Source organism: Mytilus galloprovincialis, chromosome 14 (genome assembly GCF_965363235.1).
Source record: "Mytilus galloprovincialis chromosome 14, xbMytGall1.hap1.1, whole genome shotgun sequence".
NCBI classification, from domain to species: Eukaryota; Metazoa; Mollusca; class Bivalvia; order Mytilida; family Mytilidae; genus Mytilus; species Mytilus galloprovincialis.
In genome coordinates this window covers 39,353,130-39,425,218 of record NC_134851.1, presented here as the reverse complement: position 1 = coordinate 39,425,218, position 72,089 = coordinate 39,353,130, and the positions used below count along the sequence as shown (strand labels likewise).

Genomic DNA, 72,089 nt, shown 5'->3' with positions numbered 1-72,089 from the left:
ATGCTGAATCCAAATAAAGTTTTACTTACTTACTTACTAAGGATTTGTATAGTACAAATCCTTGATCGTGCTAATGCCACACAATAATGATAATGCAGTGGTTTTTTGGGGGGGAGGGCAGAGGCGGATTTAGGGTGGGGGGCAGGGGGCCCGGCCCCTCTTTTTGGGAAAAAAATTGGTTGCTTATACATTGAATCACTGAAGCGTGACTGGAGCGGGCCCCCTCTTAGGTCAGTCAGTGGGCCCCCACTTTATATGAAACTTTCTGGATCCGCCACTGGAGGGGGTGATCCTACCATCTTTAATATCCAGCAAACATTTTTTTCTGTCTATGAGAATAAATTTATGCATACCACAGTATGGTACCGCAGCTAGAATAAAGTGTGATACCTTTTCTATTTTAAGTACCCCTTCCCCTTTTTTAAAGGCAACGGTTACATGGAAATGTAACAATAATAAAAATATTATTGTTACATTGGAGACTAATTGCCGGAATGCAAAGTTGGGTAAGGAACTGATTAATTGCGAATGTAACAATAATTATTGAGGCTACGGTTACTTGCGTTTAATATTGTTACATGAAAAACCGGCATGTACGATGGGACTTATAATATGTACTAAATAATAAAAGTTGAAAACATTTATTTTATATTTACAATACATACAATTATTACATACAATTTCTTTATTCATTTTTATTTACAATGACAGTTTCTACATATCCAGTAAGTGGTTTTTGGAGCATTTTAAAGTCCGACACATTTTTTTTTATAAAACCTCTCCAAACAATATTTGTATATAGATTTAAAAAAAGGGAAAAAGTTACCTTTGGTTTAGGCTCCATCTGATTTTGAAACGAAATTACGTCCTCCATGGATACATGTATACAGAAGTTCACAGTTAGCAAACTTTGCTTTTGGTATATCATTTTTTCAGAACTGCGTTTGTATAGTTGTATGAAATTTGTGTCTTGTTATTAAATCAGTTTCGTTTCAAACCAATCCAAAGTTTTAAATTTTTCACCCAAAACTAAATTGGTAATAGGAATCTCTTCGTCCTTTGTTCAAAGTATAGTGACAGTTATGAGAGTAGGTGTGCAGTAAAATACTGAGAAAAGGACACTTTTCTCAGCACGACTCGGTTCCCAACAACAAACCATTGAACTATAATTTTCGCCTTTGACACTACTTTTCTGAAGTAAAATTGAGAATGGAAATGGGGAATGTGTCAACTTAAAAGCAACAACAACCCGACTATAGAGCAGACAACAGCCGAAGGCCACAATGGGTCTTCAATGTAGCGAGAAAATCCCGCACCCGGGGGCGTCCTTCAGCAAGCCCCTTAACAAATATGTATACATTGTACTAGTTCAGTGATAATGGACGCTACGCTAAACTCTGAATTATACACAAGAAACTAAAATTAAAAATCACAGAGGCTCCTGACTTGGGACATTATCTTTAAGAACATCAAAATCAATAATACGTAAAACTATTCAAACACAATTTGTTGAATAATAATATTTATTATTTGTCATTATTACAAGTATTATTTGGTACATATGAAAGAATTAAGCAACAAAACTATAGAAGATTTAAATTTAATAAATCCAGCGTATATTGCTGTTTTTCATGTAACAATAACGCAATGTAAACGTAGCCTCAATAATTATTGTTACATTCATAATTAATCGGTTCCTTATCCAACTTTGCATTCCGAGAATTAGTCCCCAATGTAACAATAATATTTTTATTGTTGTTACATTTCCATGTAACCGTAGCCAGTGCTTTTTTAAACTACTGTTATTTCTCCTTCCAAGAAACGGCAATTTTGTTTATTGTTCACCAGCGATCAGACCTGACACCTATGCAATTGAATATTCTATCATATACATTGATTTAAAATAGTTATATCGTTTAATATAAGTAAAAATCATACCTGCATGGTTTGTACGCTGGCGGCCGCTAACTTGGAAAACGTAAACAAAGTAGTTCGCGTGTACTCACTTTCCACAGAATGGTCAAACGGCTACAAATTGTCGTGTGTTTAAAAATGAACCGTTAAAGTTAATACAAAAACATGTTTTAAATATATGTTTATGCAATTGACGAAAAAATGTATGCATGCGCTGCGGATGATTAAGTTCTGCAAGATCTTGCACGGTGTGAGTACGGCTGAAGGCAAGGGTGTTAAACGCAGGACTTCGGGAAAGTTCGGAGAGCCGACAACCTTGCTTAGGAAGGTAAGCGGAAGAAGGGATCCCGTAGACCGCCCTACGTCACGATTCATGAATAATGCATATTCTATTTATAGGCTATTTTTAAACGATTCGGAAAATACTTATTCTAAAAATAAAATATTCTCAACATGTACAACTATTAAAAAAAAAAAAAACGATTCAAAATCATTAACTTTCATGGAGAGTGGTAGAGGGTTATTTTCGTGGTACGTGATTGGGTTTTTTTATTTCACGTTCAACGTGTTTTTGCTTTTTTTATTTTACGTTCAGTCGTGAAAAACAGCGAGGTGTTCAACATGTTCTGCTTATGTAAATTTTATACGTGCTTCGTGATTTAAATGCTTATTTTGCGTGCTCAGTATTTTTCAAAAAAAAAATGAGATAAGAAATGATAAGGCGGTAAGACCAATGATGTTGTTCCTTTATTTGCATTTTTAAAGTTCAGAATATCTTTATATACTTTTTTAAAAGCTGTAAATTATTTATATCATAAATGTGTACACACTAAATAGGGAATATTAAGTAAAACAGAGAGTTCATATATACAAGAGGACAGTGACTCAGTCACAAAAGGTTCACCTTAAAGTCTTTATTTTTCGTGCAACGTTCATGACAGAAATTATTTCACGTTCAACGTGAAATGGTGTCTTAAATAGGAAAATGTTCCGCATTACAGTAGCATATCATTGTGCCCTCATTAAGCAAATACATATTCCTTTTTAAGATATATATGATATTTCACATATATATGACACACAGTAGTGGTGCCTTAATTATATTGTAAAGACTTGCAAATGTCCCATGCACGTGATCCCATGGCTTTGAATATACTATGGAGTTAATAATATTTTTATTATCTGCTTAATAGAGTACTTTGATGTAGGCAAATTGAAAAAAACATGTAGCTAACACGTTCTTAGAAACGAGACATTACCTTTACGGGGTGTGAGGGGGTGGTGATAGTGGGGGTGGGGGTGGGGGTGGGGGTGCTGGTCTTCGTTTCTCCTGTTATTTGTTTATAATGAAGCTACATGTTCTATTAGGGCGTTCTACGGGATCTTCTGGGCGGTCTACATGTTCCCCTGTTGTCTGAACCTTATATTTCTAGTTATAGAACGTTCTATAGGATCTCCTATATTGTTTGTTTATCATGTATATAGCAAAGGACGTTCTACAGGATCCCCTGTTGTCTGAACATTATATATAAACTATAGAACGTTCTATAGGATACTCTATTGTTTGTTTCTGAAGTATTTACGGGATCCCTTTGTCGGTCTGTGTGATCCTCTGCTTTCTCAACATTATGTATCTACTACAAGACGTTCTAAAGTATCCCCCGTTGTTTGTTTTTCAAGTATATACTATAGGGCGTTTTACACGATCCCCTGGTCGGTCTTCGGGATCCCCTGTTTTCTCAACATAATATATCTACTACAAGACGTTCTATAGGATCCCCTATTGTTTGTTAATCAAGTATATACTAACGGGCGTTCTACAGGATCCCCTGGGCGGTCTTCAGGATCCCTTGTTGTCTGAACATTAAATATCTACTAAAGGTCGTTCTATTATAAGACCCCCTGTTGATTGTTTTTCATGTTTATACTATAGGGCGTTCTACAGGATCCCTGGGCGGTCTACAGGATCCCCTGTTGTCTTTACATTATATATCTACTATAGGACGTTCTATAGGATCCCTATGTTGTTTGTTTATTATTTATATTCTAAAGGGCGTTCTACTGGATCCCCTGGGCGGTCTACAGGATGCCCTGTTGATTGTTTTTTTTTTATGTTTATATTATAGGGCTTTCTACAGGATCCACTGGGCGGTCTACAGGATCCCAATTTTTTTTTAAATATATATCTACTATAAGACTTTCTAAAGTATCCCCCGTTGTTTGTTTTTCATTTATATACTATAGGGCGTTCTACAGGATCCCCTGGGCGGTCTACAGGATCCCCTGTTTTCTCAACATAATATATCTACCATAAGACGTTCTATAGGATCCCCTATTGTTTGTTAATCATGTATATACTAAAGGGCGTTCTAACGGATCCCTTGGGCGGTCTAAAGGATACCCTGTTGTCTTTACATTATATATGAACTAATTGGCGTTTATAAGACCCCCTGTTGATTGTTTTTCATGTTTATACTATAGGGCTTTCTATATGATCCCTTGGGCGGTCTGCAGGAAACTTTAGGTGGTCTGCAGGAATCTCTGTTTTTCAACATAATATATGTACTATAGGACGTTCTATAAGACCCCCTGTTTTCTCAATATTATTTATCTGCTATAAGACGTTCTATAGGATCCCATGTTGTTTGTTAATCATTTATATACTAAAGGGCGTTCAATAGGATCCCCTAGGCAGTCTAAAAGGATCCCCTTTTGTCTGAACATTATATATTTACTGTAGAACATTCTACAGGATCCCCAGTTGTTTGTTTATCATGTTTATACTAAAGGGCGTTCTACAGGATACCATGGGCGGTCTACAGGATCCCCTGTTGTCTTTACATTATATATCTTGTATAGGACGTTCTATATAGGATCCCTATATTGTTTGTTTATTATTTATATACTAAAGGGGGTTCTACTGGATCCCCTTGGCGGTCTACAGGATCCCCTGTTTTCTCAACATAATATATCTACTATAAGACGTTCTATAGGATCCCCTATTGTTTGTTAATCAAGTATATACTAAAGGGCGTTCTACAAGATCCCCTGGGCGGTCTTCAGGATCCCTTGTTGTCTGAACATTAAATATCTACTAAAGGTCGTTCTATAAGACCCCCTGTTGATTGTTTTATATGTTTATACTATAGGGCGTTCTACAGGATCCTCTGTTGTCTTTACATTATATATCTACTATAGGACGTTCTATAGGATCCCTATGTTGTTTGTTTATTATTTATATTCTAAAGGGCGTTCTACTGGATCCCCTGGGCGGTCTACAGGATGCCCTGTTGATTGTTTTTTTTTTTATGTTTATATTATAGGGCTTTCTACAGGATCCACTGGGCGGTCTACAGGATCCCAATTTTTTTTAAAATATATATCTACTATAAGACTTTCTAAAGTATCCCCCGTTGTTTGTTTTTCATTTATATACTATAGGGCGTTCTACATGATCCCCTGGGCGGTCTACAGGATCCCCTGTTTTCTCAACATAATATATCTACCATAAGACGTTCTATAGGATCCCCTATTGTTTGTTAATCATGTATATACTAAAGGGCGTTCTAAAGGATCCCTTGGGCGGTCTAAAGGATACCCTGTTGTCTTTACATTATGTATGAACTAATTGGCGTTTATAAGACCCCCTGTTGATTGTTTTTCATGTTTATACTATAGGGCTTTCTATATGATCCCTTGGGCGGTCTGCAGGAAACTTTGGGTGGTCTGCAGGAATCTCTGTTTTTCAACATAATATATGTACTATAGGACGTTCTATAAGACCCCCTGTTTTCTCAACATTATTTATCTGCTATAAGACGTTCTATAGGATCCCATGTTGTTTGTTAATCATTTATATACTAAAGGGCGTTCAATAGGATCCCCTAGGCAGTCTAAAAGGATCCCCTTTTGTCTGAACATTATATATTTACTGTAGAACATTCTACAGGATCCCCAGTTGTTTGTTTATCATGTTTATACTAAAGGGCGTTCTACAGGATACCATGGGCGGTCTACAGGATCCCCTGTTGTCTTTACATTATATATCTTGTATAGGACGTTCTATATAGGATCCCTATATTGTTTGTTTATTATTTATATACTAAAGGGGGTTCTACTGGATCCCCTTGGCGGTCTACAGGATCCCCTGTTTTCTCAACATAATATATCTACTATAAGACGTTCTATAGGATCCCCTATTGTTTGTTAATCAAGTATATACTAAAGGGCGTTCTACAGGATCCCCTGGGCGGTCTACAGGATCCTCTGTTGTCTTTACATTATATATCTACTATAGGACGTTCTATAGGATCCCTATGTTGTTTGTTTATTATTTATATTCTAAAGGGCGTTCTACTGGATCCCCTGGGCGGTCTACAGGATGCCCTGTTGATTGTTTTTTTTTTTTATGTTTATATTATAGGGCTTTCTACAGGATCCACTGGGCGGTCTACAGGATCCCAATTTTTTTTTAAATATATATCTACTATAAGACTTTCTAAAGTATCCCCCGTTGTTTGTTTTTCATTTATATACTATAGGGCGTTCTACATGATCCCCTGGGCGGTCTACAGGATCCCCTGTTTTCTCAACATAATATATCTACCATAAGACGTTCTATAGGATCCCCTATTGTTTGTTAATCATGTATATACTAAAGGGCGTTCTAAAGGATCCCTTGGGCGGTCTAAAGGATACCCTGTTGTCTTTACATTATATATGAACTAAATGGCGTTTATAAGACCCCCTGTTGATTGTTTTTCATGTTTATACTATAGGGCTTTCTATATGATCCCTTGGGCGGTCTGCAGGAAACTTTGGGTGGTGTGCAGGAATCTTTGTTTTTCAACATAATATATGTACTATAGGACGTTCTATAAGACCCCCTGTTTTCTCAACATTATTTATCTGCTATGAGACGTTCTATAGGATCCCATGTTGTTTGTTAATCATTTATATACTACAGGGCGTTCAATAGGATCCCCTAGGCAGTCTAAAAGGATCCCCTTTTGTTTGAACATTATATATTTACTGTAGAACATTCTACAGGATCCTCAGTTGTTTGTTAATCATGTTTATACTAAAGGGCGTTCTACAGGATACCATGGGCGGTCTACAGGATCCCCTGTTGTCTTTACATTATATATGTACTAAATGGCGTTTTATATATAAGACCCCCTGTTGATTGTTTTTCATGTTTATACTGTAGGGCTTTCTATATGATCCCTTGGGCGGTCTGCGGGAAACTTTGGGTGGTCTGCAGGAATCTCTGTTTTTCAACATGATATATGTACTATACGTTCTATAAGACCCCTGTTGATTGTTTTTTCATGTTTATACTATAGGGCGTTCTAAAGAATCACCTGTTTTCTCAACATTATATATTTACTATAGAACATTCTACAGGATCCCCTGTTGTTTGTTTATCATGTATATACTAAAGGGCGTTCTACAGGATACCATGGGCGGTCTACAGGATCCCCTGTTGTCTTTACATTATATTTATACTATAGGACGTTCTATAGGATCCCTATATTGTTTGTTTATTATTTAAATACTAAAGGGCGTTCTACTGGATCCCCTGGGCGGTCTACAGGATCCCCTGTTTTCTCAACATAATATATCTACTATAAGACGTTCTATAAGATCCCATGTTGTTTGTTAATCATTTATATACTAAAGGGCGTTCAATAGGATCCCCTAGGCAGTCTACAGGATCCCATGTTGTCTTAACATTATATATTTACTATAGAACATTCTACAGGATCCCCTGTTGTTTGTTTATCATGTATATACTAAAGGGCGTTCTACAGGATACCATTGGCGGTCTACAGGATCCCCTGTTGTCTCTATATTATATATCTACTATAGGACGTTCTATAGGATCCCTTATATTGTTTGTTAATCATGTATATACTAAAGGGCGTTCTAAAGAATCCCCTGGGCGGTCTACAGGATCCCCTGTTTTCTCAACATAATATATCTACTATAAGACGCTCTATAGGATCCCCTGTTGTTTGTTGATCAAGTATATACTAAAGGGCGTTCTACAGGATCCCATGGGCGGTCGTCAGGATCCCCTGTTGTCTTTACATTATATATGTACAAAATGACGTTCTATATATAAGACCCCTGTTGATTGTTTTTCATGTTTATACTACAGGGCTTTCTATATGATCCCTTGGGCGGTCTGCAGGAATCTTTGTTTTTCAACATAATATATGTACTATAGGACGTTGTTTTGATTTTTTTTCATGTTTATACTAAAGGGCGTTCTACAGGATACCATGGGCGGTCTACAGGATCCCCTAATGTCTTTACATTTTATATCTACTATAGGACGTTCTATAGGATCCCTATATTGTTTGTTTATTATTTATATACTAAAGGGCGTTCTACTGGATCCCCTGGGCGGTCTACAGGATGCCCTGTTGATTGTTTTTTATGTTTATATTATAGGGCTTTCTACAGGATCCACTGGGCGGTCTACAGGATCCCCATTTGTTAAAAAAATATATATCTACTATAAGACGTTCTAAAGTATCCCCCGTTGTTTGTTTTTCATTTATATACTATAGGGTGTTCTACAGGATCCCCTGGGCGGTCTACAGGATCCCCTGTTTTCTCAACATAATATATCTACTATAAGACGTTCTATAGGATCCCCTATTGTTTGTTAATCATGTATATACTAAATGGCGTTCTAAAGGATCCCTTGGGTGGTCTAAAGGATACCCGTTGTCTTTACATTATATATGTACTAAACGACGTTCTATAAGATCCCCTGCTGATTGTTTTTCATGTTTATACTATAGGGCTTTCTATATGATCCCTTGCGCGGTCTGCGGGAAACGTTGGGTGGTCTGCAGGAATCTCTGTTTTTCAACATGATATATTGTATGTACTATAGGACGTTCTATAAGACCCCCTGTTGATTGTTTTTTATGTTTATACTATAGGTTGTTCTAAAGGATCACCTGTTTTCTCAACATTATTTATCTATTATGAGACGTTCTATAGGATCCCCTGTTCTTTGTTAATCATTTATATACTAAAGGGCGTTCAATAGGATCCCCTAGGCAGTCTACAGGATCCCCTTTTGTCTGAACATTATATATTTACTATAGAACATTCTACAGGAACCCCTGTTGTTTGTTTATCATGTATATACTAAAAGGCTTTCAATAGGATCCCCTGATCGGTCTAAAGGATCCCTTTTTGTCTTTACATTATATATCTACTATAGGACGTTCTATAGGATCCCTTATATTGTTTGTTTATTATTTATATACTAAAAGGGCGTTCTATCGGATCCCCTGGGCGGTCTGCAGGATGCCCTGTTGATTGTTTTTTTATGTTCATACTATCGGGCGTTCTACAGGATCCCCTGGGCGGTCTATAGAATCCCCTTTTGTTAAAAAAAATATGCATCTGAGATAGGAAATTCTATAGGTTTCCCTGTTCTTTGTTTTTCATTTATATACTATAGGGCGTTCTACAGGATCCCCTGGGCGGTCTCCAGAATCCCTTTTTGTTAAAAAGAATATGCATCTGAGATAGGAAATTCTATAGGTTCCCCTGTTCTTTATTTATTATATATATATTATAGGGCGTTTATGATCCCTTGGGCCGTCTGCAGGATCCCCTGTTTTCTCAACATTATATATCTATCATAGGACGTTCTATAGTATCCCCTGTTGATTGTTTTTCATGTTTATACTATAGGGCTTTCTATATGATACCTAAGTCGGTCTGCGGGAAACTATGGGTGGTCTGCAGGAATCCCTGTTTTTCAACATAATATATTTACTATAGGACGTTCTATAAGACCCACTGTTGATTGTTTTTGATGTTTATACTGTAGGGCGCTGTAAAGGATCACCTGTGTTCTCAACATTATTCATCTACTTTAAGACGTTCTATAGGATCCCATGTTGTTTGTTTATCATTTATATACTAAAGGGCGTTCAATAGGATCCCATAGGCACTCTACAGGATCCCCCTTTGTCTCTACATTATATTTCTACTATAGGACGTTCTATAGGATCCCCTTTATTGTTTGTTTATTATTTATATACTAAAGGGCGTTCTACCGGATTCTCTGCGGCGGTCTACAGGATGCCCTGTTGATTGTTATTTTTTATGTTTATACTATCGGGCGTTCTACAGGATTCCCTGGGCGGTCTACAGAATCCCCTTTTGTTAAAAGAAATATGCATCTGAGATAGGTTCCCCTGTTCTTTGTTTTTCATATTTATACGATAGGACGGTCTACAGAATCCCCTTTTGTTAAAAAAAATATGCATCTGAGATAGGAAATTCTATAGGTTCCCCTGTTCTTTATTTATTATTTATATATTATATGGCGTTTATGATCCCTTGGGCGGTCTGCAGAATGCCCTGTTTTCTCAACATTATATATCAATCATAGGACGTTCTATAGGATCCCCTGTTAATTGATTTTCATGTTTATACTATAGGCCCATCTACATGATCTCCTGTTGTCTGAGCATTATATATTCTTCAGGATCCCCTGTTTGATTTGTATGCATCTAGGATAGAACCTTCTATAGGTTCCCCTGTTTTTTTAAACATGTATCTACTTTACGTATATACTAGAGGGCGTTTTATAGGATCCCCTGTTGTGTAATAGTCGTGTATCTGCATGCTGAAGGGCGTTCTATAGAATCTCCGGGGCGGTCTTTAGAATAACCTGCTGTTTGTTCATTATGTTTCTAGTATACGACGTTCTTTAAGATCCTCTGGGCCGTCTATATGTTCCCCTCTTGGTTGGTATTGTTTACTAATCGTGCATCTGCTATAGGGCGTTCTTTAAGATCCCCGGGTCGGTCCATGGAATCTCTAGGTCGGTCTATAGGAGCCCTGTTGTTTGTTCATAATGTATCTATTGGAGGGCGTTCTACAGGATCCCCTGGGCGGTCTATAGGATTCCCTGTGGTTTAATAATTGTGTATCTGCTATAGCGTGTTCTATAGGATCCCGTTGTTAAGTAATCATGTATCTACTAGGGAGCGTTCTATTGGATCCCCTGTTAGGTCTATAAGATCACCTGTTGTGCAATATTCGTGTATCTGCTATAGAGCGTTTTATAGGATCCTCAGGGCGTTTTATAGGATCCCCAGGGCGGTCTATAGGATCCCCTGTTCGTTGTTCATGTACCTATAACAGGGTGTTCTATACGATACCCTGTGCGGTTTATAGGATCCCCGGGTCGGTCTTAGGATCCCCTCTTGTTTAATAGTCGTGCATCTGCTATAGGACGTTTTTTGTTATCCCTTTCAAAGGGGGCATATTATATTGTTATTGTTCGTTTCTTTTTTTTTTCATTTCGTTTATAATATATCTTCTTAAGTGTATAATATATCTTATTGAATTAATAAGATATCTTATAAAGTATAAAAGCTATCTTTTAAAGTTGATAAGATATCTTATAAAGAGTAAATTATATAGGAGCCCTGTTGTTTGTTCATAATGTACCTATTGGAGGGCGTTCTACATGATCCCCTGGGCGGTCTATAGGATTCCCCGTGGTTTAATAATTGTGTATCTGCTATAGGGTGCTCTATAGGATCCCGTTGTTAAGTAATCATGTATCTACTAGGGAGCGTTCTATTGGATCCCCTGTTAGGTCTATCGGATCACCTGTTGTGCAATATTCGTGTATCTGCTGTAGGGCGTTTTATAGGATCCCCAGGGCGGTCTATAGGATCCCATGTTCGTTGTTCATGTATCTATAACAGGGTGTTCTATACAATACCCTGTGCGGTTTATAGGATCCCCGGGTCGGTCTTAGGATCCCCTCTTGTTTAATAGTCGTGCATCTGCTATTCGTTCTTTGATATCCCTTTCAAAGGGGGCATATTATATTGTTATTGTTCGTTTCTTTTTTTTTTCATTTCGTTTATAATATATCTTCTTACGTGTATAATATATCTTATTGAATTAATAAGATATCTTATAAAGTATAAAAGCTATATTTTAAAGTTGATAAGATATCTTATAAAGAGTAAATTATATAGGAGCCCTGTTGTTTGTTCATAATGTATCTATTGGAGGGCGTTCTACAGGATCCCCTGGGCGGTCTATAGGATTCCCTGTGGTTTAATAATTGTGTATCTGCTATAGGGTGTTCTATAGGATCCCGTTGTTAAGTAATCATGTATATACTAGGGAGCGTTCTATAAGTTCCCCTGTTGGGTCTATAGGATCACCTGTTGTGCAATATTCGTGTATCTGCTATAGGGCGTTTTATAGGATCCCCAGGTCGGTCTATAGGATCCCCTGTTCGTTGTTCATGTATCTATAACAGGGTGTTCTATACGATACCCTGTGCGGTTTATAGGATCCCCGGGTCGGTCTTAGGATCCCCTCTTGTTTAATAGTCGTGCATCTGCTATAGGACGTTATTTGTTATCCCTTTCAAAGGGGGCATATTATATTGTTATTGTTCGTTTCTTTTTTTTTCATTTCGTTTATAATATATCTTCTTAAGTGTATAATATATCTTATTGAATTAATAAGATATCTTATAAAGTATAAAAGCTATCTTTTAAAGTTAATAAGATATCTTATAAAGAGTAAATTATATAGGAGCCCTGTTGTTTGTTCATAATGTATCTATTGGAGGGCGTTCTACAGGATCCCCTGGGCGGTCTATAGGATTCCCTGTGGTTTAATAATTGTGTATCTGCTATAGGATGTTCTATAGGATCCCGTTGTTAAGTAATCATGTATCTACTAGGGAGCGTTCTAATGGATCCCCTGTAAGGTATATAGGATCACCTGTTGTGCAATATTCGTGTATCTGCTATAGGGCGTTTTATAGGATCCCCAGGGCGGTCTATAGGATCCTCTGTTCGTTGTTCATGTATCTATAACAGGGTGTTCTATACGATACCCTGTGCGGTTTATAGGATCCCCGGGTCGGTCTTAGGATCCCCTCTTGTTTAATAGTCGTGCATCTGCTATAGGACGTTCTGTGTTATCCCTTTCAAAGGGGCATATTATATTGTTATTGTTCGTTTATAATATATCTTCTTAAGTGTATAATATATCTTATTGAATTAATAAGATATCTTATAAAGTATAAAAGCTATCTTTTAAAGTTGATAAGATATCTTATAAAGAGTAAATTATATAGGAGCCCTGTTGTTTGTTCATAATGTATCTAATGGAGGGCGTTCTACAGGATCCCCTGGGCGGTCTATAGGATTCCCTGTGGTTTAATAATTGTGTATCTGCTATAGGGTGATCTATAGGATCCCGTTGTTAAGTAATCATGTATCTACTAGGGAGCGTTCTATTGGATCCCCTGTAAGGTCTATAGGATCACCTGTTGTGCAATATTCGTGTATCTATATTGAACGCCACAGCTGTCTTCTGTTGTTCATATTTAGTATATGCTGTAATGATTTAATTATTTTCAGCGGTTTTTTCTCGATTATTAGTGCCCTTTTCATTATATTCAGTAGTATAACAATTATGTTGAGCAGTAACATCATAATGATCAGAAGAATAATCATTATATTGTGCAGATCTGGTATCATATTCAGCACTTTAATCAATATACTTAGCAGTTTTGGCTTTATGTTCAGTAGGTAAATTATTCTATTGAGTAGATTTGTCTTTATATTCAGTACTTTTGAAAATATCTTCTGTCAACATATTTTTATATTATGTAGATTTCTCATTATTTTGACTACAGAAACCGAAATATTCAGTGGTCAAACACACTTTATATTCAGTCCTGTTATTATTATGTTGAGTGAAATAAATATTATGTTCTGTAGACTAATCATTATGTTCTGTTAAATAAATATTATGTTCAGTACAAACAACTTTATGATCAGTGGTCAAAATGTTTTATGTTTGGTTCAAAAAATATTATACTATAGGTGGTTAATCAATTATATTCAGTGCTTTTTTCATTATGTGGTGGTGGTAGACTTCCGAAAATAACCGAAAACATACGAAGCCGGACAATTTTTTTCGGGTCTATTTTCATACTGTCAACATGCCGTCTGCTATACAACGTGCTCTTGCAGAACTTAATCTGCAAATCTTTCAAAAGTTTAAAGATGAGAGGATAGAGGATGCAATTTTCAGCACCTTACTGACCAAGACTTGATCAGACTAGGTGTTGAAACTATTGGTGATAGAATAAGCTTGAGGGAAGCGACGAGGAAGACTCTGTGATAAAGTATAAAATATATAAATTTCTAACTGAAGGTATCAAAAGAAGGTAACCATAGATTTTGCGACGATGCAATTGAAATATTAAACTTTACAATATAAATAAATATCTTTAACCAATGAATTCAAATAGCAAAAGCTATGCAATTAACAAATATATACTTATTAAGCTTCATGTAAATTATTTAACAATGAAATACACATTAAATATGAAATTTGGAGTTTTACCAAGGAAGCTAATAAATAATTAATAATACTGTCTGCCACACAGCATTTCGGGGACTCTCCCTCTGGTATCTTTCCTCCCTCTTTTATAGCTGACTATGCGGAGGCTTTTCTAATTATTTGGGGGCATTTTGATGACCTATAGTTGTTAATTTCTGTGTCATTTAGTCACAGTCTTCCTCGTCGCTTCCCTCAAGCTTATTCTATCACCAATAGTTTCAACACCTAGTCTGATCAAGTCTTGATCAGTAAGGTGCTGAAAATTGCATCCTCTATCCTCTCATCTTTAAACTTTTGAAAGATTTGCAGATTAAGTTCTACAAGAGCACGTTGTATAGCAGACGGCATGTTGACAGTATGAAAATAAACCCGAAAAAAATTGTCCGGCTTCGTATGTTTTCGGTTATTTTCGGAAGTCTACCACCACCACATAATGAAAAAAGCACTGAATATAATTGATTAACCACCTAGTTATAATATTTTTTGAACCAAACATAAAACATTTTGACCACTGATCATAAAGTTGTTTGTACTGAACATAATATTTGTTTTACAGAACATAATGATTAGTCTACAGAACATAATATTTATTTCACTCAACATAATGATAACAGTACTAATTATAAAGTGTGTTTGACCACTGAATATTTCGGTTTCTGTAGTCAACATAATGAGAAATCTACATAATATAAAAATATGTTGACAGAAGATATTTTCAAAAGTACTGAATATAAAGACAAATCTACTCAATAGAATAATTTACCTACTGAACATAAAGCCAAAACTGCTAAGTATATTGATTAAAGTGCTGAATATAATACCAGATCTGCACAATATAATGATTATTCTACTGATCATTATGATGTTACTGCTCAACATAATTGTTATACTACTGAATATAATGAAAAGGGCACTAATAATCGAGAAAAAACCGCTGAAAATAATTAAATGATCACAGCATATACTAAATATGAACAACAGAAGACAGCTATGGCGTTCCATATATCTACTATAGGGCGTTTTATAGGATCCCCAGGGCGGTCTATAGGATCCCCTGTTCGTTGTGCATGTATCTATAACAGGGTGTTCTATACGATACCCTGTGCGGTTTATAGGATCCCCGGGTCGGTCTTAGGATCCCCTCTTGTTTAATAGTCGTGCATCTGCTACAGGACGTTTTTTGTTATCCCTTTCAAAGGGGGCATATTATATTGTTATTGTTCGTTTCTTTTTTTTTTTCATTTCGTTTATAATATATCTTCTTAAGTGTATAATACATCTTATTGAATTAATAAGATATCTTATAAAGTATAAAAGCTATCTTTTAAAGTTGATAAGATATCTTATAAAGAGTAAATTATATAGGAGCCCTGTTGTTTGTTCATAATGTATCTATTGGAGGGCGTTCTACAGGATCCCCTGGGCGGTCTATAGGATTCCCAGTTGTTTAATAATTGTGTATCTGCTATAGGGTGTTCTATAGGATCCCGTTGTTACGTAATCATGTATCTACTAGGGAGCGTTCTATTGGGTCCCCTGTTAGGTCTATAGGATCACCTGTTGTGCAATATTCGTGTATCTGCTATAGGGCGTTTTATAGGATCCCCAGGGCGGTCTATAGGATCCCCTGTTCGTTGTGCATGTATCTATAACAGGGTGTTCTATACGATACCCTGTGCGGTTTATAGGATCCCCGGGTCGGTCTTAGGATCCCCTCTTGTTTAATAGTCGTGCATCTGCTACAGGACGTTTTTTGTTATCCCTTTCAAAGGGGGCATATTATATTGTTATTGTTCGTTTCTTTTTTTTTTCATTTCGTTTATAATATATCTTCTTAAGTGTATAATACATCTTATTGAATTAATAAGATATCTTATAAAGTATAAAAGCTATCTTTTAAAGTTGATAAGATATCTTATAAAGAGTAAATTATATAGGAGCCCTGTTGTTTGTTCATAATGTATCTATTGGAGGGCGTTCTACAGGATCCCCTGGGCGGTCTATAGGATTCCCAGTTGTTTAATAATTGTGTATCTGCTATAGGGTGTTCTATAGGATCCCGTTGTTACGTAATCATGTATCTACTAGGGAGCGTTCTATTGGGTCCCCTGTTAGGTCTATAGGATCACCTGTTGTGCAATATTCGTGTATCTGCTATAGGGCGTTTTATAGGATCCCCAGGGCGGTCTATAGGATCCCCTGTTCGTTGTTCATGTATCTATAACAGGGTGTTCTATACGATACCCTGTGCGGTTTATAGGATCCCCGGGTCGGTCTTAGGATCCCCTCTTGTTTAATAGTCGTGCATCTGCTATAGGACGTTTTTTGTTATCCCTTTCAAAGGGGGCATATTATATTGTTATTGTTCGTTTTTTTTTTTTTTTTTTCATTTCGTTTACAATATATCTTCTTAAGTGTATAATATATCTTATTGAATTAATAAGATATCTTATAAAGTATAAAAGCTATCTTTTAAAGTTGATAAGATATCTTATAAAGAGTAAATTCTATAAAATATACTATATATTATATATTATATGAGATATCTTGTATATTATATATGAGAGAGAGATTTTATATATCATTTGAAATATCTGATGTATTATATGAGCTATCTTGAAGTTAGAATAAATAGTAAAACGGCTTGCCGTATATACTCATTGAATCTATTATCATTAATAGACAGTACATCATCAATATATCGGAAAGGGATATTAAAAGACGGGTCAATTTCTTTTCTCCTGTCTGTACAAATCCATAAGAATATGAAAACAAATAGAATTGCCATTGCGAGCAAAGGCGGATGTCATACTGTTGTCAAGTTGCCAGACGACCTTGCCATTACTAGGTTACCGTCAGCAATTTTGAAATAAAATTTATACTAAAAAACACAACTACTTACTGCTAGGTACATGTAGTTCTGAGGATCATACAAATTGTTGACACCTACTTTGTATATTGAATATCATGGTTCTATGCTTAGGAATACTAGAATTATATACAAAAAACATAAAAAAAAAATACTGTTGACCAGTGTTTATAGTAATCGAGACCATCCTGGACCACCCCCTTATTAAAAAGCACAACTTTATAGAATGGTTTACATTATGCCATAATTCCATACAGATGAATGTGTCTAGATCCTTTTCCGAGAATTTGTCGGGACAATAAAATTATGGGGAAAAGGAATAGAAAAAGAAAAAAAACAACAACCAATAACAATATGTCCCCTCGACCTTTGAAAGGGATAACATAGTAGATGCAAGGTTATTAAACAATAGGGGATCCTATAGAACGCACTATAGAATATGCGCGATTATTAAACAAAAGGGGATCATATAGACCGCCAAGGTATAAACAATAGGGGATCCTATAGACAGACCCGGGGATCCTATAGAACGCACTATAGAATATGCGCGATTATTAAACAAAAGGGGATCTTATAGACCGCCCAGGGGATCGTATATAACAACCTGTTATAGATACATGATGAACAACCAACAGGGTATCCTATAGACAGCCCAGGGGATCGTATAGAACAACCTGTTATAGATATATTATGAACAAACAACAGGGGATCCTATAGACCGCCCCGGGGATCCTTTAGAACGCCCTATAGCAGATACACAATTATTAAACAACAAGAGATCATAAAGAAACCTATGGGAGCATATATATATATACATAACGCCCTCTAATAGATACATGATGAAAAAACTACAGGGCTTCTATAGACCGACCCTGGGATTTTATGGAACACCCTCTAGAAGAAACATGTTGAACAAACAACAGAGGATCCTATGAACCGACCCGGGGATCCCAAATAATTCCCTATAGCAAATATGCGATTATTAAACAATAAAGGGTCCTATATACCGCCCAGGGGATCCTATAGAACAACCTGTTATAGATTCATGATTAACAACCAAAAGAAGATCCTACAGACCGCCCCGGGGAACCTATAGAACGCCCTATAGCAGATAAACGATTATAACACAACAGGTGATCCTATAGACCCAACAGGGGATCCCATATAATGCTCTCTAGTAGATAAATCTAGTGAGTACATGATAACCAAACAATGGGAGCCTATAGACCGCCCCGGGGATCCTATAGAACGCTCTATACAGATACAAAACTATTAAACCACAGGGGATCATATCGAGCGTCCATGGGCGCATATATATAACTCCCTCTAATATATACATAAAAAAACAAACAACAGTCTAACCTATAGAACGTCCCATAGTAGATATATAATATTCAAACAACAGGGGATCCTGTAGAACGCCCCTTAGTATATACACGATAAACAAACAATAGGGGATCATATAGAACGTTCTATAGAAAGTATATAATGTTCAAACAACAGGGGATCCTGTAAAACGCCCTTTAGTATATACATAATAAACAAACAATATATGGGATCCTATAAAACGTTCTATAGTAGATATATAATGTTCAGACAAAAAAGGATACTGTAGAACGCCCTATAACTGGGGATCCTGCAGACCGTCCAGGGGATCCTGCAAAACGCCCTATAGTATAAACATGAACAACAACAGGGGGCCCTATAGAACGTCATATAGTAGATATATAATGTTTAGAAAATAGGGGATCCTGTGCCTAGGGGATCCTGTAGAACGACCTATAGTATAAAATGAACAACAAACAACAGGGGGCCCTATAGAACGTTCTATAGTTGATATATAATGTTGAGAAAAAACGGGATCCGACAGACCGACCAAGGGATCCTTTAGAAAATCTTATAGAACGTCCTATAGAAGATATATAATGTTAAGACAACAGGGGATCCTGCAGACCGCCCAAGGCATCTTAAAAGCCCTATAGTATATACATGATAAACAAATAACAGGGGAACCTATAGAATTTCCTATCTCAGATGCATAATTTTTTAACAAAAGAGGATCCTGTAGACCGTCCAGGGGATCCTGTAGAACGCCCTATAGTATAGACTTGAAAAATAAACAACAGGGGATCCTATAGAACGTCTTATAGTAGATAAATAATGTTGAGAAAACAGGGGATCCTGCAGACTGCCCAGGGGATATTGTAGAACGCCCTATAGTATAAACATGAACAACAAACAACAGGGGCCCTATAGAACGTCATATAGTAGATATATAATGTTGAGAAAACAGGGGATCTTGTAGACCGCCTAGGGGATCATGTAGAACGCCCTATAGTATACACTTAACTAACAAACAGCAGGGGACCCTATAGAACGTCTTATAGTAGATAAATAATGTCGAGAAAAGAGAAGATCCTTTAGAACAACCAAGGGATCCTATAGAAAGCCTTATAGTATATACATGATAAACAAACAACAGGGGAACCTATTGAAAGTATTATCTTAAATGCATAATTTTTATAAACAGGGTATCCTGTTGATCGATCGCTCAGGTATTTTGTAGAACGCCCTATAGTATATACTTGAAAAATAAACAACAGGGGAACCTTTACAAGGTCCTATCTTAAATGCATAATTTTCATTAACAACAGGGCACCCTGTAGACCGTCCAGGGGATCATGTAGAACGCCCTATAGTATAGACTTGAAAAATAACAACAGGGGATCCTATAGAACGTCTTATAGTAGATAAATAATGTTGAGAAAACAGGGGATCCTGCAGACTGCCCAGGGGATACTGTATAACGCCCTATAGTATAAACATGAACAACAAACAACAGGGGGCCCTAAAGAGCGTCAAATAGTAGATATATAATGTTGAGAAAACAGGGGATCTTGTAGACATCCTAGGGGATCCTGTAGAACGCCCTATAGTATACACTTGAAAAACAAACAACAGGGGATCCTATAGAACGTCTTATAGTAGATAAATAATGTTGAGAAAACAGGGGATCCTGTAGACCGGCCAGGGGATACATTAGAACGCCATATAGTATTAACCTGAACAACAAACAACAGGGGATCATATAGAACGTCATATAGTAGATATATAATGTTGAGAAAACAGGGGATCCTGCAGACCAACCAAGTGATCCTATAGAAAGCCTTATAGTATATACATGATAAATAAACAACAGGGGAACCTTAAGAAGGTCCTATCTTAAATGCATAATTTTCATAAACAACAGGAGAACCTGTAGACCGTCCAGGGGATCATATAGAACGTCCTATAGTATAGACTTGAAAAAAAAACAACAGGGGATCCTATAGAACGTCTTATAGTATATACAAAATGTTGAGAAAACAGGGGATCCTGCAGACCGCCCAGGGGATACTGTAGAACGCCCTATAGTATACACTTGAGAAACAAACAACAGGGGATCCTATGGAACGTCTTATAGTAGATAAATAATGTTGAGAAAACAGGGGATCCTGCAGACCGCCCTATAGTATAAACCTGAACAACAACCAACAGGGGATCATATAGAACGTCATATAGTAGATATATAATGTTGAGAAAACAAGGGATCCTGTAGACTACTATGGTATCCTGTAGAACGCCCTATAGTATACATTTGAAAAACAAACAACAGGGGATCCGGTAGAACGTTCTCTTAGCCTAGTAGATACATCATAAACAAACAATAGGGTATCCTATAGAACGTTCTATAGTTTATATATAATGTTGAGAAAACAGGGGATCCCACAGACCGACCAAGGGATCCAGTAGAGAGTCCTCTAGTATACACATGATAAACAAACAACAGGGGATTCTATTGAACGTTCTTTTAGATTGGTAGATACATCAAAAACAAACAATAGGGTATCCTATAGAACGTTCTATAGTTTATATATAATGTTTAGAAAACAGGGGATCCCACAGACCGACCAAGGGATCCAGTAGAGAGTCCTCTAGTATACACATGATAAACAAACAACAGGGGTTACTGTAGAACGCCCTATAGTATAAACATGAACAACAAACAATCCTATAGAACGTTCTATAGTTTATATATAATGTTGAGAAAACAGGGGATCCCACAGACCGACCAAGGGATTCAGTAGAGAGTCCTCTAGTATACACATGATAAACAAACAACAGGGGATTCCATTGAACGTTCTTTTAGATTGGTAGATACATCAAAAACAAACAATAGGGTATCCTATAGAACGTTCTATAGTTTATATATAATGTTTAGAAAACAGGGGATCCCACAGACCGACCAAGGGATCCAGTAGAGAGTCCTCTAGTATACACATGATAAACAAACAACAGGGGTTACTGTAGAACGCCCTATAGTATAAACATGAACAACAAACAATCCTATAGAACGTTCTATAGTCGATATATAATGTTTAGAAAACAGGGGATCCCACAGACCGACCAAGGGATCCAGTAGAGAGTCCTCTAGTATACACATGATAAACAAACAACAGTTGATTCTATAAAACGTTCTCTTAGATTGGTAGATACATCAAAAACAAACCATAGGGTATCCTATAGAACGTTCTATAGTTTATATATAATGTTGAGAAATCAGGGGATCCCACAGACCGACCAAGGGATCCAGAAGAGAGTCCTCTAGTATACACATGATAAACAAACAACAGGGGTTACTGTAGAACGCCTTATAGTATAAACATGAACAACAAACAACAGGGGGCCCTATAGAACGTCATATAGTCGATATATATGTTGAGAAAACAGGGGATCCTGTAGACCGCCTAGGGAATCCTGTAGAAAGCCCTATAATATACACTTGAAAAACAAACAACAGGGGATCATATAGAACGTCTTATAGTAGATACATAATGTTGAGAAAACAGGGGATCCTGCAGACTGCCCAGGGGATACTGTTGAACGCCATATAGTATAAACATGAACAACAAACAACAGCGGACCCTAAAGAACGTCATATAGTAGATATATAATATTGAGAAAACAGGGGATCTTGTAGACATCCTAGGGGATCCTGTAGCACGCCCTATAGTATACACTTGAAAAACAAACAACATGGGATCCTATAGAACGTCTTATAGTAGATAAATAATGTTGAGAAAACAGGGGATCCTGTAGACCGCCCAGGGGATACTGTAGAACGCCATATAGTATAAACCTGAACAACAAACAACAGGGGATCATATAGAACGTCATATAGTATATATATTATGTTGAGAAAACAGGGGATCCTGCAGACTAACCAAGTGATCCTATAGAAAGCCTTATAGTATATACATGAAAAATAAACAACAGGGGAACCTTTAGAAGGTCCTATCTTAAATGCATAATTTTCATAAACAACAGGAGACCCTGTAGACCGTCCAGGGGATCATATAGAACGCCCTATTGTATAGCCTTGACAAATAAACAACAGGGGATCCTATAGAACGTCTTATAGTAGATACATAATGTTGAGAAAACAGGGGATCCTGCAGACCGCCCAGGGGATACTGTAGAACGCCCTATAGTATAAACATGAACAACAAACAACAGGGGGCCCTATAAAACGTCTTATAGTAGATATATAATGTTAAGAAAAGAGGGGATCCTGTACACCGCCTAGGGGATCCTGTAGAAAGCCTTATAGCATACACTTGAAAAACAAACAACAGGGGATCCTATAGAACGTCTTATAGTAGATAAATAATGTTGAGAAAACAGGGGATCCTGCAGACCGCCCAGGGGATACTGTAGAACGCCCTATAGTATAAACCTGAACAACAAACAACAGGGGATCATATAGAACATCATATAGTAGATATATAATGTTGAGAAAACAAGGGATCCTGTAGACCGCCTATGGGATCCTGTAGAACGCCCTATAGTATACACTTGAAAAACAAACAACAGGGGATCCGGTAGAATGTTCTCTTAGCCTAGTAGATACATCAAAAACAAACAAAAGGGTATCCTATAGAACGTTCTATAGTTTATATATAATGTTGAGAAAACAGGGGAGCTCACAGACCGACCAAGGGATCCAGTAGAGAGTCCTCTAGTATACACATGATAAATAAACAACAGGGGATTCTATAGAACGTTCTCTTAGATTGGTAGATACATCAAAAACAAACAATAGGATATCCTATAGAACGTTCTATAGTTTATATATAATGTTGAGAAAACAGGGGATCCCACAGACCGACCAAGGGATCCAGTAGAGAGTCTTCTAGTATACACATGATAAACAAACAACAGGGGTTACTGTAGAACGCCCTATAGTATAAACATGAACAACAAACAACAAGGGGCCCTATAGAACGTCATATAGTCGATATATAATGTTGAGAAAACAGGGGCTCCTGTAGACCGCCTAGGAGATCCTGTAGAAAGCCCTATAGTATACACTTGAAAAACAAGCAACAGGGGATCATATAGAACGTCATATAGTAGATATTAATGTTGAGAAAACAAGGGATCCTGTAGACCGCCTATGGGATCCTGTAGAACGCCCTATAGTATACACTTGAAAAACACACAACAGGGGATCCGGTAGAACTTTCTCTTAGCCTAGAAGATACATTCAAAAACAAACAATAGGGTATCCTATAGAACGTTCTATAGTTTATATATAATGTTCAAACAACAGGGGATCTGGAGAACACGCCCTTTAGAATATACATTATAAACAAACAATATGGGATCCTGTATATATTTTTCCCCAAAATTACAGGGCCCATAAAGGGCATAAAATCAGATACAATTGATTTACATAATTGGTAACAACAACAATTATAGAGGCATATACATATATATTTGGAATATAAGCATTGGTCAGAATCAAGCTAAAAACCACATATACATTGTGAATAAAAGAATAATAGAATTACATTATATAATTATGTATTTATTCTCAAATTGTTTACTTGACTTAGTGTCAGTGTTCATACCTGATCTCCTTAATTCAAAACAGTCACCAATATAACAGCCCAGTTTTTCCATAGAGTAACATTTTCTTGGGTCAAGAGCCATAAAAATTTAGAAGATTTATTTAAATTTATAAAAAAATAACAATTGTTAGAAATTTCTTTGAAAAACATATCATCGTCCCTTTGAATTTCATAAAGAGGGCATTCTAATAAAACATGAAGCTCATCTTCAACTTTACCGAATGAGCAATTAGAACAAAGACGATCAGATCTTTCTATATGTTTTTTTGAATATCTGTTTGTCTCAATTTTTAAATGAGCGCTTATTCTTAATTTACAAATTGACTGTCTTTTTTTGAAGTCCTGTAATTCTAAATATTTTTCTTTTTTAAAACAATTTTTTCCCTTTTTCGGAGTTAATGGTTTGATGCTTCAGTTTATTGCAAAATATGAAAGAACTTTTACATAGTTTATTTAGAACATACTGACATAAAAAAACCAATTGATTGGTCAAAATTTGGTAATTCAATCTCTTTCTGAATATAATCTATACTATAGAATACCATGTATTTACATTAGAACTATGTAACTGTATGTTTACAACATATAAATGCATCAAATAATAATCCTTCTTTTAAACGTTCCAGTCTATGACAATATTTTAACATTGATAAAATTATAGTAAAATACATAGGAAATCTACCTATCTCTGACATTACAGCTATATTACTTGACTTTCTGTTTACACCAAGAATATATTTCATAAATTTGGTATGAGCTTTTTCAGAAGAATCCTGACCAAAAACTTGTTCCTATAGAGAACGTTCTATACTATAGTAGATATATAATATTCAGACAACAAGGGATCCTGTAGAACGTCCTTTAGTGTATACATGATAAACAAACAATATAAGGGATCCTATAGAACGTTCTGTAGTAGATATATATATAAGGTTCAGACAACAGGGGATCATGTAGAACGACCAGGGGATCCTGTAGAACGCCCTAACCATGCTAACAGTAGCTTTATTGTAAACAAGTAACAATGGTTCCTATAGAACGTCCAGCTATAGTAGAATGGTCAGACAACAGGGGGTCAGATTACAGATTCGTTTCTTTAAACGCAGACCAGTTTAAACACCCTCTCACACTCCTGTAAAGCCTTAGTACGTGTAACATGTTTAACATGTGTAAGCTACATCTTTTTTCAATTTGCCTACATAAAAATACTCTTTTAAACGGATAATAAAAATATTATTAACTCCATAGTATATCCAAAGCCATGGGACAACGTGCATGTGACATTTGCAGGTCTTTACAACATAATTAAGGCACTGAATACTACTGTTGATCTTATCTATATGAAATGTATCATGTGTATTTTAAAGAGGAATCTGTATATTTATCTTGCCTCCTATACATTTCTAGGAATATGATTGGTTAAAAGCGACCTCGTGGAGACCGTGTATATATTCAATATTAGGTTAGTAGGGAGGCGGGGCTTATTTCAATACACGTTTAGTAGTGAATTTACGACTTAGGCACTGTTTGATTATTTAAAAGTATTGAAAGTTCTGTTTAATATTTTTAGATCAAGGTTATTGAGAATAGATATTTATCGTTTACATTAGTTTTTTAGTGCAGACCAGTTGAAGAAGGTTCTTAAAATTGAACACTTGAACACTTTAATACAGAAACAAGAAGAATAGCAAATAAGACAACTTGAGTCTAAATTTAACAAATTAAGATAGTCGGTAAGATAAATTCGTTACATAGTGGTCACTGACACACTATGTAACTAATAATATTTGCACAATGATATATATGCATGATATATGTAATGCGGTACATTTTCCTTTTTTTTCATGTGATAAAAAAATAAATAAAGCAAATTCACCGTGTTTCATAAAAGTTAATGATTTTGAATCGTTTTTTTTTAATAGTTGTACATGTTGAGAATATTTTATTTTTAGAATAAGTATTTTCAGAATCGTTTATAAATAGCCTATAAATAGAATATGCATAATTCATGAATCGTGACGTAGGGCGGTCTACGGGATCCCTTCTTCCGCTTACCGCTTAGGAAGTTGCATCAATGACCAGAAACTGAAGGAAGGTCTGGAGAGGTTTTCCGAAAGTGTGATCTGGCGGGAAACTAGTTTTCGTAACCCGAACGTCATTTTAAATTTAGAGCTACGATATTGAGTTAAAGTACGTAAACATATTACGTAAACATGCTAAGTCAAGTAACAGTTTTCAAAATTTTCATTTATCGAAAATCCACATTTGCAAAATTATAATTATGGGAGACCCCAATATGTTTTTCTACATTATTAATACAAAAATGGTTTAAAGAATAATTAGTTAACTATCGGAAATCATTTAAAATTATATAATAAATTTTATAAATGCTGAGACTAGCACGGAATCTATAAAGTTTATCTTTATTATATGATTCTGGTCCTGAGATAAATAGATATGTATGTATGTACACAGGTCCATCTACATGTACGTGTGTTGCATGGTGGACCCCCCTTTTTTGTGTGCAAATAACAGTAGTTTATTTATGCCACGGGGGAAAAGGGGGGGGGGGGTAACTTCCTATTATACGGTATACGGGGATGTGCCAAAAATATGATTCATAACTTTGCGAAGCTTAATATAAAAATGACCCTCCTTTTTAATGACATCCTATATTAAAATGCATTTACAGTACGTTTAATATAACTATATATTGATTTGGGGTATCGATCTACCCATCGTATAAATATGCTATTGAGAATCTTACATTATTAATGGTCAATTATTATATTAAGTGAAATCAGAGACATATATTATATGCCCCTGGGTAGCTGGTATATTTATGAATTACGAGTGATGATGAGTAGTGCTTATATAAGCATGGGTCATATTTTAAATATTGTATATAAGTATATAGGTCATTCTTTCTTAAATATTTATATAACTATAGGAATGTTAATATATTAAAATGGGTACGTTTTTTTAGGGAAAAATGGCACACCCTTACCCCAAAAATATCGAAGTTTACCCCCCCCCCCCCACCCCCCCCCCACACCCCCCTTCCATGATTTATTCTGCCTTTTTATTCTCATTTGGAAAAAAAAAAGATCCTTTGGGGGTTGTTGGGGATACGAGGATTCACAGATCTCCCTTTTTCCGATTTTTTTTAATTTTTCATGTAAACGTTTGATTCATTGTGTTGGGATTGGACCCGCCTTTTCAAATGAAATGGCTGGATAAGTACAAGAACGTAACAATTCAGAGGAGTAAAAATAAGTTAATATATTGAAGAATATTTTCCAAGAAAGTTTAAACACAAAATAAAAAAAGAAACTGAAAAGGGGATCTATTCCATTTGCACCTGTCACATGGTAAATACTTATGAACTTTAGTATAAAATTACTTACATTTCAATGTGAATTTGTCACAATTTGGGAAATGCTGTGTATTGTTATAACAATATTAGTATGATTGCCAACGAAACAACTCCCTATCGGAGACCAAATGATGTAGTAGTTAACGACTATATGTCACCGTACAGCCTTCAACAACGAGCAAAATTCATATCGAAGAATAAGCAAATAATTTACCATGATTTGTCATTTTTAGGCCTTTTATTGCTGCAAATCACGGTAAAACAATTCAAACGAGAAAATAAACGGCCTTATTTATGTAAAAAAACTCTGAACGTAAAACAATGATATATAGCAACAAACGACAACAACTGAATTACAGACACATGCAAAAAGATTGTATACAAGTAGCAGATGTTTATTTGGTGTCTTTTGTGTGGTCTCTTTTATCATTGGATGAGATTGTGCTACAAGCGACCAACAAAGATGGCAGCTTACAATGCATAAAATAACTATGGATTATGTTTATGTTTCTATTTTTTTTTTCGGCAAAATAAGAGCAGCTTCTTGTTTGGAATACATTCTCTTAATTGATCTCCGTTATATATATGCATGGATTATTTGCCACTAGACCATCATTCATATCTCCTCTAAAATAACAGTACTATAATGATTTCAAACACACAATTAAAAAACTACTGTAATAACATATGCTTTTAAACCTTTCAGAAGTTATACACACGTCTCCTATTTATTCAACATGTTTAAATTTCAGTGAAGAAAAAAAAAACAAAAAAATTTCCGAATAATGAATAAATAAAGAATATAGAAAGTGAAACTACAATTGAAAACATAATGCAGGGTTCACACATTGCCGATTATTGCTCCCGTTTGAGATCAGACAGCGATACGACACGAAAAGTGAAAAAGTCGGATTAGTATCCTCAATTATCTGGAATGTCCTATTATTGTCTGAACGCAGTCGTTTTAGTTCGTAACAGATTCCTACTTGTCGGGAAGGGTCCGAATAGTTCGACAAAGCAGTTCGACAGTTAGGTGTGTCCCGTAACATTCGGGGAAACTCAGCCGATTTTGTCTAGTCGGATTACAATCGTGCCTATGTCGTGACAGATTCTGCTGTATCGGATCGAATTCTTAACAATGTTCTGTGTATTCGGGACGGTGTCCTGTGGAACGGGAATGATCTGGAGAAGTCCCGACAATAACAGAATACAATACGACTGAGACCAGACAAAGCCGTTTGCAATGCGATAGAGCGGACCGTGATAGGATTACGTTCCGACAGTACCTGATCATTCCGATTATGCCGACAGTTTTCGAACGGATAACTTCCGTCAGCGTCGGTTCACTGTCTTGTCACTATCTGATCTCTGTCGGATTACATTCGGTAGAATCGGGACGCAGTCGTGACAGACTCGGTCGAATTTTACCTGGCGAAAGATACAAATCGAATTTCCATCCACGATTCACAGGATCTTGATCAGACTTTTGACAAATTTTAATCGGGAATGGTCCTGTCAAGGACGGCAGTAAAAATCGTGAATGTGTGACCCCAGCTTAAAGTCCGAAGGCACATAGTTGAAAAAGATGATTTTTTTTATTTGGCAAAGGGTGCCAGGGGTACCCACTCTGTTTTCAAAATATACGTAAGTTTTTGCACTGCACCTTGTCTGTTCTATGAATTCTAACCCTGAGTTTTTTTTCTATCTATTGTATGCCAAGAAATCTTCGCTCAAAATCGGCACCCATTAGCAGATAAAGATATGATTTCATTCAGTGAAATTAATTTATGACCTGCATAAATGTGACCTGCATGATCATGTCGCTAAGAACACGACCATTTAACAAATGGTCCAACCGGCAATCCTCGGGTGACTCCGCTTCTCTCTGGCTTAGATGAGGTACAGAATCGGCTGAGTTGTGACGATTGATATATCCTGCAATCGGCAATCCTCGGGTGACTCCGCTTCTCTCTGGCTTAGATGAGGTACAGAATCGGCTGAGTTGTGACGATTGATATATCCTGCAATCGGCAATCCTCGGGTGACTCCGCTTCTCTCTGGCTTAGATGAGGTACAGAATCGGCTGAGTTGTGACGATTGATATATCCTGCAACCGGCAATCCTCGGGTGACTCCGCTTCTCTCTGGCTTAGATGAGGTACAGAATCGGCTGAGTTGTGACGATTGATATATCCTGCAACCGGCAATCCTCGGGTGACTCCGCTTCTCTCTGGCTTAGATGAGGTACAGAATCGGCTGAGTTTTGACGATTGACAAATGGTCAATATAAATCATCCGTGTAATTTGCTCTATGGATCAGAGACACATTATATGACTCTGATGGGATGTTTGCATGCTCTTTATGACTTTTATGACTTTTATTTTATTTTTTTATTTTTGTTCAACAAATTATTTCGCCTAAAGTTTATTTTTAAATGTTTCTATCAAAGAATCATATGACAACTGGTTTGATTGATCCTTTGTTTACTCAATGACGATATATGCAAATTGTTTCAGGCAAAGATATATCAGAACAAAAGTAATGCATTTGAACTCCAGTCAGAATGCTCATGTGTCCGTATATAGTTATATATATTATATATATATGTTACAAACTTATTCATTATAAAAATAAGGAGATGAGATATGAAGTATCTACCAAATATCAAATAAAGTGGTTGTTAACAATTATAGACAACCGTACTGCCTTCCACAGTTTAAAGTGTTTCGGAACCATTTTTCAATGCATGGGCTTTGGTTTTGAAGTTTTACCAGAAAACCAATATAACGTCAAATATAGTAGTCGTGTAGTAGAGCGTGCTTGCATTGAGAAACGATAGTTCGGGAGCAATTCACCAATCATGACAATCCATTGACTTAAAGTTTTCTGGGGCAGATCCAGGATTTTAGGTAAGGGGGTGAAATCGAAATAAATTAAAAAAAAATTGACGCTTTTTTATTCATAATATTCTCCGATTTTTGGGAGCCCACATTCACTAGCTCCAGCTTAAATTCACCTGGCTTTGATATTGATTATGTTTTCTTGCATTTTGGGAATAAGAAAAAATAATTTAAGATGCTATGTCCAAGAAGGGTGACTTGTATTCTTTTGGACTCGTACCATATGAATAATTACCCGGACCAATCCATTGTGTCATTGTAATACAAAGCTAGGCATGAAATAAACTGATAATATGTACCAGGATTAATATTTCGTATGCCAGTCATGCGTTTCTTTTACAGTTTACAAAAAGACTAATCAATGACGTTGGTATGTAAAAGGTTAAAACAATTTGGAAATTAGCATATATTTGTTTAGGGGCCAGCTGAAGGACGCCTCCGGGTGCGGGAATTTCTCGCTACATTGGAGACCTGTTGGTGACCTTCTGCTGTTGTTTTTTTTTTCTATGGTCGGGTTGTTGTCTCTTTGGCACATTCCCCATTTCCATTCTCAATTTTGAAAAGGCTAAATAGAGAATAAAACAAAAGAAAATCTTCAAGATTCAATTGCATGATGTTCATCCTTTCTGAAGAAGCATTATGTAATTGTTTCGTTTTCATTTTTTTTTTGCGTTCGAATTACATGTAAGTTCCGTTTTGTCGTTTGAATACACCTACTTTGCAGTAAACTGCATGTATTGATTATAGTATAAATATTCCACATAATTATGTTAAACTTTGTAAAGTGATACTAAAAAAACAAAAAACAACACCAAAGATTTAAATACTTTCATCGTTGTCACGTGATTTATATATATAATTTGCATTACTCATGTTACTATAGATTAAATTTCAAAATTAAGTCTCTCATTATGGTTTTGAAATATTTTAAACATTTAAATGTAAAACATTTATGAATGAACAAGGACCGGTCATGGTTTTTAAATGCACGTAAGTAGCAAAAATTAGAAATACGAACACGAAATGTATTTTTTAAACTAAACATCAAAACGGTAACACTTGAAATCAGGTTAAACCTTTAAGACATTCACATTTCTGTTAAGTGCAATTGTCCATGCGCGACAAGATGCATTTTTTTCTTCAGTAAACGAAATTCAAAGTACAAAAACTAAATGGTTTGAGGAGATCGTACATAGCTTTTAACAAAGCCGTCTTGTATGATCCTCTGAAGGTATTTTTTTTCTGTTTTTGAGAGAATACATTTCCAATTTTTCGCATTGTTTGCGGAGATTGATCATTTGTAATTTGTGTCGTAAGATTTTTCAAGGTTTAATTATATAGGAATATAGTACCGTTCGGACTATGTCCTTCTATATATTTCCAGTAAATGATTTATTTGTGAATAATCAGAATACACCATTGAACAACGACACCATTGAACAACGACACCAGCTGAATATTAAAAAAAAACCATATCATTATAAGAGAAGAACTTTTTTCAACATCAGTGACATTAATATAAAAATTTATATTGTTGTGTATTTTAATTGTAAACATATATTTTCATGAAACTGTGAGTACATCAAAAGCTTATTTTTAAAAAATAAAATCCTAACCCTTATAAACATGTCATTCTTGTTTGCTAATTTCAATTCTCAATTTCAATTGTACAAACAATTGATTTTTTTTAAAAGGCGACCTGATATTAATTAGTGAACATGAATTGGTTTCTTTACAATGGGATTATTGAAAGATTAATTTGTATGACCAACATGTTTTATTTCTTCATTTGCTTTGTCTATTAATCAGCTATGTTTTGTTTGTAAAAATATACCATGACCATTCCACAACAATGCGTATTAAAACAAACGAAAGTTTTATATACGTTATTATATAGTTGTAGTATTAAAATGTCATTAGTTTACGATAATCGAATACTTCTTTTTGTAATTTTATAGGGTTGCAAAAGCGTCAATTTACTTACATTTTATAATGGAGCGCGAAATGTGCTTTGGTAAACAATTTTACACCCCAATGAAATTACAAAAAAAAAAGCATTCAAATCAGTAAGTTAAATAACTTTTTTTAATTTGTCTGACATGCATTTTTCGAAACACAATGCACAGTTTGTTCTTTTAAGTATGATTGGTATTAAAACCATATTTAGTTATACGTCTACATCTTCTCTCATATAGACTTCTTGTACTAAATCTTCTCTCATATAGACTTCTTGTACTACATCTTCTCTCATATAGACTTCTTGTACTACATCTTCTCTCATATAGACTTCTCGTACTACATCTTCTTTCATATAGACTTCTTGTACTACATCTTCTCTCATATAGACTTCTTGTACTACATCTTCTCTCATATAGACTTTTTGTACTACATCTTCTCTTCTCTCATATAGACTTCTTGTACTACATCTTCTCTCATATAGACTTCTTGTACCACATCTTCTCTCATATAGACTTCTTGTACTACATCTTCTCTCATATAGACTTCTTGTACTACATCTTCTCTCATATAGACTTCTTGTACTACATCTTCTCTCATATAGACTTCTTGTACTACATCTTCTCTCATATAGACTTCTTGTACTACATCTTCTCTCATATAGACTTCTTGTACCACATCTTCTCTCATATAGACTTCTTGTACTACATCTTCTCTCATATAGACTTCTTGTACTACATCTTCTCTCATATAGACTTCTTGTACCACATCTTCTCTCATATAGACTTCTTGTACTACATCTTTTCTCATATAGACTTCTTGTACTACATCTTCTCTCATATAGACTTCTTGTACCACATCTTCTCTCATATAAACTTCTTGTACTACATCTTCTCTCATATAAACTTCTTGTACTACATCTTCTCTCATATAGACTTCTTGTGAATCAATTGTATCTCAATCTTGTATTTTTTTTTCATCTCCATTCTTGTTTTCATACATATACCTTCGTTCTAGTAGTTGTATCGTCCTGAATATGCATGAAATATTTGCCACTGGACGTTAAGCAACCAACAATCAATCAATCGTCCTAGTAGTGTACCTGTATTTTTTTTATTTTTTTTTAGGTATTTTGCAATCGTTGTCCTGATGACAGCACAACAAGTAATATTACAAACGACAGATAAAGAATGGTATGACCGTTTTCTTAGGACAGGGGAAGCATGCAAAAGTAACACATGTCGACTTGATGATAAAACATGTGAATGTTATCTTACAATAGATCATGCTTTAACTATGATGTATAGAGGAGAAGGTCAACCAGCAGTCTTACTTAAACCAGATAAAGGAAAAGCTGTCAGATTTGACAATGGAGCTCAGTTTGAACGATCACTTGAAGACACGTTCATTCTCGCCGATGGATTTAAGTCACGAATTGTTATTGTTGTCAATGGAAGATTCCCAGGACCTACCATAACAGCTAGGGAAGGCCAAGAGGTGATAGTTCATGTTTGAAATCTGATGCATACAGATAGCACGACAATTCATTGGCATGGGCTGCATCAAAAGAAAAGCCCTTGGTCAGATGGTGTTGCATTTGTTACACAGTGTCCTATTTTACCGGGCCAAAACTATACATACAACTTCAACGCAAAGCCGTTTGGAACCAGTTTTTATCATGCTCATATAGGGGACCAGAGAACAATGGGATTATTTGGTCCACTGATTATACTTCCAACTCCGGACCAACAAGTATCATTGCCACAAGAAGGGGACAAGGTTTTTGTAGCTATTATACAAGATTGGAATCATGATGACGATGAAGATGCTTTGTACCAAAAAATGTTATGGGGTGTATACGACAGCTCTGGAAATCTGGTTGACGAAACCGTAGATCCATCTGGCGCACGATATAGTCGTTTTAAATGTCATTCCGGTCTGATTAATGGCAGAGGACGGTTTTACAGATCGTCGACAGAACACAACGAAGTTCCATTGACACGCTTTGAAGTGGAGCAAAATGAAGACTATCGATTTAGAGTAATAAGTGCCGCCACGTTATATCCGTTTCGAGTTTTTGTTGAGGGACATAGACCAATTTATGTTGAAGCTTCTGACGGATTTGAAATAGATAAAAAGGAAGTAGAATCATTTATAATTCACCCAGGTGAAAGAATTGATTTTTTGTTAAATGCCGACGAGCCCCCTGGTTCATATTTACTAGTTGCGGAGACATTAGAGGTATATTCAGAAAACGAATACCATGCAGCCGAAGCTATAATTCATTATAAAAATGCAGATATAAATCTTAACCCACCAAAGACCGTCCGGCATACATGTGATAGCTCTGGTACTACATGTCGAGTTTTTAATTGTCCGTTTACACAGTTTTCAAGCACACAAAAAATAAAGTGTGTCACTTTTAATGACGTAATTTCAATGGATCCGAATTCAAACACGGATGAAGTCAAGTCAGATGATGTTGTCGAAATGTTTTTCAATTTTGCGTTTCCCGGTGAGAACGGCTACACCCCTGGATCGGTAAACGGACACCAGTTTTTACCACCCACAGTAGCTGCATATGCTCAACCGGACCTGGTTGACTACAATTGTAACGCATGTAACGCATCTACGATATGTGAGTGCACATATGCCGTAACCATTGACAACGATAACAAAGACCGAGTTTATCAGTTTGTTATCACAAATATAGGTGGAGGCGCCGGTTGGTCACACCCAGTTCATTTGCATGGACATTCATTTTACGTCATGAAAATGGTGTTCGCAACTTATGACAGGGACGGCAAACTCATGCCAAATGGTACCCAGGACAACATCGACATTCTTTGTCCTGATAGTAAAAACTTTTGCTCGGACGCAAAATGGAGAAATGAAAGTTGGGCAAATGGAAGACATCCCGATTTAAACTGGATCAATCCTCCTCAAAAAGACACGATTATTATACCCACAGGTGGATACGTTATCATTCGATTCAAGGCTGATAACCCTGGTGTATGGTTTTTTCATTGCCATATTGACCTACATAACACCAATGGTATGGGAATGATAATTAATGAGTCACCAATAAGTCAGCAATCTGTGCCGGACAAGTTTCCAAAGTGTGGTAGCTTTCTAAATAACGGTAAGCTTGCTTTTATTATTGATATATATATTAAAAAAAAGAGAAAATGTGGTATGGTTGCCAATGAGACAACTCTCCACAAGAGACCAAAATAACACAGAATTAAAAGACTATAGGTCACCGTACAGCCTTTAACAATGAGCAAAGTGTAGACAAACCCTATATAAGTGATAATGAACTCATTCGGCTTTCTAATCTAAATGATAGAATATTAAACGACATTGTCTTTATTATTAGTCCAAATGATTTAACTTCTTGTATGGTAATATTTATTTTGTTTGCTATGAATTCCTACACTAAAAGGGAGACGTCTCAGCAAACATTACTAGACCTTAAACAAATTGCCTTACTCATGTTACTAGAGTGAATACATCATACCAACAATTGTATTTGAACTCTTTTTTTTTTGTGTTCTTGGAATCATAATGATTTCTTTTAAATCCTGGCAGCTAAAATGCAAACGTATCAAACAGTTCTGTTAGCAAAGACTTAAAAATGTATCTGAATAGAAAATCATTTCTTTCACTAGGATGAATTAAAAAAAAACATTTGTGATATGACGTATAATGCAGTGTTTTGTACTTCCTCAATTTGTCTTTGAACAATCTATTTTCTTTTCTTAAAATATCCAAACTCAGGGGACCATTTTTAATCCGTTACATTGTACGTATACGCTTTCGCGCGTGCTCAATCGACAGACTATCCGCAAATTTAAAAAAAACCTCTTTGTTTCAACACATGCCCAATTGAACTAACATCTTCCAGTTCTTAATTTCTTTTTTAGAATAAATAAAAACCTTATCAAACATTTTTAACAAACGTAAACCATTTGACAGTATCATCTTATCGTTCCCTTGGGACTGAAAAAACTATCGATACTAAAAATTGACAAAAACAAATTAAGTACAAATGTTACATAGGCACACATACATTCAAAACTAGAACAAAACATTAATTAGGCCTTTCTAAACGGACTTTTATAGTTCGTTCTTATGTTGTACTAATACATCACTGTCCCAGGTTAGGGGTATCCCGCTAAAATGTTTAACCCCGCCACATTCTGTATGTATGTGCCTGTCCCAATTAAGGAGTCTATACTTTAGTTGTTGTCGTTTGTTGGTGTGTTACATATTTGTTTTTCGTTTCTTTTTTGGTACATAATTTAGGCCGTTAGTCTTCTCGTTTGAATTGTTTTACATTTGTCATTTTGGGGCCTTTTATAGCAGACTATGCGGTGTGGGCGTTGCTCTTTGTTGAAGGCCGTACGGTGACCTATAGTTGGTAATGTTTGCATTTTGTCTCTTGTGGAGAGTTCTATCATTGGCAATAATATCCCTTTTTTTATATATGAGATTCAGGTATCTTTAATCTCTTAACTATGAAAATAGTTTGATCATTTTATCTTAAATGTATCTAAATAAATACAACAGTAGTATACTATGTATACTGCTGTTCAAAAGTAATAAATCGATTTATTTGTTTTATTTAATATTATTCATTAAAATTATTTTAAGGTTTGAGAATAGGAACACAATCTATTTGAAAAAAGATAATTTCGGTTTAATTCCCTTTTCTCAGTGTTGTTATTATCTGTGTGATGAAATTATTTAAACAAACGCTATACTGACATGATTGTTACACATGTATCTAATGATGGCATCAAATAAGTCTACAAAAGTGAAATTGGAGAACAATCTCCACAAGTGAACACGTTTTACTGTAGTTGTAAAAGAAACGTATTAATAATTTGTTAATACGTATTAAGAAAATTACCACACAAAGTTGAGAACTAACAAAAATCGATAGACTGGGGAAGTTTCCCAAAAAAGATGCCTATTATTACCAACAACAAAAAAAAGACTGGAGAAATATCTCAAAAGTTATGATAACCGACAAGAAATCACTAGATAGGGGAAATTCCCAAAATAGATGATAACGAAAGAGAAATCAATAGAATTAGAAAATTTCCCCAAATGATGATTACGTTATCGTTGCCATCTTTTTGAGGAAATTTCCCAAGTGTATTGATATGCTATTTGGTTAATATAAAATTTTAGTGATTTTTTTGGGAAATTTCCACAGTCTTTTAAAATCTTTTTGGTTATCAAGTCTGTGGAGAAATTTCCCCATTCTGTTGATTTCTTTTAAGTTTTTCGTCATTTTAGGGAGATTTCGTCATTCTATCGATTTCTTTTTCGTTAACATCTTTCTAGGAAATTTTCAATTCTATTGATTTTTTGTTGGTGATCCTTCTTTTTGGGGAAATTTCCCAAAATATGTTTATCTGATATGATATCAACTTTATGGGGACATTTTCCCAATACTTTTTACATTTTGTAACAATTAAATTCTACTTTTCTTGGACATGTAAAGTAAAACGTGTTAATTTCTTGAAATTGTCCTCCAAGGCCACACTAATTTGATTCCTTGTTCGACGGACCCGCCCGCACCTATTTTTTTCAAAACAGATTTTTTTTATTTTTTTTTACATTCCCGCTTCCCGCATCCGGAAATGAAAATCATGACCATTTCCCGCATCCGGAAATGAAAATCATGACCATTTCCCGCATCCGGAAATGAAAATCATGACCATTTCCCGCACAGTTTATTTTTGTAAATATTATAAAAAGATATCAACATTTGTTTTTAAAATCACAGTCTAACCTGTAAATAACGCTTTTAAACATAAAGCACCCCAACCACACTGTGTATATATCTGTGAGGATATTTGTTTCAGCATGAAACCTATTTATCCAAAGTGGGAGTGCTCCGATATAAATTTATAACAGCGGAAATACATGTAAAGAACAAAAAATTGGTTTCTTTCCCCCTTACTTATATTCAAAAATATATACTATCAAAAAATGTTCGTTTTTAGAATAAAGTACAAAGAACTTCTGAAGGATTTGCCTTCAACTGCAATTATACTGTATGCTGGCGAAACAAAACTATCCATAGCCGCTGCATGTTTATGCACCTGTCCTGATTGTTTCAGGGGCCTGTCGTCTAGCAGTTATCGTTTGTTGATGTTGTTCATTGGCATTTTCCGATTTGGATATATGAATTAGATCGTTGGTTTTCCTGTTCGAATTGTGTACGCTAATAACTTTGGGGTCCTTTATAGCTTGCTGTTTGGTCTGTATCTAAGCCCTGTGTAAAAGGCCGTACTTTGACCTGCGTTTGTTATAATCAGGTTAAGAACAACATATTTACTGATGTAGAAAAGAAAATAGAAATACCAAGGATTTGTATAGTTCTATACAAAACCTTTGAAAACTTAGAATTTTGTACTCAAAAACAACTTTTTCTAAAAGAGGGGTCCACTTATTTTGAATATTATTAAACTGTTAAAGTAAATATGTTAACATGGTTAAAGTCCAGGAGTATTACAAAATTCTTGGACATGTTTTGACCATTTAATACCAGATAGATATATAGTTCTTTCAGAAAATATGAGTCCTTTTGTGCAAACAAATATATTATAACTTATATTGTTCCCTCATAAACATGTAAAAGGAATATTTATAACATTAAGGGGTTGCCCCCAAACTGACTATGACTTGGATGGAGAATTGTCTCATTGTCAGTCACACAGACATAGACCAGATTTAATTATTTCTTGGTGAAAAGGGAAAAAATACTCCAGAAATTAAAGAAATGTCAAAGTACAAGTGATAAATCAAGTTTTAATATTGTCAAAACCTACTATTTTATGTTTACAAAAAAAAAAATATATAATCACTCGCCTTTACTTTTCAAGCTTCGCCTAAAAAAATTGCAAATTAAATATTTTTTTATTAAAATTTTCGAATCGCTCGCTCGCCTCAAATGTTGGAGTCCAAAAATCTGGTGAACAAGAAATTAAATTGGTGTGGCCCAATTTATGTTTTGTATTGTTATTTTATACCATCATCAAATATATGTGTTACAATCATGCCAGTTAAAATATTGTTGGGAGATTTTGTTCATACTAATAGAAAACTTTGGAAAAATAGAATAAAATAGAAATTCTCTTTTTGAAATAGATTGCGTTTGGGTTATTTGAATATTCTTTAAAAAAATCACGATTAGCTATAGGTCTTTCAACATAAAGACGTCCTGGTGTTGTCGATCTCAAAAAATAATTTTACCTAAATATTTTTCCTGTATAATCCATACACAATGTGTCATGTTTTCACAACCTGTAGCTTGATAAAATGCTCGGTGACATATACTTTTTTTAACATATTTTAATGCATAATACTTTTTGGCAAAGTATGAACAAATTCTTCAATTTATAATTGTACTCCCTTTCCTACCCATGTAGTCGTTGTCGCCAATATACAATATAAATATTTTATGAAATTGATTTGACCATGACAGATATTTTCTATTAAAATAGATTTGAAGAAGTATTTCAACTTCAACATAATCTATTGATATTATCTTGTGATAAAAAAAAAACATACACATATACTACAGGTCCACAAATTACCAACTTTTGAGTCTAGGTTTATGATTTTTCAACAGATTACCTTTTTTGTGGTAAGATGTTAAGATGTCGCGGTAGTCAGTCAAATAAAAGCAAGCAAAATAAGTAAAATCAGATGTGTAATCGGTGTAGTTTGAGGGGGAAATCTGTTTTCTGGTCTGATCAAATTCAACACGCATTCATTTTGATTTTGTAGGTGAGGGAAGCGGCGGTACATCATGTTTTAGTGCGACGTCCACCGTGTTCACGCTGATTTTTATTCGCTTAACAGGCATCTTATTTATCCTATGATTGGTCTAAACTCAACAGGCTCTATATCAGAAGGTATACATTGGTATGCTGATGCCCTTTTGTATTTGGGAAAATTATTGTTGGGCACACGAACTCTTGTTTTGTCAATTTGACAAGAAACTTTCGTCTGAAAATATTTCTGAAACTATGATACGTACACAATGAAACTTATAATATCTCTTCACATTTAAGGATTTTTTTTATATTGTATAGTAATAAAATTAATGTTACAAATTTTCTGCACCATATGCGCATTTTGACAATAAGTGTCTCTTCAGTGAAGCTCAAGGTCAAAATATTTGAAAATCAAAAGCGTATGAAAAAGATGACGATCTACAGTATAATCCAAAAAAGAACAAAAAGAAGAGCAAAAGCCGGCCAAGGAATCAGAGCCTTTTAGAACAGTCGTAAAATTTTATTTTCTGCTTGTATTTGTTTTAAACTTTACCAAACACTATTGAAAACTTAATATTGAAATATAAATCTATATCTAAAGCACTGAAAAAAAAAAACGTTTTGAAAATCAGTATGCATGTAATTGTATCATGTATTTTCTAAACTGAATTATAAGAAACTTTATTGTTTGCACATGATATTTAAAATAACGTTTCTCAACTGGTTAGAATTCAATGTTTACGAATTTGCATTATCAACCGATGAGAGTACTACATAAAATTCTTTATTTTTAATTTACAAAATATCCATGTGTAGGGCTTTTCCCCACTTTTTATTGCAATTAGTCAAAACATAGTTCATTGTTCAATATAAAACTAAATAAGACACAAGTTTGAAAACTTTGTAACGTCTTCTACAGATAAAGGCACTGAGTTCCTTTTTTTCAAAACTAAAATAATGTATTACTGTTGCATGTACCAATAAGTACCGATTGCTTTAATTAAACATAAAAGTAAGCATATATTCTTCATTTAAAGATTTAAGTTTTTTTTACATTTATGATCATTTGTATATATGCTTCCCATACTAACGGTTTCATTGTAATATTCCTTTTTAGCTATGAATATATATTTTATTAAAGATTAAACAACAGAACAGATGTTTTATTTTTTATCACTTTGAACCTATCAAAAAGTAAAATCACAAAACTACTGAACCTAGAGGAAAATTAATTCGGAAAGTCCATAATCACATGGAAAAATCAAATAACAAAACACATAAAAAATCGAATGGACAAGAACTGTGATATTCCTGACTTGGTATAGGTATTATCAAATGTAGAAAATGGTGGATTAAACCTGGTTTTATAGCGCTAACCCTTTCACAACCAACTGATGATAAAAGAAAATAAAGGATGTCCTTACTTGAAATTTTTTAAATCAAGAATTTTAAATTGATACTACAAATCAAAAGAACATTAGCTTAGGAACTAAGCATGCTAAAAATATTGATTATGGATTGGTTATGGAGCTCTTTTCGAGATACTAGAGATTTAAGATATGGCGTGAAACGGCTGATACTGACTTTACCTAATATTTGCATTGGTACTATTTGAGTCTCAAATTATAAAGAAAAGAAATCTAGAATCTGCTTTATTTTTAGTAAATGACATTTTATGAGCTACATGTATTGACGCAATATATGAAAAGAAAAATGGGTGTTATGGTGCAAATTATTTGTATCATAGGGAAAACAAACCAAGGAGACCGAACATCTGATACAAATTCAAAAACCTCACTTAAGTACATCCTTAATGCAGACAAATAATCTTTACTACACTAGTGAAATATCCCAGTTCTGTGTGTGTGAGTGTGTGTTTTTTAAAACAACATTTAACTTTTCTTTTCATGGCTACCATTATTGTGCTAAATATGGATTGCATCCATCTAGACTAATCTAACACCTGGAGGACCATGTTGATAGAACATACCAGACAAATTACAAAATGGCTTCAAGATTTTTAGTCATAAGTGGTATAAAGGTTGAAGGACGTGTAAATAAAGGCAAATGTAGTATACCGCTGTTCGAAATTTATAAATCAATTAAGAACAAATCCGGGTTACAAAATAAAATCGAGGGAAACGCATCAAATATAAAAGGAGAACTACGACACAACAGAAACATAACATTAAAATGTTACACCTACAGAAACGAACTATAATGTAACAATGGCTTTTTTCCTGACTTGGTACAGGACATTTTTAAGAAAAAATGGTTGGTCGAACCTGGTTTTGTTGCATGCCAAACCGCCCGCTTTAATGACAATGTTTAAATATAACATTAAAATGACAGCATTACATACCACATGTGAGTGGCTAGGGTTAAAAAAAATGTGTTGTCAACTATATTAAAGCAAAATTTGCCTTCCAGCAACGCCTGTATAGGAAAACCATTTTCATCAGTTGATACGATATTCTAGAGCTTGCCTTTCTTATCACGATTTCCTTGATTGACGTTTTCTTCATACAAGGAAGCTATAAATCGTTGAAGTTGAGACCAGCCCTTCGAAAATTTTACGAACGCTATCACGTGTTGACTGACTGTTAGGATATATACGTTTTTCAGATTGTTCCAACAAACTTATCACTGGGTAAATACTTTCATGAGCCGGACGATTGGTGCCACATGTGGAGGAGGATTTACTTACCCTCCCGGAGCACACCAGTTCACCCCTAGTCTTGGTGAGGTTTGTGTTGCTCAGTTCTTAGTTTTCTATGCTGTGGTTGATGTTCAGCTTTGCACTTGTTTGGCTTAATAACTATTTTGATTTGAGCGTCACTGATGAGTCTTAGACGAAACGCGCGTCTGGCGTATTAAATATAATCCTGGTACCTTTGATAATTATTCAAGACTGCTGTTTTTCGTTTTTGTGTATGCCATGACATTGCCAGTTTCATTTCGATTTCGAAGTTTGAATATTTGGTAACTTTTCGCATCTATTCCATGCCTTGCGGTAGAAATATTTTCTGACAAATTATACAAAATTCAATTATTTCGAAGATACGCCAACTGGAATTTTCTCCTTGCAAATAAAAAATTCTTAGCAAAACGGAAATGATCCCAAGTGATCTAAAAGAGTGTAAAAGATGTAAACTTCAAAAAGGATAATCTATATCTGCAAATTTTTACTAATTGTTAACTTTACCCGTCCTTGTCCTTTTATTTAAACAAACTGACATGAACATAGATATTATTGATTTTGCTCCATTTTTCCGATTGCTATAAGAAAAAGTAAAATGAAATATATTTGTATACTCATTTTATTTAGTTTTAGTTTAATTAATTTTCCAACCACTAAATGACGTGCGCTAAAGAGAACTACTTAATATTTTGCCTCCAATTCCTCCTGTCGGATTAGTACGTATATAGACGACATCTCCTTGGTTCACTACCGCCACGACAATACCTTTGACTGTATGCACATCGGTGATGTCTTCACTATTGGTCAAAATGCTGCCAATAGGATGAGAGTTGACAATTATTTCGGTAAAAGCATAACCATGGTAGTCTATAATTATAGTCCAGGTAAATACGAATATTCCATGGTCTTGTGAAGTAAACAGTCCACTGTGTTTATTGTAAGCTGATCCAACGTTTGTCCTCACAACGTCAAAGATTAGAGTCTGATGACTTCCTGGATTTGTTTCATGAGTGTTCATGTATGCGTAAAAAGCAACCATGTCTACAAAACATGTTATCATTGAAACGATACCTGGTTAATACATTGTCGTAGAAAATTCAATATCCATAATTTTATACTACTTAAAAAAAGTAAATTCGGATAAAATGTAATGTTATTATGCCAAATATATACAAATATACTTTTCTAATGCAGGACAACTTTCAAAATGCCTATATAATTTGGTTCTCTACCTGGCCTCAAGTGATTTGAAGTTCAGCATTTTTAAAATAAAAGTTTTCAAACTCATTTAAAAACCCACTTTAACTTAGTCTCTTTGGAACAAAAACAAAATCAGGACAGTATTCTGAATTTCAATCAATCAGTATGATTTTGTCTGATGATCAGATTTCTATCAGAACAATCTGAAAGTGGTACCAAGACGACATCCAATGCTTCATTTCTTGCCGACATTTGATTGTTTTGATAATTATGCCAAATTGATCTAACCATAATTCCAGATATGTTACGTAATTCGTAATTTTCCAAAAGGTATCAATTTGAACTATGTGTCGCTGATGACGTACTATATCTAACGTAGGACACGCCAAATATCAATTCTTCTAAACTATTTGAATTGGACACAAAAGGTCAGAAATACTGATGAAGTTCTGTATTTTCATTGGACTTTCAATCAATATCACAGTTTTTGCCATCCAATCAATATGATTTTGATCTTCCAGTTATCTATTCCAGAAAGTTTTTTTAACTTCGTTTTAGAAGAAATTATTCTGTTTGAAATTGTCCAATGCGGATTTAACATAGTCTATGGTGGCTATGTTTTTCATCTGATCAAAATAAGATACGGAAACGCAATACATGATTCCGAAACATATGATTACAATTGTTCAAGAAAACTTGGTGAAGGTTAAAATGTTCTTAATAGGAACTATATGTAAACATCATGAACATTTCTGAGGATTGTGTCATCATCTAATGTTCGAAAATGAAAACATAACGTTTGTTTTGGCTTAAATGATGGTATGTTAAAGTTGTTCCATGCATACATTTGTAAGTTGTACAGATAATGAAGTTTTGGAATGGGTATTGGCTATGCTTCGTTTGAATTTAAAAAATACCCAACAGCTTTTGTATAAAGGACAGAAGGTAATTCATATTAACATAGAGAGTAGGTGTTGTAAAATGATGACGACCAAGACTGTGTCATCGTAGAAAATGTTCATCACATAATTATGACAAAATGTGAACCAATTTAAAAAGAAAACCACCAGCCTCGAGCTCACTCAAACTCAAACAATCAACAACAAAAAGAGCAAACAGCAATGGATTAAAGCCAATATAGGGGAATACAGTCTATGTAAGAATTACATAAAAATAAATTGGTGAATACTTAGAATACGTCTTTTTCTGTCCAACATTCTTGCCAGGTTCTCATTCTTTCCATAGCTTATTAAATGTACATGCTTCAACTCATTAGGTACTGCTTTCTTGTCTATAGTAACAGGTGTTTTTGAAACGGTAGCATTCGTATTAGAAAGAACCAAGTCGTTTACTCGAACATTTGTGTTATCTTTCTTATTGTGAGACTTAATGCAATCTCTTTTTATGTCCTCAGTTTGCAATTGTTTACTTTGAATCTGGAGTGACTGTTCTAATATGCGAAATCGGTCATCTTGTTTTAATTCTCGAATCCTAATATTCTGTTCCAATTCACGAATTCGATTATCAAATTCTAATTCACGGATCCTAAATTTCTGCTCCAATTCACGAACTAGATTTTCATATTTCACATGATAATTCACTTTGTCTTCAAACTGACTCTTAATTGTTCTAAGCACAAGACTAAGTATCTTTTGGTCTTCGTTTTCATCGCCGTAGGCTAGCCTGAAGATGAACAATAGAATACTACTAGCAAAGATATGGATCTGTTTGCTGTTTTCTCAATATTCTCGCTAAAACTAGACTGTCAATACAATTTGAGACATGTTCAAATGACAAGGATTTATAGATAACACCAAGTCGAACCAGTTTATCGTTTAGACTATTATAGGTAGTGACATTTGAAATGGTAGATTATAAAATATGCACCAAAAAAATCTTTATATAGGTGAACAATTGTTTTCTCTCGTCATAATACTAAGGCTTTTCTACCTCAGGAATAGATTACTTTAGCTGTATTTGGCAAAACTTCGAGGAATTTTGGTCCTCTAAGCGCTTCAACTTCGTATTTTTTTTTGGCCATCAACTTTTTGGGATTCGAGCGTCACTGATGAGTCTTTTGTAGACGAGACGCGCGTCTGGCGTTAATATAAAAAAATAATCTTGGTATCTATGATGAGGTTATTAACAAGATGGTCTTACAACAATTTTATGTTATAATTTGCTCAATCACATTTTTTTATGTAGGGTTTTTTTATGTGTTTTTGTTTAGTTTTTTGTCTTCTTTTATTTTAGTACACAATTTTATGATTGGAAAACAAATGAAAAGCCAAAATGAAGACAATAACCAGGGACTACCACTCAACTACCACCCAAACTAAATTATAGTCTGCGTACGGATCTCTAAAAGTGCATAAAGTTCATTGTGTTTTGCCGTTACAAAATTGATTGTGTTCAGCATTTTAATATTAAGACACCGAATCATTTTGATTATTCGTACTAAATTCAGTTCACTTGAGCTTATTGTATTTGGAAGGCAATTATAAATATTTTATAATTGTGTCATATTTGAAGTACATATAGTTCCTTAATCCTATTAATTGTTAATGAATATGACCCTCTTAAACAATTATTTGCAATACAAATGCCTATTGATTTGAAAGACAATTTGAGGAATTGTATGCATAAAGAGGACATAAAAAGCAAAATAAATTTGATATAATCATGCATTCCTTTATACTTTCCATTGTGTATAAGCAAGGTTTTACATATACGTTGCTTTTGAATTTTTTTATATGGTGCATAGCCATAACGGAGACATATAATACAATACATAATTATGTAATATATGTCTTTGTTGTATAATTAACTAATTTTCAATAAAAAATTGTGACTTGAATTAATAGTTAGCAAATAATTTTAGACTTTTGTCTGAAAATGCAGTTGTAGTAATATAAATGTATTCAACTGTCTATCATTATCTTGTTGGGCTCTGTTTAGTTTTGGGGATCGATTAACCACTTATTTTCAAATTGCCATTAAAATATGCAAAATAATAAAATCGTTTTAAGGTAGGAAACGATACTGACACACTAAAATTTGTTAATACAGTTTAAAAGAGGGACGAAAGATACAAGAGGGACAGTCAAACTCATAAATCGAAAATAAACTGACAACGCCATGGGAGAAAATGAAAAAGACAAACAGACAAACAATAGTACACATGACACAACACAGAAATCTACAAAATAAGAAACACGAACCCCACCACAAACTAGGGGTGATCTCAGGTGCTCAGGTCTCGGAAGGGTGTTTTAACTTGTTTAATCCGACACCTGAATATTCCGCCACACTGCCTGCTTAATCGGACATTTCTGTTTGGTCCCCCAGTGTGTCGGATACATGTAACACGGGTATACACTGTATATGTATAAATACAACTACAACTGTTACCTTCTAGTTAACATACTTATATATCAGGTAAAAGGGGGTGGAAATGCTGTAAGAAGTGAAGTCAAAAGATTAACATCTCCATATAAAATTTCAAAAGACAACAATAATCCATGTCTGTAAAAACTGGTAAGAGTTATATTAATACAACCACCACATAACTGTAACCTACAAGAACTGATGTTTATATATTAGATAAAGGGCCCGGGGTTGGATGAGGGTAGAAGTAAAGTCAAAAGAAATTATCTCTGTATTTAATTTTAAAAGACAACAGCAATCCATGTCTGTTAACAAATAGAAAGATTAATGACACCATTCATTTTCGCTGAACATTAGAATAGAGGGGTGAAGGTTTACTACATGGTGAAGATCCTAATTTTCTATATCAATTCACAAGTGCACTGAAGTAAAGATTCTAGGTATTGATGTCGTTTGGCATTATACATGTTATGATTGCACGTTATAGTGTTTTTTCTCATTTGCTTGTGTTTATTTTTAAGCTTTACATTTTAGTTCATTTTTTATATTGACAGGGCTCAATATTTGTAGACTCTGCCATTGTGTTATTGTGCTATTGTAATTTAATGTAGTCTTGTTTTTGTATATACTTTGTCTTTCGAATGTGCATAGCTGCTTATTGTTTCAGTGATTTAGATGTTTATCACGATGTTGACTGCTATACCTCAAGTTTTGACTTTTTTTTTGCCTAAAATGTCTGTTCATTTTGTTCACATGATGTTGTGATATATATCGGGTATATGCAACTGTCAGACAAGCCAGATATTTAGTTCACTATAGAATAAAATCCGGTTTAATCCACCCTTTTCCACATAAAAAAATGCCGTCATTAAGTTATCTAACATATATCTCGATGTGCCCAGTAGTTTTCGTTAAACATGTTAAAAGAGGGGCGAAAGATACCAAAGGGACAGTCAAACTCATAGATCTAAAACAAACTGACAACACCATGGCTAAAAGTAAGAAAAAGATAAACAGACAAATAATAGTACACATGACACAATATAGAAAACCAAAGACTACGTAACACGATTGTTTGTAATGTTTAGTGTGATTAAAAAAAATACCTCTACAAAGTTAGGTATGTATTCGTTTGATAAGTATGAACTTTTCATTCTACCATTCGATAAGAAACTTTCTGTTTAAATATATTGTTCCACGGAGTTTGTTTTTGTTTGTTTGTTAATGTCTTTTTTAATAACACTAACTGGTTTAACTTGACCTATCTCCAATAACAACAATAAAAAAAATGACAAAAATCATATCAATTTTAATTATTTCTCACAAATATAGCCACTTTTATTATTCCAGCCGGTGTTGTCACAGTATATGTTATGAATGGCATATCTGTCTGCAGCGTGAAGCATCATGCAGTCTTGTGGACTGGAATTGTTCCCGTTAGGTTCTCCAGCGCAATGTACGTCATCTTGATCATTTTGCCGTGTTTTATTTATCTCCAGTCTCAGCCAGGGACGTATCTGTTTATGTTCCACCCTCCGATATAGAAGTGTAAACCTTGAAGACAAAATCAACATATCAATTTCATACTTTTATTTTTGTTTTGTGCTAAGCAAAAAATTGATGATGATTTGGTGAATTATATTGTTTGACACTGCAATAAAAATCAGTATGTCAAGAGTCCCGTCCGTTTAAACAACAAAACTTCGCATGTAGTATTGACTCGTTGATAAATACACGTATTGCGTATGTGTTAACTTATCTTTAATGACATGTTATGTTATTACAGCTATAAGTAACAAAGAAAGAAAATCTTTGTCTTTTTTGTTCATAATCTATATAATCGTCGATTAACACTCTGTAAACTCTAAAGTTTCTTTTTTCGTTATTTTTTTTAAAGCTCAGTTTATTTCGATTTCTTAGCAAACACGTTTGGTAGAGGAGTGTTAATTTGAGACTATAACTTAAGGTCTGTCACGCGATATCATATTACCATATATATTCAGATATATACGTCATTTGCAAATCTTCAGTATTTCGAGTCGCGAATGTTAATATTCTGCAAAAGGCATCTGATTGTAAAGCATAAAGCAGTGGCACTAGTTAATATCATTGTTAATTATGATGAGATTAAGATATGAAAGATAATACATACCCTTTTCCAAATAGCAGATGCTTTAAAGATTTTACAAGTTAATTGGGCACAGACAGTGGCTAATAGGTATGTTTCTGTAAATCAAATTTAGTGATTGTATTACACATTTTTTTTCAATGCCTGATAATAGTTAATGTGTATAACCTGACGTTTTGAAACAAAAAAGTGGGGTTGATCATCAAAATGGTTACCAAATAACAATGTTTCTGTTTGATTTTATGTCCTAGATAACGAATTCGTGTTTTACTTGTATATGAATGTGTTTTTGTGTGTGAGCAGAATCAGATAACGAATAATACCTTCCCGGTGGCCGCCTTGTTTCTCTTTTAATTTTGACATATTCTTTCATTCTACTTAGCCCATAAGTAGCCCATCCAACTAAAGAGTTGAATTGAAGTCAACCCGAATGTGGATTCAAATGATTATTTTGACAAAGTTGAATCAAAACTGACTGCTTATAGTGAAATATAACTCACAATTCTGTTTTTCTAAATGTTTGGGAAAATCCGATTAAAATTTTATTTTCACCTTAGTAGCTAATGCCCATTTAATTGATTGACTTTGTTTAACTTGAAATCGAGTTCAATACAATAAATTTTGTTCAGGCAAGAAATGGAACGGGACATGACCAACCGCTATTTTCAGATCCAATGTAAGCGTTTTGTGCTTTCCTTTCTCCTAAAACCTAAATGTTTTTGCGCGCTATGTTGTAAGCAAACAGTATTACAATATAAGACAACCGAAGAAAACAAAATAAATAAAATCTCTTAAATAATGCATGTACCTGTATTCATTTGTTGCAGTTCATACTTCACCAACGTGGCCTTTTCCAAAGTCTCAAAGGTGGCAAGATATGCACCACGCCGTTAACACACAGCCTTGTAAAAAAATTAGTTTAATATTGTGATGTTAAAATGTTTTACAATTTCAAAATAAGAAGTGAAAACGGCAGTAATCTGTCCATCTGTATTATTTTGCAGTGAAGGATATCCTCAACTGACATAGCAGTATATTTACAATCCTTTAAAATCAGAATATATTGCTTCGATTACTCGTTTGTTATAAGACATCAATTAATTAAGTGTTGTTTTAGTTTGGATTCAAAGACATAACATAGCATTACAGTTACTGCTTATTAAAACGTGGTTTTAGTCAAACATGTCCATCTTTTTCAATTTTGTCAGTGTAATTCCAACTTGACAAAAAGATTTTTGCATCATTTTTTAGGTTTTAAAACACTCATCACGTGTACCCGACTAAAAGATTTAGGAGGAAAGATACAGTAGCTGGTATATTTTTTGTTCTCAATGTTATCATCAACTCAATAGTCACTGTTTTGGTATTGGTTGATGTATTTAACACTTTCTGAAAACTGCCGTTGATGAATTAATGAAGAAATACCCCCTCCCCCTTTCCAAATTGAGTTCAGCTCCATCTATCAAATACAATGTATGTCCTTAGAAGGACTTTGCTTTTCTTTCCTCAAAGTTTTAAGATTAGAGCACCTTGTTAAAAAAGACATGAATGATCAGTGGAAAGAAAGGAACATAAGTCACTTACAGATGCTCTATCTGGTGTCGAGTTACTCCGGCTTATAAAATAACAGCCGTCTCCTATTTTCCGAAATGGATACTTGTTATAAGTTTGAAAAGTGACATCTTTATTGAGCAGTAATACAATTCTGTCCGTGTGCCTAGTCGCCCTTAAACTATATTTTATCTAATTTCTAATCTACATAATTATTTGATAGCGACGATGGTAAATGTTTTTTGTATTGTGTTAACTTATATTTGACTTTTTTTTTATATATTTTCTAACTGGTAGCTACTACGTACGTCTATTCATTTACTCATTTCATATATTAAGTAGTAATAATAAGCCAAGAAGAGCTTCATCTTTCATAGGTGAAAACATATATATTTCCCTTGTCGCATCGGTACGATTCCGTCTTTTGTTCCTCAATTTAGACACCACGAAATGGAATATATTAACGAATTTTTACTTGCAATGGATAAACTGAGGTATGTCAACAATAAAGTAGAAATTGCTTATCCTACTGAAGCAAATATCTTTTTTGTTTGTTTGTTTTCATATTTTTTCATATGTTTTGGGTTATAGTTTATCATTCATCCTATAAGCAATAAATTTAAATACCTACTTTCTAAATCCGAAAACTGTCAGTGATCATCTTATAATCCTGTTCGTATTTTCACATCAAATATCCCTTTTTAATTATAATGCTCTAATTATAAGGAAAGCAAATAAAAGAGGGACGAAAGATACCAAAGGGACAGTCAAACTCATAAATCTAAAACAAACTGACAACGCCATGGCTAAAAATGAAAAAGACAAACAGAAAAACAATAGTACACATGACACAACATAGAAAACTAAAGAATAAACAACACGAACCCCACGATTACCCGAATAACATTGTTATCTGCAGCAAAGTAGAAATAATCGAGTCACATTCTGTTTCCAGCCATGCATGTATTTAAACAGCAATGCGATTTGAATTGTTTCTGTGCGCATCATAACAGAATCAACATAACGTAATAATGTATTCACAATTGTTCGGTTTTTATATCGTTTATTTTCGGCAAGTGCAAAACCAAAACAAATCGTTTAAATTTGAATTCATAAGTATTAATAAAATGACATTCTAAATAAAAACAAAACAGTGGAACCATTCTTGATATAAAAATTAATAACATACCAGCATGGGTCTCCGCAATCATACCACCATACAGTACACATAAGCTAATCACAACTGAAGTATGAATATTCAGCAATGGGACGAAGAAAAAAATAATCGTGACATAAACTGAAAGTTTAACTCAAATACATTTGATAATAACAACAGATGTTCTAAATTTGTTGTTTTCAAAGGATTAACTTACGAAGCAAGGCTATTTGATACTTGTTGATAACTTGTATAAAATTAACACTGGAAGAAAAATAAAGTATCAAGTACAAATCGGAACGTGCAGTAGTGTATGGGCTTTTCCAAACACGTGGTTTTGATTAATTGTAAACGAATTTCTATTGTTTTATAGTTGTTTGACATATATTTCAGTTGCGTACTGTGTTGGAGGAAAGTATTGTAAACCGCATTTTCGTTCATATCACAACAGTTATTTTGGAAATATTAGAAACACCAACATCGGTAGTTGCTTTACAGTTTAACATCAATTTGCATTTTTTCTGAAATTGAGCGTTTATATGATCAAAAGTACGAGGCAGATAAACATAACAGTAGAAATGTAGCTGCTTTTGTGAAATTTTGTTGTTCCACTCAGCATTTAACTTAGTTGATGTTATAAGTAGAACCGTTTGCCTTTTTTCCAATAATTTTTCTTTGCGTCAGACACTTTTTGTCCATCGCTTTTCATCCGATAACTTTGTTTACCGTCCGACACTTTTTTCAGTTGCTTTCGGTCCGTTCTGTTGTTTGTCAGATGATATCGCTTTATGACCGAATTAAACTGTGCATATTTTTATAAGGTTCTATTTGAACTTCGAACAACAATGGCATCCCTGAAATGATATATACTGACCATATTTCTCTCTATAAATGAGTAATAATGTTAGTATCTCGTTTTTACTACTCTGATAAATACGCTTTAACGTACTTCTGGTAAAGCCAAGCATGCTTTAGATTATTTTTCGGTTAAAAATAAGTTTTCAGAAATATTTAGACGATCGCTGGTATAAGCTTGGAATGGAGGATTTTGAAAACGAATGATAAATAAAAAAAAACATTTTCACCAAAATAAATCAAGCGGCATATCTAAAAGTGATAATGAATATTCCATCCCAAAAATATCATCCTGTTCTCTACACCTTTTCCCCGGCCCGAAAATTAAATGATCGATCACCATATATAATATTAAATGTCGCCAAATATGAACGCAATGGTTAACAGAGAAAACAAAGTGGTTAAACATTATGCACCCCTTGAAGCATCCATGCTGATTGAGAAAATTGGATAGGGCTTAAACGTTAGAATGTTACATGTGATAAGAACTGTCATTTTTACTAAAGCTATCGGACGTTTCCTAATAAAAGGTATTGTTAATTATGTGGCTTTTTATGTTCTTCCAGGTTTTTTTCCGCTTTTCTTGAAAACGTAAATGATGAGAGAGAAACTTGAAAAATGTTTTAAAGGCTGATCATGAAGAGGAAAGCATGACGGAAGTGGCAAAGACAGTATTTGGTTAGAAATATGGATTTATTTGATTACAATCTGCACTTATAATGTTTTGATTTAAGGAATACATCTCCTCCTTGTTCGGTTTGGCTATAACTTACGTTCTGTATGGCCCAACTCGACATTTGTACGATTCCTTTTTTCCAATTTTTAACATGTTAGCCTCGAGCATCAATAAAAAGACATTAATTGTGGAGATGCACATCTGGTGCAATAACATATGAACCGTTAATCTTGTTACAGACGACTTTGGTATTACCGGGGAAAGGTTGATTGGCTTGAGGTCAAAACCGCCACTAGCCTGTAGTTTGGAGGACAGTTTATTTATTTTCACGCTAACATATATACTGGCTTAGTTATTTATATTCCGTCATTGCCAGGCAAAAGCATTCATTTTCAAATCTTCCCCCATCCAACATATGAAATGATCGTCCCGGTACTGACTTTAATACCGACATTTGTCTTGTTTTAGTTGGGGGCTAGGGGACAATATCACAGATAATATTAAGGTAAAATTGAGAATGGAAATGGGGAAAATGTCAAAGAGAAAACAACCCGACCAAAGAGCAGATAACAGCCGAAGACCACCAATGGGTCTTCAATGCATTGAGAAAATCCCGCAGCCGGATGTGGGCCTCAGCTGGTCCCTTAATAAAAATGTGTACTAGTTTAGTGAAAATGGACGTCATACTAAACTGCAAAACATATAAATGAATAAAATTTAAAAAAACAACATACAAGACTAACAAAGGCCAGATGCTCCTGACTTGGGACAGGCACTAAAATGCGGCGGGGTTAAACATGTTTTGTGAGATCCCAACCCTTCCCCTATACATCTAGCCAACGTAGATTAGAGAAACATACAGCAATACTCATATTAAAACTCAGTTTAAAAGACTTCCAAGTCCGATGTCCGAATAGATAACCAAAAAAAAAAAAAAAATAAGCAAAATGACAATGATACATAAATAAACAAGGGACTACTAGCAGTTACTGACATGCCAGCTCCAGACCTCAACTAAACTGATTGAAAAGTTATGTCTTCATCATATGAAAATCAAGCACAATCCCTCCCGTTAGGGGTTTATTATCATACCATCATAAAATATATGAGAAGAACATAACCCGTGTCATGCCAACAACTGGTTTTAGAATAAATGTGTTTATTTCCGATGCAAAGACTCTAGGAATGAATCAATATTAATACCAAAACATGCCATTCTTAATGACCTAACAACAGTATCGTAACTATATCCCTTCTTAATAAGTATGTTTAAAGGTTTAGTTAGATTTTAAGGTGGATGCCGACATTTTTGTGCTTTGTAAAAAATATTACCATAAAAGATTGGATGTGAAATACCTGAACGTATAAAATGTCTGCATGTTGATTTATAGTTATGAATGATGTCCTTGTACCGATGATACAATTAAGTAAATGTTTTGACTAGTTTGTGATATCGCAAACTTTGGTATTACGCTTCCCGTTAAAGATATATATATATTAAGATCCAGGAAAGGGCAGTGTTCATTGTAATAAGTAAAATAAATAAAAAAGTATTAGCTTTATTTAAAGTCAGTTCGGCAGGATAAATCTTCTTAGTGTACATACTGAAGTGGTCATTATTGAGAGCCAATACATCTTCCAAATTATCAAATTGTTGAATCAGATGTTGTTGTGTACCTGTGAGTATTCTGGTGAAGACGAAATTATTTATTATTTACATTACTAGTATATAAAATGGGAAAGCAACCATCCGAGAAATATATAAATAACAGATGAACGACAAGAGCTGTCGCCATTATTATATGAATGTGTTATGTTCCCAATGGAATTTATACTGCAGGTTTTATTTTTGTTTTTATTTACCAGTATATTACATGAATTCTTTAATAACAAAATTAGTATTGTATGTTTTGTCTGGTGGCAACTGACCTTGCATGTTATTTCAAACAAAACTCAGAATCCATTTGTCTCAGTTTCAATGATGCATATTCACCACCACTACCAACACAGCCGCCGCCACCACCACCACCACCGCCGCCGCCGCCTGTGGTGGTGGAGGAGGCGGTGATGGTGGAGATGGCGGTGGTGGCGGCGGCGGCTCTGGCTTTTGATTGATCATTCTTGAAATAAAAGCATTCATTAATGAACGAGTTTATCAAAACTGAATATAACTTCAAAGGTTCAGGACAGTCTAACAAAAAAAAAGAAAAAAAAGAAGGTTGAGATGTTCACTGTTTGATAGAATTTCTTGACCTGTTTACAAAATACAAATACAAATACAAATATTTTATTGGCACAAACACAATTACAACAATTGGCAAAGGCCCATATTTCAGTGCATTATAACAAGGAATACAGCATAGTTAAATATGATATATACACATGGAAAAAAGTATTGCAACACCAAATTGAAATTGAAATAAAAAAAAAAACACTTTTTATTTTTTTGTGATATAATTTGGTAAAATAGAACAACTTAAACATTATTTAAGTATCACCTGAGCTTTATCAATAAATATCGAATCGATAAGTTTTTATCTGCACATGCAGCTACTGTACCCGTAAACAGCAAAACAGATGTTTTCATCCTCATTGTTTTCAACACTTTAAATAACCAAGTTTTTAAAGTTATGTGATTGACACCTTGTAATGGGTCCCCGACAACTCTAAACTGCAGCAAGATGGCATATTATCAGCATGAGAGAAGCAGGGGTGTCGCTGTAACAACTGCACGTATTGTTGGTCATCACAATTCCACTATAAGTCGTTTTGAGTTAAAAATAAGGCACTAAACGATGTTCAAGACCTTCCGAGATAAAGAAGACCCCCGATACCATTTGCTAGGGAAAATCAAGCATAATGAAGGTTGGTCAGATGGAAACCCATTGCATACAATACAATCCTAAAAAGAGAGTGGTGGGCATACAGGAGCTTTTTAACAAGAACTGTTCGTGATCGACTCATCGCTACTGGTTATCGTGCAATAAGACCATTTCAGAGACCTTTGCTTACAAACAGACACACAGTTTTCCGTATCCAATGTAGTGCAGAGCTCGTTAAAGTTGAAAATTAGCATCGTGGAGGAAGATCCATTGTTGCAATGGAACTCGGTTCATCTTCCTTGGACGGATCGTAGCCCGGATTTGAACCGTATCGAGCATATGTGGAACACTATTGGGCGGAACGTGCGCTAAAGGACACCCCAGTTCAAACACATCATGAAATAAACAATACTCTTCATCAGAAATGGTTGCTGCCACCTTAGCAACAAATTAGTCGATTTTTGGCAGGAATTAGAAGACGTTTAGATGCGGTTATCTGTTTGAATGGAGGCTGCGCACAAAGTACTAATTCTTTGGCGTATAACGATCAACCATGATGTAAACAGTCATCTAAAGATTAATTTTGAGATGTCTGACATTGTAAGGTTCGACTACAGTAAAAGTTGTAAAATGCATTTTTTTTAAACAAAAAACACTTCATTTTGTTATTAAAATTGTGGTTATACAAATCATTTTTTTTTCAAACATTTTTGGTTCGTTTCAATGCCAATGTTATCATAAACTATGTTTCAATAATATTATACAAATAGTTTATTATATTCCATCTAAAAGAAGAGGCTGATTTTTCAAATTTTAAAAAATCAAGGTGTTGCAATACTTTTTTCCATGTGTATAGTTAAGAAGCTAAAATCTCGTTTCTATATACCAGACATTTATATACATAAGGACTAGTCTCGTTCAGGACTTTAAAAGAATTACTATTAATGCAACTATTAATATTTAGCTGATTTTCACTACAACATGTAGGGAGTATATTTAATATAATATAATATTTTTAAAGTATCTGTAGTTGGAAAAAATTTCGGATTTCAGCAAAAAGTAATTTTCATCCTCTACCTCACCTGATTTACATACATTTCAAACTCGTTCATCGGTGGTAAACCTAAATATCGCCCTTTTCATTAGCAAGGTTGTTTGCACTCAATCTTATTTTACACAGAGATGACCTGTCTAATTCATTACTTCTTTTTTCAGCTGCCAGAAAAACTTTGGATACAAGTGTGTTTGCAGACTTTAAAATATGATAAAAAAAACTTAAAACAAGAAAATGATATTTTTGACCACCACGGTACCCTGTAAGGTCATTCACCCATGTACTTAATCATACCAGGTTATTGAGGTCAACAGAAAGTATTGAAATGTCTTGTGTATCGGTTTGGCATTTATAGTAAAAGGATTTCAGTTTAAAAGTGGATATGATCGAGGAAATAATAAAATAAGCTTTCAATGTATACTATTTATTATATGATTAACGGAGGGATAATAATTGAATATTAAACAAAAGACGTATTAAAATAGTATGTATCATCGAACACATTAAAATTAACTACTTTATGAATCTCATATTTATTTATATATTATACTATTTAATTCAAGTAATATTACGATGTACTTCTTTCAAAAGACTGCATAACTAGGTTTATAATATTTTCAACATGGCGACTAATCATTTAAATCCGATTATTGACAAGTCTAAACATGTTAAAGGCCACTACGTATGACAAAGATAAGTTAACGCACGCTTTCACTGATTTAACAATTATATTATAAATTCAAGATAAAATACTTTTAAAAAATGTCATCCCATAAATATTAAGATACATTATTCTAATTAGTGCCAATAACGATTTACTTATTTTAAAAAAATACCGTTGCGATTTTTCAATATGGCGGATTTATTGACACGTATCCATATGTCATTACGTACAATAATGGTCAAGTTTAAACACTAGTTCAATATTGATTTAATATCATGTTATCACAAATTAATAGCCGTAGGTAAATAAATAATACCTGAGACATGTATAATACGATATTGATCTGTTAATAAACACTTAATTGGGGTTTTCCTGTATAGACTGGCAATTTTCATCAAATTTAAAGAAAAAATATATAAATACCTATCCACAAAAACAAACGTAATTAGTAACACTTTATAATGACCTTATCTCCACAGAAATTAGCACATACTTACAACTTCTCGTCCAATCAAATTGCTTGAATTTGTCTTCTAATTTTCATAGTACATACTTTTTCCGTGTACTAAGTAACTACGCATGAATGACCACAAGGGTAAAATTTCATTGTATTGTAATCAAGATATTAGAACAAAAATTGCTACTGGCTATTTTGAAATAAATGATGTGTTCCAAATTTAACTAGATAGTTTGTAATTAGTTTTCAAACAGATTTTCAACATCCTACTAATCAATCTTTTGATCTAAATTTTGTTTTGACAATTAAAAAAGTTTCTTTCATTTAAATAAAGAGTAATAATAATGGTGCTTTATACCTTGATTAAAGTACAACCCAATCTAAAATTTGTAATCCTTTATCTTCCATGCAATTACTTTGTACACAAAAAGAGTCAACCATGAATCTTTTGAAGGGAAATTATTAATAAAGCAATTTGATATAGTTAGTCATAAATTGGTCGATAATTGGTTGCCTAATGTCCAGTGACAAATATTTCATGCATATAAACTATCCACTAGACTACCTATGGGTACATACCAGGGGCAGATCCAGCCATTTTTAAAAGGTGTTTCAACCAAAGATGTGGGAGGGGGATCCAACTGTTTGTACTCATTTAAAAGCATTTTTAAGATAGTTTTAGGTTTTATGTGAAATTAAAAAAATGTTTTCAAGAATGTAAAGCTTTCACTGCAATTTAAGAATTGTCTGCTCTTGGTCAATTCATTTTGTCATCTTACCATGTAAATAATGTATAGTAAAACAACGCTTCGTTCATATCAATAAACATACTTACACCAGCAGCTACCTTCTTTACATTCTAAAGTCAAGGGCCTTTTGAAATCCCATTTTTACAATGATATTATAGCGGGTAGATTTACAAAACTACGTAAATGAGCTACATCCAGTCAGCCAAAACATATCAATAGACTAATTACAGGATTACTCAAGTTGTAAATATGTGCTAAATTGGATATTGTATAGAAAGGTATATACTATGAAAATAAGAGCTTAAGGCAAAGCCCCTCGCTCTAATTTTCATAGTATATACCTTTCTATACAATAACCGAGACTTAATTTAATTAATTAATGTCGTTATACTTAAAATGACGTCATAAAAATTAGCCTCACATCTTAGGAGGCTACCTTTTCCCCATAGGGTTAACATTAGAAAAAATGGCCCAGAACCGGTATTTTCCCCACTACTGCAATGCATCAATTGAACTGTTTTTGTCTATCTTAATTCTATACTATGATAAAATGCCTCACTGAGCAAACCCTGAACAGTTGATACTGTCTGAATTTGGATTCAAATAAATGGTGTCATAGTTCTTAAAAATCTATTGCACAAACCTGTGCATATAGGATTTCTTTTTGAATCTTTTCAAAATATTTGAAATTTGAAAATATATGAAAAAAAAACAAATATAAACCCCTAAAGAAATTTTTTTTTGGGGGGGGAGGGGGGGGGGGCTAGGAAGAAAAATTTTGTCCTGCATTTTTTTTAGTTGTAATCTCTGTCCTGCCTTTTTATTTTTCACTCTATTCGGTCCTGCCTTTTTTTTTTTAATTTATCTTGACTTTTTTTTACCTTAATTGTCATCCTGACTTTGTTTTTTTGCAAGTGTCTCATCCTGCCTTTTTTTTTTACTCAAAATTCCTGTCCTGCCTATTTTTTTCAAATTTCATCCTAGCCCCCCCCCCCCCCCCCCCCCCCCCCCCCCCCATAAAAATCAAATGGAAACTCCCTTACGCGTACAATGTAATTACAAAAATAAAAATAAATAAATGAAATAATAAACAAAACAAACGAAACGGTGCGATTGGTTTCTTTCTTGGATAGAACTAGTCCAAATAATTATGACGTCTTGAAAGGCTTTTATAATTTTTTTCTTTTAATAGCCTTTCAAGACGCGTCAAAGAAAAAATTTTTAATAGCCTTTCAAGACTTCATAATTATGAACAGTACAATTATCTCTCCTTTTTCTTATGCCTGAAGATATATACTTTGCATGGCATAGAGGACAACTACTTGTTTATGAGTAAAGATTGAATGAAATAAAATCAAAACCCTACTGACTTGATATCTAAATCTTACAAGGTTTATCACTAGCTTTGATATGTACACAAAATATAGTTCATTGTTCATAACATTCGACATATCCTTTCCTTGAACAATTTTATAAATTTATGCTCAAAGATTTAAGTTAAAAAATTATGTTATACTTGTCAAGACAATTACATAACTTGTGCTAGGTACACATGGTGCAGGAATCTAAAATTTGTTCCAAAAATATCAAGGATATCCTTAGTTAAAATAATCTTTAAAATTGGAGCTATCTTTTTACCTTTCGGTGCTTACAACCATTTTGATTTCAATATCCTTTGAATAACTGTAATGTTTTTTTCATGAAAGGGTCTGTTAATTAAAGTGTCAAAGAGTGTCAATACTTTTACATTGTAGGAACGAGGAAGATGTTGGTAAAGGCATAGCTTTGAGTGGTAAAGATAGGAAAGATCTATTTATAGTAACGAAGCAATGGCAGAATGGACATGTCACCTTGTCACCATCTTACGGTGTTTATATATCTCAACTTGTACGATTCGCTCGTGTATATAACAATGTTTTAGATTTTAACGAGAGAAATTTATGTATTACTGAAAAATTATTACACCAGGGTTTTCGATATCACAAACTAGTCAAAACCTTTACTATCATCGGTATAAGGACATCATTCGTAAATATAGCTCAACATGCAGACTTCTAATATGTTCAGGTATTTCACATCCATTTTTTAATGGAAATATTCTTTATAAAGCACAAAGGTGTCAGTATTCACCTCAGAAACTTACAAAACCTTTGAATAGACTTATTAAGAAGGGATATAATTACGATACTGTTGTCAAGTCATTAAAGATTGCATATTTTGGCGTTAATATTGAGTCACTGATAAGGTCTTTGCATCGGAACTAAACACATTTATTCTAAAAACAGTTGTTGGCATGACACGGGTTATGTTCTTCTCATATATGTTATGATGGTATGATACTAAACCCCTAACGGGAAGGATTGTGCCTGATGTTCATATGATGAAATCATAATCTTTCAGTCAGTTTAATTGAAGTCTGGAGCTGGCATGTCAGTTAACTGCTAGTAGTCTGTTGTTATTTATGTATTATTGTCATTTTGTTTATTTTCTTTGGTTAAATCTTCTGACATCAGACTCGGACTTCTCTTGAACTGAATTTTAATGTGCTTATTGTTATGCGTTTACTTTCACTACAAACTCCTCAGAGTCTGAATTGACCAGTTTTTGTGCTCGACCAGTAAAATCGAGCACACATTTTACTCGATTAGTCTCGACATTGTCTCGACTGTACTTAACTGTACTTAAGTGTACTCGACTAGGTCTCGACTAGGTCTCGACTTTACTTAATTAGTCTGATTCAGTACTTGATGATCTTTGTGTAGTCTGAAATGGTCTTGACCAAGGCTCGACCTGTCTCGACCTGTCTTGACTAGTCTCGACCTGTCTCGACTAGTCTCGACTCAGTCTCAACCAGTCTCGACCTGTCTCGACTAGTCTTGACCTTCAAATTAAGGTTTGAATGGGGGTAAATCAGCCCATCTAACTAAATTAAATATTGATCTTAAAAAATTCAAGCTTATTAGGTAGTTTGATTTATTGCTGTGAAATGAAATGAAAATAAAAAATTATTATATAAAAATTCAGATAGGCATCTTTAATTTTTTTTATAACTTTTTCAAATCAACTTGGATTTTCATCAAACTATGCAGATATCTTAGATATATATCAAGCTTACTGAATCCTATTTCATTTAGTTTTTTGTTGTATTGCTGTAAAATTTAAGAATTAAAGTAATTTTGGTAAAAAAAGCTAGGATTTGCAATTCGGACAAAATAGACATAGTACACTTTAATTTTTTAAACAACTTTTTCAAATCAACTTGGATATTCATCAAACTATGCAGCTATCTTACATATATATCAAGCTTACTGAATCCCATTTCATTTAGTTTTTTGTTGTATTGCTGTAAAATTTAAGAATTAAAGTAATCTTGGTATGAAAAGCTAGGATTTGCAATTCGGACAAAATAGAGATAGTACACTTTAATTTTTTTAATACCTTTTTCAAATCAACTTGGATTTGCATCAAATTATGCAGCTATCTTTCATATATATCAAGCTTACTGAATCCCATTTCATTTAGTTTTTTGTTGTATTGCTGTAAAATTAAAGAATTAAAGTAATCTTGGTATAAAAAGCTAGGATTTGCAATTCGGACAAAATAGAGATAGTACACTTTAATTTTTTTAATAACTTTTTCAAATCAACTTGGATTTTCATCAAACTATGCAGCTATCTTAAATGTATACTAAGCTTACTAAATCCCAGGTCATTTTGTTTTTTGTTGTATTGCTGTCAAATTTAAGAATTAAATTAATCTAGGTCAAAAAAGCTAGAATTTGCATTTCGAACAAAATAGAGATAGTACACTTTAATTTTTTTTATAACTTTTTAAATTCAACTTGGATTTTATTGAAACTATATAGCTACCTTGGTGATGTATTCTTCTTACTGAATCCAAGGTTGTTATAAAGTTTGTTGTATTGCTGTCAAATTTAAGAATTAAATTTAATCTAGGTAAAAAAAGCTAGAATTTGCAGTTTTGACAAAATAGAGATGGTACACTTTAATTTTTTTCATAACTTTTTCAAATCAACTTAGATTTTAATCAAACTCTACAAATATCTTTGCAATTTATTGATCTTACTGAATCATAGGTTGTTATTTTGTTTGGTGTATTTCTGTCAAATTTAAGAATTTAATTAACCTAGGTCAAAAAGCTACGATATTAGAAATATATCTTTTCTCATAATTTGGGAAAAAGTATACATAAAATATTAATATAATTCCTTTAATGTTTTATTCCTTTTGATATACACTATATAAATATATCAAAAAGGGATGAAACATTAGAAATTATTAAAATAGTTCTTCTGATTTGTGGTGATTTATAAAGCAATACCTTCTGCTTGGGGCAAACTTATTAAAAAGATCACATCTACCAGAGAGTTTTAAATTCTAAATAACATTTATTCAAAGTTGCAACATCCTGTTAAATCTAAATCGCAGGGCTTATAATTCACTAGATAAGTAATACACGAGTTTAAGAAAAGTAGGGCTTTCTTTTTACCTGTAAAACTCACGTGTACTGATGTAATTAAATCATGTATAGTGTCATGTCATTAAATTTGACAAAAATATATTTTAAAACTTCATAACAACCTGGGATTTAGTAAGATCACCAAGGTAGCTATATAGTTTTAATAAAATCCAAGTTGATTTAAAAAAGTTATTAAAAAGCTTAAAGTGTACTATCTCTATTTTGTTCGAACTGCAAATTCTAGCTTTTTTTACCAAGATTAATTTAATTCTTAAATTTTACAGCAATACAACAAAAAACTAAATGAAATGAGATTCAGTAAGCTTGATATATATGTAAGATAGCTGCATAGTTTGATGCTAATCCAAGTTGATTTGAAAAAGTTATTTAAAAAATTAAAGTGTGCTATCTCTATTTTGTCCGAATTGCAAATCCTAGCTTTTTATACCAAGATTACTTTAATTCTTAAATTTTACAGCAATACAACAAAAAACTAAATGAAATGGGATTCAGTAAGCTTGATATATATGTAAGATATCTGCATAGTTTGATGCAAATCCAAGTTGATTTGAAAAAGTTATTAAAAAAATTAAAGTGTACTATCTCTATTTTGTCCGAATTGCAAATCCTAGCTTTTTATACCAAGATTACTTTAATTCTTAAATTTTACAGCAATACAACAAAAAACTAAATGAAATGGGATTCAGTAAGCTTGATATATATGTAAGATATCTGCATAGTTTGATAAAAATCAAAGTTGATTTGAAAAAGTTATAAAAAAAATTAAAGATGCCTATCTGAATTTTTATATAATAATTTTTTTTTTACATATTGTAAAATTAAATTCTTTCATTTCACAGCAATAAATCAAACTACCTAATAAGCTTGATTTTTTTAAGATCAATATTTAATTTAGTTAGATGGGCTGATTTACACCAGTCAAAACTAAATTTGAAGGTCAAGACTAGTCGAGACAGGTAGAGACTGGTTGAGACTGAGTCGAGACTAGTCGAGACAGGTCGAGACTAGTCAAGATAGGTCGAGACAGGTCGAGCCTTGGTCAAGACCATTTCAGACTACACAAAGATCATCAAGTACTGAATCAGACTAATTAAGTAAAGTCGAGACCTAGTCGAGTACACTTAAGTACAGTTAAGTACAGTCGAGACAATGTCGAGACTAGTCGAGTAAAACGTTTGCTCGATTTTACTGGTCGAGCACAAAAACTCAGACTCTGAGGAGTTTGTAGTGTTTTCTGCATTGGTTAGAGGTATAGGGGGAGGGTTGAGATCTCACAAACATGTTTAACCCCGCCCCATTTTTGCGCCTGTCCAAAGTCAGGAGCCTCTGGCCTTTGTTAGTCTTGTATTATTTTAATTTTAGTTTCTTGTGTACAATTTGGAAATTAGTATGGCGTTCATTATCACTGGACTAGTATATATTTGTTTAGGGGCCAGCTGAGGGACGCCTCCGGGTGCGGGAATTGCTTGCTACATTGAAGACCTGTTGGTGACCATCTGTTGTTGTTTTTTTTTTGGTCGGGTTGTTGTCTCTTTGACACATTCCCCATTTCCATTCTCAATTTTATGATGCATGTATTCAAGGTTTACAGAGAAGTTTAGTTCGGTAAAGAGTTGATAAATGTTGTCACATTGACAATATTTATACTACATCTCCTTATTTTATATTATTATGATAAACACAATAAATATAGATTCCACAACTGCATTGAGTATTATGATATTTATCCACTCAGACAATTCAATTTTCAAATTTAAAAGTGAGACTGCCGAGATTTTAAATAAGTAAAATGTAACTGTTGACAGTGGATAAATATTGTATTACACAAGATTTGGTGGTGGAATCTGTTTCTCTCATCAAGGATTCAACAAGGAATTTTTCTGTCTATAAATAACAGCAAAAATGTGGTGCACACTGAATATGCAGGTTATTCAGAAGTATGCAGGTTATTCAGAAGTGTGAACCACATTTTTATTATTAATCAGGTAACAATTTTCTTGTGATTCTTTGGATATAAATGAACAACAGATTAAAATACTAAATTCCTCATAGGCTTGTACATGTTGTATGCAATCTTGAGCAAAACCATGAAATCAAGTTTCAAGAAAATACAATTTGTCCATCTAAACAAAAATTTATACCCACCAAGTAAATGAATCCAAAGTAATGTGGTTTTACTCTTGGTTGAAAATATCTACCAGAATATTTAAGAAGATACATCTACTGCATTAGTCAGTTAAATATTTTAAAAGTGTAAATTATAAAAGCAGAAGAGGGGCAAAAGATGCCAAAGGACATTCAAACTATTAAGTTGAAAATAAATTGACAAATTCATGACTAAAATAGAAGAAGACCAACAGCCAAATAATAGTACACAAAACACAACATAGAAAACTTAAGACAAAGCAACCCGATTCCCACCTAAAACTGGGGGTGATCTCATGTGTAAGCATATTCTGCTCCACATGTTGTACCCATGTCAATTGAATCAATTATAACAGTTAAATTTAAAATAGAATATTAATCATGTTAATGGGTTTTATATACCCATTCAAAGGGAAATAACCGTTATATTTTTACTAGAGACCTCAATAATACAAAGACATATCACCTATTGTCAGCCAGAATTAAATCCACATTTCTGCAATATTTACCAAATGTTTACCAACCAAAATGTCTTTTCAGCATGTTTATTTTGGGCTGTGTTTTAAGAGTTTACTATGTGATTTTCAATACTTTGTGGTATTGTTCTTTCAAATTAGATACAGATTATATAGACCTGTTTCTGATCATACCTGCTAACTTTTCAAAATGCCCATGGGGGTTTTACCTGCAAAATGGTTCTTATAATCCTACAAAACCTTCTTGGGGACCTTCAAATATATTTTAATGTTGTTTTGTTGGCTTCTTCATGCTTTAACAAGCTCATAGCCATTGCGAAATTAATTATTTTCTTTAAAATTGTGGACAAAATTGCTCTTACAAAATATCCATTTGAGAGCCTCCATGGGGGAAATCCCCCGCAAATAGTGACAGTTGGCAGGTATGTCTGATTCATTGACCAAGAGAGGAGAGGAATGTAGAGAGTTTACTTTGTGATTTTTAATATTTATGATATTTGTATTTTCAGATTAGATACAGATTATATAGACCTTTTTCTGATTCATGGACCAAGAGAGGGGAGGAATGTAGAGACGTACAAAGCCATGTTGGAACTGAAGAAACAAGGTTTGGTCAGGTGATCTGTTGTTTGAAATACTTAGGATATTAGGTTAAGACTGGGTTAGGGTTAAGGTTAGTTTTAGGGTAAGGAATAGGGTTAAGGCTTAGGTTAGGGTTTTGACCAGTTATAAAATTTGTCACTTGGAAAAGTCATAATGTATAAAAATTATACATTGGACATATCTTGAATCTTGTTAAAATATCTTGTATCTGATGTCCTAAGTAACAATTGATCTCTATAAAGGGTAAAGTACACTTTCAAAGTAAGTATGACTGCAATGCTTGGCCCATTGTATAAGGTCAACGAAAACCAAAATGGTTTAAAGACTAGTATTAGTAAACTAGGAGATATGCTCACACATTCACATTTCCATGACAACCTAATTTGGCATGCTATAAATTCAGATATTATTGTGTGCATTTATTATTGCGAATTTCGAAGAAAAGACAAAAATGTAAGATTATTTATTGCGGTTTGAGGATAACACGATAACTTGAAAATCAGATATATTTTCAAATATTATAATGTGAGTTTTCATTATTGCAATACACAGAAGGACAAATTTATTGCACTAAAAAAAAACTCAACTATTTCTGAATTTACAGTATATTAAAAAGAAGTTCATATAAAGTAATGAATGTGCATACTAAGTTTTAACTTCATGTGAACACATCTTTGTACCTAACTAATGTGAAACAACTTTTATTTTTGGGGTACTGATTATCACTGTTACATGGATGGCGTTATCCACACATTTAAATGTGCAACAAAATATTTCAACTATAATCCATTTCAAATCATTGAAAAATCCCAATGTAAGGTTGACTACATGGATGTAGCCATAATCAAAAGAAAAAATAAAATATCATCAAACCTATAATGAACTGTACATACAGCTTCTGACATGATGTTACAAATTTAATCTTTAAAAAACCTAAACTGTTAGACTTTTTAATCATTTAATTCTCATGAAAAATTAGTTTTGATTGATGGAATATTTATTCATTTCATACGAACTAATTCAAAGTACATTTGAAGTAATTTTTTATGCAACTGTTTTCTTTAAGTGACATGTTAACAAATGGTTAATGTCCCTATTAACACCTTTAATGATTGTTAATTAGTTGATCATTCAATCTCAGATATATATTAAAGTGTCATCACCTTTGCAACAAATTAAAAAAAAAAATTGTTATTCTTATAATTTCAGATATATTGTACATGAACTTGTAATTGTAAATTTATCCTGACTTTGCTCACACTATAAAAGTCTGAATAGCAGACATTCGTTACTGTCGATTTTAGCATGAGCAACCTGCAAGTAATTGAAATTCTTTTTAAGTAAAAAGAGCAAAATCAAAACCTTATGGGACTGGCTTGATATCTTTTAAAATGTTCCAAGGCTAACGACTACCTTTATTGATACACAAAATTTAGTGCATTGTTCATAACATTCTATACATTGATCCTCTCCATGAACATTTCCAGAATTTATTCATGTAATATATGCTCAGATATTCAAGGCATAAAATAATATTTCACTTGTCAAGATAATTACTTAACTTTTGCAAGGTGCAGGAATCTAATATCTTCTAAAGTAGAATGATGTCATTGGTAAGATCTTGAAAAAAATTGGAGTTATCTTCCTTTGTCTAAAATTGCTGATAAATCTACTACAACCAATGCAATATTTGATTATACATATCAATAACAAATTGAAGCAATCGTTACCTTTCAGTGCTTGATTGAATATTGGATATTTATCAATAGAATATTAACCTAACCACACAAAAAAAAAGGACAGCATGGGGCTATCAAAGCGTTTCCATCCGAAGACATTACCAACAACTATATACTGGCTAATTCCACTCACAGACTCTCACATGAATTTCACATGAACTTTCACCTCAAATTAGATTATACATGAAAATGACATGAATTCTTTAAATGAAGTTATTCAAATAAATTACTTTTAAATTTTCAAATTTATCAAAATCATGTAAAATATAATTAATTTTTTTACATGTTCATGTAAAAGTCATGTGAAAATTTCATGTGAGATCATGTGAATCTCAATTCAAGAGAAATTCAAATGAACATTTCAATGTGAGTTTCATGTATAAGCTCATATGAGGTGATTCCAACATAAAAAAATTCATTTGAATTGCATGTGAGATTTCAGGTAAATTCAGGTTAGCAAATTTTAACTGTGTTATTTACCCATGTCAACATGGTAGAAAATTTTAGAGATTATCAAAAGTTCTCCGTTAACACTAGTGAGTTTACATCATTATACATTTCTATTTTCCAGGTCAGTTGGGGTTTCCAATTTCAACATTCATCACTTAGAAGGTTTAAGAAATGCAGGGTTACCAACTCCATCAGTAAATCAGATTGAACTTCATCCATGGCTTCAGCCAAGGGAGATAATTGATTATTGTAAAAAGTATAACATAACTGTCATGGGTTATTCCCCTTTGGTGAAAAGCAAAATGTTAAAGAACCAACAAATCTGTGATCTGGCTAAAAGGTAAGTTATTTATCATCTTAGTAATTTGCATTGTATTTATTTTAAACAGATATATCATATTAAGGAGGGGTATTTGCAAAAAATACCAGTCGAGAGAATGCAAATTTCACGAGCTGTAAGGCGAGGGAAATTCATTCTCAAGACTTATATTTTTTGCAAATACCCCTCAAGAACATGTTATATCTGTTTAATTTCACCAAATGTTAACGTTCAAAAATGCATTGATGATCGTGACATTATAAGCGTCCAATCGGATAGAGTATTTTTTGGCAAATACTACAGCTGAGAGGGTAAAAAAGGCATATCCTTTTTGCATATACCCTGTTGGGGTTATAAAATGAACGGTATTCATTTGATAACAGTAAATTGGTGAAAAATACACTGGCTTTCAACCAATCAAAACCCTTGAGTCTTACATAAGGTGTAATTATAGCTTACAATATACAATATGAAAACAAATTTCATCAAATTTTCTATTATTTCCCAATAATTTATAATATTAAGTAAATTTGAAATAAATTTATCATTTTTTTTAGATTTAAATAATTTTCAATAATTTCTAGGTTAAACTTTAATACTATGGCAACTACATTTGCTTTAAAAAAACATTTTTATCATTATTTATACTGTAAATTCAGAAATAATTGCGAGTAATTATTATTGTGATTTTGTCATTTTAGACTTAAATGCGATTTAAATTTTTACGATTTTGAGAAAAATCCTGTTTAGTACATATAAAATATTTGAAAATGAGAGTTTAAATTTTTGCGTTTACAACTCTCTCATTTTTTGCAATAATAAAAACCTCACAATAATTTGTGAGTTTTACAGTTTATTAAATGGGAAACCATTTAAGACCTAGTCATACAGCCTATTGGTTATCTGAGCAATTTCCCTCAACTATACCTTCTCATAAAATTAAGTTAAAGACATTGGTATTTTTTACACAAATGTCTTTCAAAACTTCCTGTTTACCAAAATTTTCGGACGGGGGTATCATCAGTCAGCAGTATCTAGCGTGTTTCACTTCTTTTATTGTGCTGAAATATATGATTTAATCATAAACTGAAATATAAAAACTAATAATTTTGTCAATCTTTGACTTATGCATAAATTCTTTATAGGTACAACAAGACGACTGCACAGATTGTAATTCGATGGAGTGTTCAACACGGATATATTACTATACCAAAGTCTTCCAAACCAAACAGAATCAAGGAAAATATGCAAGTTTTTGATTGGACATTGAGTGAAGATGACATGGACTATCTTGTAAGGATTATGTTTATGTAAAAATAAGTGTGCATGTTAATGCCAAAAACATCTTTAGTTTCAAGAATTTGACATTTTTATTAATTCTTCTAATGAGTTTCAAATTCCTATAATGTTTCTGAAATAAAAAAATTTATAAGTTGTCCATTTTCTTTTAAAAAAAAGTATTAAGAAAAGATTCCCAAACTTCAAGTCAAATTAAAAAAAAAGGAATTTGAATTAAGGAATTGTTCTATTTGTGATAACCCACTTTTAATTAGAAAACACAAAAAAAATAGTAGCTTTAGCAGTTTTTGATCATTGATTGATGGACTAAAGGAATATACAAAGCCCATAGAATATGGACAGAGCATAATTACCAACCCATCACACTGCAACAGTATAATTATCAGATGTCTAATGAAAAGTATTTTTTTTTAATTACAAAGTATTAGGATAAATCTTACAAGAGTTATTATTTTTTATTGAGCCAGTACGGATCAAATGATGTTGTTATGGAATATGGAAATAAGGGGATATGCCAGGATTGCAAATTAAACCTTGCCTCTATTTAGCCTTTTTGTGCTGATGTGGTGTAAAGCAATCATCAATCAATCAACCAATGAAACAATTATCCACCAAGTATATAAATTTTGGCAATAAAAGTCGCCATATCCTTGTTTTATGTTGTAGGATCAAAATAATGTTGAAGAGATAAGATGTGCTTGGGATGCAATCAACTCAGAATGGCATGGATGAATTTTATTCTGAAACTTGGTAGGTTTATTTTAAACTAATATTAGTTACACTGTGTTCTATTGTCCTTATACAGGAGTTTACCATGTCAATAAATTCAGATTTGGTAAGGCGAAGTCAAACCTGATGTACCATTGCACACTGTGTAAGGAATTTTTCCTGATTTTTATATAATCATTGATGTCAAATACACATTGTTTATGCAGTTGGCAATGCGTTTCCGT

General features: G+C 33.7%; 2 protein-coding genes across 2 annotated transcripts; both read left to right on the top strand.

Moving 5' to 3' along the window:
- Positions 1-31,355: 31,355 nt before the first annotated feature.
- On the top strand, positions 31,356-36,337 carry LOC143059473 (uncharacterized). Its single transcript, XM_076232978.1, has 3 exons — positions 31,356-31,440; positions 33,534-35,599; positions 36,333-36,337. The coding sequence occupies exons 2-3, from the start codon at positions 33,928-33,930 to the stop codon at positions 36,335-36,337; spliced, it is 1,677 nt and encodes a 558-aa protein (XP_076089093.1). The 5' UTR covers positions 31,356-31,440; positions 33,534-33,927.
- Positions 36,338-65,676: 29,339 nt separating this feature from the next.
- On the top strand, positions 65,677-71,886 carry LOC143058749 (putative oxidoreductase YtbE). The gene is made up of 5 exons (XM_076232199.1): positions 65,677-65,710; positions 67,236-67,343; positions 69,640-69,858; positions 70,983-71,130; positions 71,803-71,886. The coding sequence occupies exons 2-5, from the start codon at positions 67,312-67,314 to the stop codon at positions 71,866-71,868; spliced, it is 465 nt and encodes a 154-aa protein (XP_076088314.1). The 5' UTR covers positions 65,677-65,710; positions 67,236-67,311; the 3' UTR covers positions 71,869-71,886.
- Positions 71,887-72,089: the final 203 nt, after the last annotated feature.

Bases quoted from the DNA above. Each gene is read 5' to 3' on its own strand.
- LOC143058749 (XM_076232199.1), top strand. From the start codon at position 67,312: ATGTTGGAACTGAAGAAACAAGGTTTGGTCAG. The intron at 67,344-69,639 runs GTGATCTGTTGT...TCTATTTTCCAG, and splicing joins AAGAAACAAGGTTTGGTCAG to GTCAGTTGGGGTTTCCAATT. The intron at 71,131-71,802 runs GTAAGGATTATG...TTTATGTTGTAG, and splicing joins AAGATGACATGGACTATCTT to GATCAAAATAATGTTGAAGA.
- LOC143059473 (XM_076232978.1), top strand. From the start codon at position 33,928: ATGCATACAGATAGCACGACAATTCATTGGCATGGGCTGCATCAAAAG.